This window comes from Aotus nancymaae, unplaced genomic scaffold, assembly GCF_030222135.1.
Source record: "Aotus nancymaae isolate 86718 unplaced genomic scaffold, 86718_ANA_hifiasm-v0.15.2.pri h1tg000004l, whole genome shotgun sequence".
Lineage (NCBI taxonomy): Eukaryota > Metazoa > Chordata > Mammalia > Primates > Aotidae > Aotus > Aotus nancymaae.
The window spans coordinates 53,379,627-53,451,715 of NW_026988415.1; positions in this window are offsets into that span (position 1 = coordinate 53,379,627).

The window sequence follows — 72,089 nt, forward strand, 5'->3', positions numbered from 1 at the left end:
ATTTTTTCATATGTTTGTTGGCCTCATGTATGTCTTCTTTTGAAAAGTGTTCATATCCTTTGCCCACTTTTGAATGGGCTTGTTTTTTTCTTGTAAATCTGTTTTAGTTCATTGCAAATTCTGGATATCAGTCCTTTGTCAGATAGGTAGATTGCAAAATTTTTTTCCCATTCTGTTGGTTGCTGATTCACTCTAATGATTATTTCTTTTGCTGTGAAGAAGTGGTGGAGTTTGATTAGGTCCCATTTGTCTATTTTGGCTTTTGTTGTCAATGCTTTTGGTGTTTTGGTAATGAAGTCCTTGCCTACACCTATGTCCTGAATGGTTTTGCCTAGATTTTCTTCTAGGGTTTCTATGGTGTTAGGTCTTCTGTTTAAGTCTTTATTCCATCTGGAGTTAATTTTAGTGTAAGGTGTCAGGAAGGGGTCCAGTTTCTGCTTTCTGCACATGGCTAGCGAGTTTTCCCAACACCATTTATTAAACAGAGAATTGTTTCCTCATTGTTTGTTTTTGTCAGGTTTGTCAAAGATCGGATAGTTGTAGATGTGTTGTGTTGCCTCCGAGGCCTCTGTTCTGTTCCATTGTTCTATATCTCTGTTTTGGTATCAGTACCATGCTGTTTTGATTACTGTAGCCTTGTAGTATAGTTTGAAGTACAGTAGTGTGATGCCTCCAGCGTTGTTCTTTTTCTTAGAATTGACTGGGCTATGCGGGCTCTCCATATTCATGGTTAGGAACAATCAATATCATGAAAATGGCCACACTGCCCAAAGTAATTTACAGATTCAACACTATCCTCATTAAGCTACCAATGACCTTCTTCACAGAACTGGAAAAAAACACTTTAAACTTCATAGGTTTTCTAATTTATACTTACAGAGAAGTTCATAGTAGTCTCCAAGGATCTTTTGCATTTATATGGTTTGTTGTAATGTCATCTTTGTCATTTCTGATTGTGTTTATTTGAATATTCCCTTCTACTTTCTTGGTTAATCTAGATAGTAGTCTATCATTTTTTTTTCATCCTTTTAAAGGTTGAACAGTCTATTTTAACAATATTTGCATATCTTATTGGTCCAAATTTCTTTTAGTTCTGCTCTGATCTTTGTTATTTATTTTCTTCTCCTAGTTTTGAATGTTCTTTGTTCTTGTTTGTCTAGTTCCTTGAGATGCATAATTAGGCTATTAATTTGAGATCTTTCTTTTTGATGTAGGCATTTAATGCTATAAACTTCCTCTTATCACTGTTTTTGCTGTATCTTAGAGGTTTTGGTATGTTATGTCTCTATCCTCATTTGTTTCAATTTTTTATTATTGTTTTGATACTTCCTTTTAGTATTAATTTCTAATGTTTTTTCCACTGTGGTGTGAGAAGGTGCTTGGTATGATTTTGACTTTTCTGAATTTATTGAGACTTGCTTTATGATCAATCATGTAATCAATTTTAGAGAATGTTCCATATGCAGATAAGAAAAATGGATATTCTGCAGTTGTTGAGTGCCATGTCCTGTAGATGTTTATTAGGTTGGTCAATAATCCAGTATAAGTCGGAAGTTTCTTTGTAATGTTTCTGTCTCAGTGATCTGTCTAGTGCTGATAGTCAGGTGCTAAAATCTCCCACTATTATTGTGTGTCTGTCTATCTCTTTTCTTCCATCTAATAATAATTATTTTATAAATATGTATTGTCAAATGTTGAGTCCATATATCTTTAGAATAATTAAATTTTCTCGTTGTATTGAATCTTTTATCATTATATAATGACATTCTTTGTCTTTTATTACTTTTTTTGGTTTAAAGTCTGTCTTATATCAGAATAGAAACCCTTGCTATTATTGGTTTTCCATTTGTCTTAGGGATCTTTATCCATCCCTCTACTTTGGATCTGTGGGTGTCATTATGCATGAGATGGATCAGTTGAAGGCAGAAGAAAGTTAAGCATTGTTTTTTAAACCATATTTCACATATTATATCTTTTGAGTGGAGCACTTAGGACATTTATGTCCAAAGTTAACATTGATATGTGAGGTTTATTTTTTTCCTGTCATAGTGTTTTTAGCAAGATGCTTTGTAGCCTCAATTGTATAACTGATTTATATTATCTGTGAATTTTGTACTAATGTGTGCATTTATGGTGGCAAATGCCATTCTTTTATTTCATTGTTTATGGCTGATTTATATTATCTGTGAATTTTGTATTAATGTGTGCATTTATGGTGGCAAATGCCATTCTTTTATTAAATTTTTTATAACTCGATTGGTCTGATCATGACAAATTCTCTTGGTGTTTGTTTATCCAGAAAGGACTTTATTTCTCCTTCATTTATAAAGATTAGTTTCACAGGATATGTAATTCTTGATTGGCATTTTTCTTGTCATAAGAAGACTGAAAATAGGCCCACAATCTTTTCTGACTGGTAAGGTTTCTGCTGAGAGCCCTTGTTAGTCTGATAAAATTTCCTTTATTGGTAATTTGTCCATTTTTGCTAGTTGCCTTTAAGATTTATTCTTTCATACTGATCTTGTACTTTTCGATGACTATATACCTTCGTGATGGTCATCTTTTGTAGTATCTCACAGTTTTCTGAATTTCTTGTATCTGGATATTGACTTCTCTAGCAAATTGGAAATTTTTCCTGAATTATTTTCTCAAATATATTGTTCATGTTGCTTTATTTTTCTTTTTTTCTCTCAGAAATGTCAAGAAGTCATAGGTTTGAATGTTTTGCATAATCCCACAGTCCTGCAAACTTTGTTTATTAAAATTATTTTTCCTTTATTTTTATCTGATTATGTTAATTTGAAAGTTCAGTCTTTAAGCCCTGAAATCCTCTCCTCTGCTTAGTCTAATCTGTTGTTAAAGCTTCCAACTGTATATTGAAATTCCTTCAGTAACTTTTTTTTAATTCTAGAAATTGTAACCATTTTTAAAAATATTTATAGCTAACTCATTTTTTTACATACTAAATAATTTTTCTGGTTTATTTGTGTTGGATTTGAAGTTTCTTTTGTCTCTCACTGAGTTTCATAGCAATCCATATATTTAATCCTTTGTTATTTCTGACTTTTCATTTCTGTTAGTGTTCATTGCCAAAAAGCTAGTGCAGGCCAGGCTCAGTGGCTCATGCCTGTAATCCCAGCATTTTGGGAGGCCGAGGCACACAGACCACCCGAGGTCGGGAGTTCAAGAACAACCTGACCAACATGGAGAAACACTGTCTCTACTAAAAATACAAAATTAGCCGGGCATGATGGTGCCTGCCTGTAATCCCAGGTACTCAGGAGGCTGAGGCAGGAGAATCCCTTGAACCCAGGAAGTGGAGGTTTCATTGAGCTGAGATCATGCGATTGCACTTCAGCCTGGGCAAGAAGAGTGAAACTCCATATCAAAAAAGAAAAAGAAAAAGAAAACTAGTGGAACCCTCTGGAGTTAAGACACTCTGGCTTTTTTTAACTTCCAGAGTTTTTGCCTGTCACCTAAGTTGTCAACTTTTATTTTCAAATTTGCTATTCTTTGAGTGAGATCTTTTGACTGTGATGTACATTGGTTATTAGTATTTGGCTTCATTTATGGGTCCTTTCAGGGAGCCAAAACTTTGTATGGGTTCCTGGGTTGTGGATAGCTTATTTACAGCTATAATCAAAATGGGCTCAAGGCAGAACCCCTTTCCCATTCCACAGAAGATAACTGTGTGTGGCTTTTCTGCCATCTATTGCAGTTACACTGTCACTCTGTAGGGATAGGGAGTTTGGCTCCACAGGCTATGCAAGCCCAAGAAGCATGGGCTCACTTTTAGATGGAAGGAACTGTGAAAAGCACAAGCACTTTCTCCAGGTGCACACTTTCTGGTCCCCACTAGGGAGAACCACTGCTGCATCCACAACAGTTGATGGGTGCTGGGTAGGAGATAACCCCTTGTTCACAACAATTCCCAGTTGTCAGTGCTGCCTGCTTCAGTGATTGGCACCAAACCTGCATTTCCTTTGTCTCATGGGGGCTTTGACAGGTTGTGTTCCCCCTTTCCTTAGGAGTATCCCATGCCAAAGGTTAGATCACCAGGGGTTCCTCAGCTCCCTGTGCATCCACTGGTTCCTGTGCTTGTCATAGTCAGAGCAGGTTTTAGGGGTATGTTTTCAGGGGATCTAGTAGTGTGATGACTTAAAGGAAGAAATTCCCTGGACTGGACACTGTCCCACAACAGGTACATAATGAGTATGGCACCTGACATATCAGCTCAGATCTGCAGGAAGTGCAACTTTATGTATACAAGCTGTTACCCAATTCTTTGTCCGCTGGCAGTTTCCAAATCACCACTGAAAGCATTTCCCAGTGTTGGAAAGGCATAGGGTCTTTCCAGCAGTTGGATAGCAGATTGTTGCAATAGTGATAGGAACAGAGCACTCTTACCTACACTTTCCACAGAGCTGTAAGTTCCTCAGTGGTTTATCTAAGCCAGTCTCTTGCTGCTTTTCTTTTCTACGTCTTATCTTCCTCACATGGGCACTGTAACAGATCCTGGCTGTTTTCCTTTAGTTTTCCATTAGAAAAATGTTCATTTACCAGTAACTTTGAATTTCTTTCTGAGGAGGTCTGTCATCCAATATATCTAGTCAGCCATCTTGCCATATAAGCTGAAGTGATTTTGTTTTTAAAAACTAAGTCTATGTATATAAATCCTTGCTAAAACCCCACTTGCTTCTAATATCACTTAAAACATTAGCCAATGTCTTTAAAATAGGCTTCTGTATTATCTGAATATTTTTAAGTAAGGAATGTAGCTACTGTCCTTTTTTGGACCGTTTGATCTTTTATCTCAGTTTATTATTGACATCTGCTCATTTCTCCTGATTCCCTATGTAAACTCCCTTCTGCCTATCAATGGACATGGCATAAGTATTGGCATTTTTGGTTTTTTAAAGATTCTCTGATTATCAGTCTCTAAATTGATTAGTTTAAATTGTAGAAAAAGAATCCTAATTCCATGACTGTATTATGGGGGATAGGGGCAGGATGGGCATAACCTAGTACAAACAATTTCTTCAGCTAGATGTATGGAGACTATTTCTAAAAGAATGAAATATGGGTTAGGCAGGCATTCCTCACATATTCACAGTAGACTGAAACATACTAGCAGATGGCAATTCCTTCCATAACTTTAACATCAGTTCAATTAAAACTTTCTCATATTTTAATACAGCTCTCTCAGAAAATCTTTGCATTTTAAAATGTTTTTATCTCAAAGGAGCCAATGTTATAGAAAATATAAGGCTTTGAAACCATTAGTAAAAAGAGCAATAGCCTTCAAGCTAAATATTTATTTATTTATTTATTTATTTAAATTATTTTTTTTTTTTTTTTTTTTTTTTTTTTTTTTTTTTTTTTTTTTTTCTTCTTTTTTTTTTTTTATTGCATTTTAGGTTTTGGGGTACATGTGAAAAACATGCAAAGTTGTTGCATAGGTGCATTCATGGCAGTGTGATTTGCTGCCTCCCTCCCCCTCACCCATATCTGGCATTTCTCCCCATGCTATCCCTCCCCAACTCCCCACCCCCCCGCTGTCCCCCCCACTCGCCCGCAACAGACCCCCGTGTATAGTGCTCCCCTCCCTGTGTCCATGTGTTCTCCTTGTTCAACACCCTCCTATGAGTGAGAACATGTGGTGTTTGGTTTTGTGATCTTGTGTCAGTTTGCTGAGAATGATGGTTTCCAGGTTCATCCATGTCCCTACAAAGGACACGAACTCCTCCTTTTTAATGGCTGCATAATATTCCATGGTGTATATGTGCCACATTTTTCCTGTCCAGTCTATCATCGATGGGCATTTGGGTTGGTTCCAGGTCTTTGCTATTGTAAACTGTGCTGCAATGAACATTCGTGTGCATGTGTCCTTATAGTAGAACGATTTATAATCCTTTGGATATATGCCCAGTAATGGGATTGCTGGGTCAAATGGAATTTCTATTTCTAGGTCCTTGAGGAATCGCCACACTGTTTTCCACAGTGGTTGAACTAATTTACACTCCCACCAACAGTGTAAAAGTGTTCCTATTTCTCCACATCCTCTCCAGCATCTATTTTCTCCAGATTTTTTAATGATCGCCATTCTAACTGGTGTGAGATGGTATCTCAATGTAGTTTTGATTTGCATTTCTCTAATGACCAGTGATGATGAGCATTTTTTCATATGTTTGTTGGCCTCTTGTATGTCTTCTTTTGAAAAGTATCTGTTCATATCCTTTGCCCATTTTTGAATGGGCTTGTTTGTTTTTTTCTTGTAAATCTTTTTTAGCTCGTTGTAAATTCTGGATATCAGCCCTTTGTCAGATGGGTAGGCTGCAAAAATTTTTTCCCATTCTGTTGGTTGCCGATTCACTCTATTGACTGTTTCTTTTGCCGTGCAGAAGCTGTGGAGTTTGATTAGGTCCCATTTGTCTATTTTGGCTTTTGTTGCCAATGCTTTTGGTGTTTTGGTCATAAAGTCCTTGCCTACGCCTATGTCCTGAATGGTTTTGCCTAGGTTTCCTTCTAGTGTTTTTATGGTGTTAGGCCTTATGTTTAAGCCTTTAATCCATCTGGAGTCAATTTTAGTGTAAGGTGTCAGGAAGGGGTCGAGTTTCTGCTTTCTGCGTATGGTTAGCCAGTTTTCCCAACACCACTTATTGAACAGGGAATCCTTTCCCCGTTGCTTGTTTTTATCAGGTTTGTCAAAGATCGGGTGGTTGTAGATATGTTGTGTCGCCTCCGACGCCTCTGTTCTGTTCCATTGGTCTATATCTCTGTTTTGGTACCAGTACCATGCTGTTTTGATTACCATAGCCTTGTAGTAGAGTTTGAAGTCCAGTAGTGTGATGCCTCCTGCTTTGTTCTTTTTGCTTAGAATTGACTTGGCTATGCGGGCTCTCTTTTGGTTCCATATGAAGTTTAAGGTGGTTTTTTCCAGTTCTGTGAAGAAGGTCATTGGTAGCTTGATGGGGATAGCATTGAATCTGTAAATTACTTTGGGCAGTATGGCCATTTTCACGATATTAATTCTTCCTAACCATGAACATGGAATGTTTCTCCATCTGTTCGTGTCCTCTCTTATTTCGTTGAGCAGTGGTTTGTAGTTCTCCTTGAAGAGGTCCTTTACGTTCCTTGTTAGTTGTATTCCTAGGTATTTTATTCTCTTTGTAGCAATTGTGAATGGCAGTTCGTTCTTGATTTGGCTCTCTTTAAGTCTATTATTGGTGTATAGGAATGCTTGTGATTTTTGCACATTGATTTTGTATCCTGAGACTTTGCTGAAGTTGCTTATCAGTTTCAGGAGATTTTGGGCTGAGATGATAGGGTCTTCTAGATATACAATCATGTCGTCTGCAAATAGAGACAATTTGACTTCCTCCTTTCCTAATTGAATACCCTTTATTTCTTTTTCTTGTCTGATTGCTCTGGCTAGAACTTCCAGTACTATATTGAACAGGAGTAGTGAGAGAGGGCATCCTTGTCTAGTGCCCAATTTCAAAGGGAATGCTTCCAGTTTTTGCCCATTCAGTATGATATTGGCTGTTGGTTTGTCATAAATAGCTTTTATTATTTTGAGGTACGTTCCGTCGATACCTAGTTTATTGAGAGTTTTTAGCATAAAGGGCTGTTGAATTTTGTCGAAGGCCTTCTCTGCATCTATTGAGATAATCATGTGGTTTTTGTCTTTGGTTCTGTTTATGTGGTGAATTACATTTATAGACTTGCGTATATTGAACCAGCCTTGCATCCCCGGGATGAATCCTACTTGATCATGGTGGATAAGCTTTTTGATGTGCTGTTGCAATCGGCTTGCCAGTATTTTATTGAAGATTTTTGCATCTATGTTCATCATGGATATTGGCCTGTAATTTTCTTTTCTTGTTGAGTCTCTGCCGGGTTTTGGTATTAGGATGATGTTGGTCTCATAAAATGATTTGGGAAGGGTTCCTTCTTTTTGGATTATTTGAAATAGTTTCAGTAGGAATGGTACCAGTTCCTCTTTGTATGTCTGGTAGAATTCGGCTGTGAACCCATCTGGACCTGGGCTTTTTTTGGGTGGTAGGCTCTTAATTGCTGCCTCGACTTCAGACCTTGTTATTGGTCTATTCAGGGTTTCGACTTCTTCCTGGTTTAGGCTTGGGAGGAGGCAAGTGTCCAGGAATTTATCCATTTCTTCCAGGTTTTCTAGTTTATGTGCATAGAGTTGTTTGTAATAATCTCTGATGATGGTTTGAATTTCTGTGGCATCTGTGGTGATATCCCCTTTATCATTTTTTATTGCATCTATTTGGTTATTCTCTCTTTTCTTTTTTATTAGTCTGGCTAGTGGTCTGTCTATTTTGTTGATCTTTTCAAAAAACCAGCTCCTGGATTTATTGATTTTTTGAAGGGTTTTTCGTGTCTCTATCTCCTTCAATTCTGCTTTGATCTTAGTTATTTCTTGTCTTCTGCTAGGTTTTGAGTTTTTTTGATCTTGCTCCTCTAGCTCTTTCAATGTTGACGATAGAGTGTCAATTTTAGATCTCTCCTTTCTTCTCATGTGGGCACCTATTGCTATATATTTTCCTCTAGAGACTGCTTTAAATGTGTCCCAGAGATTCTGGTATGTGGTGTCTTCGTTCTCGTTGGTTTCGAAGAACATCTTTATTTCTGCCTTCATTTCAGTGTTTATCCAGTCAACATTCAGGAGAAAGTTGTTCAATTTCCATGAGGCTGTGCGGTTCTGGGTTGGCTTCTGAATTCTGAGTTCTAACTTGATTGCACTGTGGTCTGAGAGACTGTTTGTTATGGTTTCCGTTCTTTTGCATTGGCTGAGGAGTGATTTACTTCCAATTATGTGGTCAATTTTAGAGTAGGTGTGATGTGGTGCTGAGAAGAATGTATATTCTGTGGATTTGGGGTAGAGAGTTCTGCAAATGTCTATTAGGTTTGCTTGGTCCAGGTCTGAGTTCAAGTCCTGGATATCCTTGTTAATTTTCTGTCTCGTTGATCTGTCTAATATTGACAATGGGGTGTTGAAGTCTCCCACTATTATTGTGTGGGAGTCTAGGTCTCTTTGTAAGTCTTTAAGAACTTGCCTTATGTATCTAGGTGCTCCTGTATTAGGTGCATATATATTTAGGATCGTTAGCTCTTCTTGTTGCATTGATCCTTTTACCATTATGTAATGTCCTTCTTTGTCTCTTTTGATCTTTGTTGCTTTAAAGTCTATTTTATCAGAGATGAGAATTGCAACTCCTGCTTTTTTTTGCTCTCCATTTGCTTGGTAAATCTTCCTCCATCCCTTTATTTTGAGCCTTTGTGTATCCTTGCATGTGAGATGGGTTTCCTGAATACAGCACACTGATGGGTTTTGGCTTTTTATCCAATTTGCCAGTCTATGTCTTTTGATTGGGGCATTTAGTCCATTTACGTTTAGGGTTAATATTGTTATGTGTGAATTTGATCCTGCCATTTTGATGCTAACCATCTGTTTTTCCCATTGGTTGATGCAGATTCTTCATTGTGTTGATGCTCTTTACCATTTCGTGCATTTTTGGAGTGGCTGGTACTGGTTGTTTTTTTCTATGTGTAGTGCCTCCTTCAGGAGCTCTTGTAAAGCTGGTCTGGTGGTGATGAAATCTCTGAGTGCTTGCTTGTTCTCAAAGGATTTTATTTTTCCTTCACTTATGAAGCTTAGTTTGGCTGGATATGAAATTCTGGGTTGAAAGTTCTTTTCTTTAAGGATGTTGAATATCGGCCCCCACTCCCTTCTGGCCTGTAGGGTTTCTGCTGAGAGATCTGCTGTAAGTCTGATGGGCTTCCCTTTGTGGGTAACCCGACCTTTCTCTCTGGCTGCCCTTAGTATTTTCTCCTTCATTTCAACCCTGGCAAATCTGATGATTATGTGCCTTGGGGTTGCTCTTCTAGAGGAATATCTTTGTGGTGTTCTCTGTATTTCCTGGACTTGAATATTGGCCTGCCTTGCTAGGTTGGGGAAGTTTTCCTGGATAATATCCTGAAGAGTATTTTCCAGCTTGGATGCATTCTCTTCGTCACATTCAGGTACACCTATCAAACGTAGATTAGGTCTTTTCACATAGTCCCATATTTCTTGCTGACTCTGTTCATTCCTTTTTACCCTGTTTTCTCTAATCTTGCCTTCTCGTTTTATTTCATTGAGTTGATCTTCGACCTCTGATATCCTTTCTTCTGCTTGGTCAATTCGGCTGTTGAAACTTGTGCATGCTTCGCGAAGTTCTCGTGTTGTGTTTTTCAGCTCCATCAATTCGTTCATATTCCTCTCTAAGTTGTCCATTCTCGTTAACATTTCGTCAAGTCTTTTTTCAAGGTTCTTAGTTTCTTTGCATTGGGTTAGAACATGTTCTTTTAGCTCACGGAAGTTTCTTATTATCCACTTTCTGAAAGCTGATTCTGTCATTTCATCACGCTCATTCTCCATCCAGTCTTGTTCCCTTGCTGGTGAGGAGTTGTGCTCCCTTGTAGGAGGAGAGGTGTTCTGGTTTTGGGTGTTTTCATCCTTTTTGCGCTGGTTTCTTCCCATCTTTGTGGATTTATCCACCTATCGACTTTGTAGTTGCTGTCTTTCTGATTTTGGTAATTTTAAGTCTGTAGTAGCTGAACTCATAAACCCCCTTTTCTTCCCCCTAGGTGGTCTGTCCCAGGGAATTAGGGCGTTATGATTTTCCGCTGTTGCAATGGTTTTCCCTGCCCACAAGGTGGCAGCCTAGTCACACTCAGCCTGCAGAGGCTTCGTTGAGCTGCTGTGGGCAAATTGTCCTGGGAACTGCAGGGTGTTTCCCGGTGGGTGACGCCCCTCCTCCACAGAGCTGGACCGTCCCGTGTTCAGCCGTGTTTCCGGAGGCGTCCTCTTTGCCCAGGAAACTCTTGGGTTGAGTCCCTGCCTCAGCTCCCCTTGCTGGCCCAGAGGGGATCCGGTCTCGCTCACTCTGCACAAGGGGCCGCTGCTCCCTGCCTCGGGTGCAGGCAGAGCAGCCGCGCCAGTCCAACCAGCGGAGCTGGCAACCCGTGGAGCTTCGCCACCTGTGAATCTCCTGGTCTGTGGGCAGTAAAAATCCGCTGCCCTGTGAGCCGCTGCATCAGCCAAAGCAGCGGCTCTGAGATTCGTGGCGCGCCCTTGCCCGGGAGTGTCCTGGCTTGAATCCCTGCTTCAGCTCCCCTTGCTGGCTCAGAGGTGATTCAGTCTCTCTCGCTCTGTACGTGGATCCACCGCCCCCCACCTCAGGGCGTAGGCCGAGCGGCGCGCAGCTCCGCTCAAACCAGCGGCGCTGGTGACCCGTGCGGCTCCTCCTCCTGTTAATCCCCTGGTCTGTGGTCAGTAAAAATCTGTCTGGAAATGCGGCGTCCACTCACCCTCTGTGCCTTCTTTCGGAGCTGCGATCCCGACTTCCTCCTAATCGGCCATCTTGAAAACCTCTCCTACACTGTTATTTTTTTAAAAATATGTATGTTATTCAATAGGGTCATATTATACATATTTTTAAAATAAAATTTCCTGCAATATTCTCCAAAGATATATTTTATGGTTAATAAATTTTAAATTCTTGATGGCTTAAAAAGCATTGAAATCCTAGATGAAATTGTACTGAATCCAGAAAATGCCTTCCAATTACATCAGTCACTTAAATATACATCTAATATAGAAAATGAGTAATATTGTTTTGTCTTCTCTCATTGTCTGCCACAGAAAACACTAAAAGTACAGTAGTCCCCTCATATCCAAAGTTTCACTGTCAGCAGTTTTAGTTATCAACGCTCAACTGTGGTCTGTAATCTCAGCATTTTGGGAGGCCAAGATGGGAGGATCACATGACCAGCCAATTATTTATTTTTTTGAGATGGAGTCTTGCTCTTGTTGCCTGGGCTGGAGTGCAGTGACGCAATCTTGGCTCACTGCAACCTCTGCCTTCCAGGTTTAAGTGATTCTTCTGCCTCAGCTTCCTGAGTAGCTGGGCTTACAGGTACCTGCCACCACACCCGGCTGTTTTGTATTTACTGAGATGGGGTTTCACCATGTTGGCCAGGCTAGTCTCCCAGTGTGCTCCCAAAGTGCTGGGTTTACAGACATGAGCCACTGTACCTGGCCTGATTTAATTTTTTATAACCTACACTGAACATAGAAATTGATAGCCACTGAAATGACTAAGTATATTCTGTGTGTGATGTTTACAAAAAATACATATAAGAAACTCATTGGCTTTTGCATTGTGGTTTTGACATAACGTTCCATAGAGGTAGAAAGAAAAAAGTAAATAATATTTTTAAGTTATATGTGGCCCTACCACTTTAGATGTAACCTAAAAGATGTGTTCTAAAATATTGAAGATATTAAAAATTATAAAGATTGATTAAATGATTCCTCAGTTACCAGCTTAGAAAATAAAATTTCACAACAACATTTGAAAGCTGCTATTCTCTTACATAACTGCAATCACTTTCTTCTCCTATTCTTCATACTTACCCTTCATCTAACACCAGGGGTAATCGTTATTCTGAACTGGTATTTATTATACATTATTTGGGGGAAAGAAAAGTTGATTATTAATTAATATAACTGTATTTTATCTTGCCTTATTGTACTTTTTCAGAATATATTTACCTTCTTTCCTTTTTAAATAAAAATATCTTTTCAAATTAGATTTTACCCATAAAAATTTAAGCTGTTACCATTAAAAAATTAAAACAGGACCTAGAAATAGAAATTCCATTTGACCCAGCAATCCCATTACTGGGCATATATCCAAAGGATTATAAATCGTTCTACTATAAGGACACATGCACACGAATGTTCATTGCAGCACTGTTTACAATAGCAAAAGCCTGGAACCAACCCAAATGCCCATTGATGATAGACTGGACAGGAAAAATGTGGCACATATACACCATGAATACTATGCAGCCATCAAAAATGATGAGTTCGTGTCCTTTGTAGGGACATGGATGAAACTGGAAACCATTATTCTCAGCAAACTGACACAAGAACACAAAATCAAACACTGCATGTTGTCACTCATAGGTGGGTGTTGAACAATGAGAACACATGGACCCAGGGAGGGGAGCACTATACACTGGGGTCTATTGGTGGGAAATAGGGGAGGGAGAGCAGGGCGTGGGGAGTTGGGGAGAGATAGCATGGGGAGAAATGCCACATATAGGTAAAGGGGAGGAAGGCAGCAGATCACACTGCCACGTATGCACCTATGCAACAATCTTGCACGTTTTTCACATGTACCCCAAAACCTAAAATGCAATAAAAAAAATTAAAACAAGGATATAGCAATACATCAAAATTTTTTAAAAAATAATTTTATCTACTGGTTATTTTTGTTTGTTTGTTTCAACTTCAATGAAAGTAGTAGAGACTCTAGTAGTTTATTAAGATTTATCTTTGTTACTTATTGGATGAGGTATGCTAACTTAGGGAGGGAATACTAAGAGTTGGTAATAATTTTTTTTTGTGCTGGGGAATAAATACAATTTCTTATTCAAGCCATCAACACAAAATATTCTTTTTTTCAGAATATAAAGATTTGTTGCCTGTTTGTCTTTACTTTTTGATAAAAGCTCCAATTTTGGCCCCCCTTTTTTTTAATGGATAGAATAATTGCTGAAGGTTATATTCCGTTGCATAAATATTTATTTTAAGCCTTTTACTACTGGTATTCTAAATGGTTTAGTGTAGATAACTTTATTAGTGTTATTTTTAAATTATTTTTAAATCTTCAAATGGTCAGTATACTAAGTTGTTTAATTCACATTATAATTATTTTCTTGGCTTGAGCAAAAAAAAAATCTGATTTCTGTATTACATGGTAGTTAGCAGGTATAAAAAAAAGAGTGAACATGTGCTTTATAGATACAAATAGGGTTTTTAAAAGTTATAATTATGTTCTATGAATGTCTTTAGCATAAAAATATTCTAAACACCTTAAATTACGATTTCCACATATATAAAGTTTCATTTACTTTTGTGAGTTTGTTTCAGGTTCCAAAAAATAATGTCCTGGTCTGTTGCTTTCTGAAAAGTTTTTATTCAGTAGATAATTTCTGATTCATTTTTGGTCATTTGGATAAACTTCCCATTCTTTAAAGTTTTCAAAGACAGGTTTCTTATTTGGTATGTAAGAAATTTAGAAATTACCACTCTGTCCTAAGACCAAACTAAAAAGCTAAACAAACTTAAATATCAACAATTCTTCTTAGATCTATCAAAGAAGTAAAGTTACAGGAAAAACTAATACCTTCAAAATTGGAGAGATATTCAGGAAAATACAGAGAATACAACTTAACAGTGGGGGTGGGGGCGGGGGTCGATCACTAGCAGAAACTTCTATCAGAACCAATACCTGGAGAGGAAAATGTAAATTGTAACTGACGACTTGCTGGAGTCTTAATATGGACAAGTCTAAAAGTTAAAAACTCCATGGTGGCCAGGGATTTGGGGATCCCCTATACTTTTGTAAATTTTACCTCCAGAAGCTTCACCAGGTTCTCACAGTAAATAATATCAGGAAAAACAAAAAATCACCTTGTGCTTCCAGCAGGGAGGATGGACAAATGAATCATTTTGTGATACACTAGAGCATTCTGTACTTCTAAATAATGCCTGCCTTCAAGGAAATTATTTTATCAGAATCTAACCTGCTGGCATTTTACCAAAGCCTAATCTAACCTGGGAAAGTTAAATACTTGACTCTAGCCAACTCTAACTTTGCACATAGGAAATGGGAAATATTCAACTCCAGCCCCCTCTAGGCATTCTATTCTACCCAAAGAGAGAGAAAAAACACAAGAAGCACTAGTGGAGTTTACAATCCAGGGCCACAACTCATCAAAAGACTGAGATCTAATTATATTACTGTACAATGCTATCTTCACTTCCCACAACTTACCACTACATTATTTAAAGCCTATTTACCTCGGTTACTTTATTAAGTGCATCATGACCACATTTTAATAAAAAATACAAGGCGTATATGAAGACAAAAAGTACAGTTTGAAGAAAATAAACAAGCACAAGAGCCAGAGTTACATATGGCAATGATGTTGGAATTATCAGACAAGGGATTTTAAAAAATCACTGTGATTAATATGCTGTGGGCATTAATGGTAAAAGTAGTAATACACAAAAATATAGCTAATATTAAAGAGATGGAAATTATAAGAAATAATCAAAGAGAAATGCTAGAGATCAAAAACACTGTAAAAAAATAAAACATGCCTTTGAAAGTCTCAACAGTAGACCAGAAATAATTGAGAAAACAATCGCTGTGCTAGAGAATATGACAATACACATTTCCAAAATTGAAATTTAAAAAAATGTAAAAAATTCAATATATTCAAGAAATGCTGTTCAATGACAAAAGGTATAACATATACCTAATGGGACTGGCAGAAGAAGAAAGAAGGGAACATAATAAAAGACATATTTCAGGAAATATTGACTGAGAATTTTTGCACATTAATCTCATACACAAAAGCACAAATCCAGGAAGCAGAGAATACTATGTGAGATAAATACAAAAAAGAATCATACCTAGGCACATAATATTCAAAGTGTAGAAAACTTAAGAAATCTTGCAAGAAGCCAGGCAGGGAGATGGGGAACATCTTACCAATGGAGAAATAAAAATGACAATTACAATCAACATCTTCTCAGAAATCACACAAGTATTAAAAGAGTGGAGTAAAATATTTACAGTTAAAAGGAAAGTACTAACAGCCTAGAATTCTGTATTCTGTAAAAGTATGCTTCAAAAGTGAAAGATAAATGAAGATTTTAACAAAAATTGAGACTTTCTGCTGCCAGTAGACCTGCCTTGCAAGGAAGGTTAAAAGAAGTTATTCAGAGAGAGGAAGACTAGTATATGATATCATTGGGATGAAAGTCCCCTCCAAATCACATGTTAAAATGTGATCCCCAATTTTGTAGATGTGGCCTATTGGCAGGTATTGAATCATTGTTGTGGATCACTCATAAATTGCTTTTTGCCATCCCTTTGGTGATAGAGTTCTCCCTCAGTTAATTTAAATGATATCTGGTCATTTGGAAAGGTCTCAGACCTCCTTCTCTCTCTTGCTCTCTCTTTCACCATGTGACTTACTTGCTCTCCCTTCACATTTTGCCATGACTAAAATCTTCCTGAAGCCCTCACTAGGGGAAGATGCTGGGACCATGATTTCAGTACAGCCTGTAAAATTATGAGCCAATGTAAACTTTTTTAAAATAAATTATTCAGCCTCAGTTACTTTTATATAGCAACACAAAAAGTGAACTAACACAATATAAGTCAGAAATGCATACCTACCTAAGAAAGGAAGAAACTTAGAGAATGTCTAAGTGAAGGTAATAAAAAACTTTTACTTTTCTTATTTTTAATTGATCTAAAAACAATAATTTCTTCAAAATAATAACACCAACAATGCATGTGAAATGCTTACATGTAAATAAAATGGAAAACAGAAATTATAGAAGGAATAAGAGGTCAAAATTAGAAATATATTGTTATTATCAGGTACTCACACTATGAAACAGTGTAATGTTATTTGAAAGTATCTTGGATTAGTTGTACATGTATATTGCAAACTCTGGAACAACCACTAGAAAAATTTTAAAAAATATATAATTGATATGATAAAAGAGAGAGAAAAAGAAATCACATAAAATTGTCAATTAAAATTACAGAAGATAGAAAAAGTATGAAAGACCAAAATAGAAACAAAGAACAAGGGCAACAAATAGAAAAATATTAACAATTGTAGTAGATCTTAATCCAACTGTATCAATAATTACCTTGAACGTTAATGGTTTAAATACACTGATTTAAATGCAGAAACTGTCAGAGTGGATATAAAAACAAGTTTCAACTATAATTTGACCAGAAAAAAAAAGAACTCACTTTAAATATAAAAACACATGTAGATCAAAAGTAAAAGGATGGATAAAGATATACTATAATAACACTAATAAAAAGATAGCAGAAGTAACTGTATTAATCTCAGAGAAGACTTCAGAATCAAGAAGGTTATTAGAGATAAAGGGGGGGCATTAAATAAGGGTAAAGTAGTCAATATTTCCAGAATACTTAAAACTCCCTAATGTCAGCAGACTCAAGGTGAAAAATCACTTGATCATATGCAGTGATGTAGAAAAAGCATTGACAAAGTCTAATATCATTTTATAACGAAAACTCTAAAAAAAGTAGTAACAGAGGGGGACTTTCTCAACTTGATAAGTAACAATTAAAAAAACAAAACAAACAAACAAACAAAACTACAGCTAACACCATCTTAATAGTGAAAAGCCTGATGCTTATTTACTAAGAACAGGAACAGAAAAATGAATCAATGTCACTAAATATAGAGACCATAAATAAACCCACATAATGTAAATAATTAATTTTTGACCAAAGAAGCAAAGGAAATAAAATGGGGCAAAGGTAGTATTTTCAACAAATGGTGCTGGACTATGTAGACATGTCTATTAAAATGAAAGAATGTTGACAAAGAACTTAACATCTTTTACGAAACTTAACTAAAAACAAATCATGGATATCAAAATAAGACACAAAACTATAAAACTTCTAGAAGATAACAGAAAAGAGAAACCAGATTATTTTGAGTGTGATGATAAATTTTTACAAGACTGAAGACATGATTTATGAAATAAATAATAAGGTGGACTTCATTGAAATTACAAACTTCTGCTCTTAAAAAGTCACTTTTGAAAAAATGAGAAGGCAAGCCAAAAATGGAAAAAAATATTTGCAAACCATAGAATTTATAAATGACTGTTATCTAAATATAAAACATCCTTCGTAGGGACATGGATGAACCTGGAAACCATCATTCTTAGCAAACTGACACAAGAACACAAAATCAAACACCACATGTTCTCACTCATAGGCGGGTGTTGAACAAGGAGAACACATGGACACAGGGAGGGGAGCACTATACACGGGGGTCTGTTGGGGGGAGGGGGGATAGTGGGGGGGTGGGGAGTTGGGGAGGGATAGCATGGGGAGAAATGCCAGATATAGGTGAAGGGGAGGGAGGCAGCAAATCATACTGCCAGGTGTGCACCTGTGCAACAACCTTGCATGTTCTTCACATGTACCCCAAAACCTAAAATGCAATAAAAAAAAATAAATAAATAAAAATAAAAATAAAAAAATAAAAAAAAATTTAAAAAAAGATGAAATTTAAAAAAAAAAAAAACTTACAAAACTCAGTAGTAATGTATGGAGCAGCTCAATTTTAAAAAATGAGCAAAATACTTGAACAGGTACTTTATCAAAGTATATATGTAGATGGCAATTAAACACATGAAAATATTATATGCTTAGCATTATATTTTCTTAGAGAACTGCAAATTAAAGCAACAATGAACTACTGCTACATACTTATTAAAATGGCTGACATCTAAACACTAGCAACATCAAATGTTGGTGAGGATGTAGAAAAGCGGAATCTCTCATTCATTACTGCTGGGATTGCAAAATGGTACAACCACTTTGGTGGGTAGTTTCGTAGTTTCTTACAAAGTTTAACATACATTTACCATAAGATCCTATAATCACACTCCTTAATATTTATGCCAAACTGTTAAAAACTTATTTCCACATAAAACCTGAATAAAATTGTTTAGAGCACCTTTGTTTATAATTGCCAACACTTGGAAGCAACCAAGATGTCCTTAAGTAGGTATTGAATACATGAGCTGTGATGCAGCCAGACAATGGAGTATTATTGAGCACTAAAAATAAATGAGCTATTGATCTATGAAAAGGCATAAAGGTACTCTAAATTCATGTTACCAAGTGAAAGAACCCAATCTAAAGAGACTACATAGTGTATGACTCCAACTATATGACATTCTTGAAAAGGAAAAACCATAGAAATATTAAAACGATTAGTGGTTGTCAGGGGCTGTGAGGGGAGCTAAATATGAATAGGAAAAGCACAGAAAAATTTTAGGGCAGGAAAATCATTCTGCACACCACCACAATTCTAAGTACATGTCATTATATCTTTGTCAAAATCCATAGAATGTACAACAGACAGAGTGAACCTCAATGTAAACTGCGGACTTTGTTTCATAATTAATTGCTAATGTAGCTTCACTGATTGTAACAATTTAACTCTCTGGGTCACGATGTTGATAGTGAGTGAGGTTGTCCTTGTGTGAGATCAGAGACAGATGGAAACTCTTTTAACTTTCCACTCAATTTTGCTAAGAACCTAAAACTTCTCTATTAAATTATGTTTAACAAGAGATTGTAAAAGTCAAATGTGACAGCTTTCTCTTGCTTCTAAAAAAAGGGATTCAGAATCATTACATTTATCAGAAGATGTTTGCAACAATAATGCTGTTGTGTGTACTGTAACAATTAAAGACCTTGTTTGTCAGCCAGCCTGGGCATTATATATCCACCAACTTGCAGAATTATGAACTATTCTCTAAGACCTGGCCCACGAAAGGATCAGAGATTGAAGCCCAGCTAATGAGGGATGTTTGAATGCTAAGTACTTCTACTATATGACTCAAAGGTAATTTTATTTCTGGGTTTATAGTTCAGACAACAGTAAAATCTCCTATTCAAAATGTCCATTGAAGTTAAGTGGCTGGTGAAGAATGTGCTTCTAATTGTCAGCAAGGTATAAGGTGTAGCATAATCAACCACTGGTTGGAATTAAAGTGAAATCAGAAGTCAAAACCAAGCACGATTCCAAAACAGTTTAAGCTCACCTTATCCAGAATAATTATTGGAGATATAATAAAGACATTACAGAGATATGCATAGAAAAATTAGCTAGCAAGAGACTAAATTTCAGACAAAAACCCTACCTGTATCTATAATTCTGGAAACAATAATCACTTATCTGGGGTCATCTGGCTTGAAAAGAGACAATGTATAAATGCAAAATCATGTAGGTGCGAAAGGCCAAGATTTATGTTTGTCAATGTGAAACTAAGACCTGAAACAAGCTGTTTAGATCACTGTATAATCAGCACACTCTGATTACCTTGAAGTCTATTGGTAAATGTTCAGTTACAGAACATGAAATGAATTTTACCTAATTTAAGCAGAAATGAATTTATTAAATGGAATGACTTACTAACTCATTCAAACTACTGAAGAAATAAACTCTAGATTATACTTTCAGGAACAATTTGCAGTCATATTGCTGAACTAAACCACCAAGGGAGCTACTGCCTCTTCTATGATTAAGAAGCAACCTGGTAAGATTTTACTCCTAGTAGTGTAGACCGACTCTCCAGTTAAACTGGGATAAATTATATTTAAAAAAAAAAAATTTAAGTCTTGGAAAGTGTTCCTAGATACAGACAGCAAATGAAAAACCATTACTCTATAAAACCTAATTAAAGAACATAAAAATCTGTTTTATTTGAACCATAATACATTTTCCCCCACTCCACTCCTAACTCAGCATGAGAAAAACTCTACAGAAAATACAGCCATACAGAAACGTGTCTTGCCCTCAGCTCCAGTTGGAGAGTTATGGTATCTTCCAGGAGGGGCAGGACATCACCATTTATCATTTGTCTCCCCAGTTACCTGTTGCTGAAGCTGTCTTTTTGGTTACTGCAGCTAAAAAGAGAGGGCTTTCTTTTTTCACCCAGCCCCCACTCATATAGGAAAGAAGCTCTAACTTGGCCACAATGTACTGATAATACCAGCACATTTTAAATTATAATTTCCCAGCTTATTTATAAAGTGAAGATTATAAAACTGGAAAGATAAGCCACAACGAACAGAATCTACAGTTATCTCTCTCTGCTGTGTGCTGATTTCCAATAGCAGAGGTGTCACTCAGAGTGAAGGACATCACTGTCCCTGCCCCTAGTCATTGTCAATAGAATTTGCCCAAGGAAAAGGGCCATAAAACAAAGAGCTCTGAAGCTCTTCTCAAAGGAGCTGACATTTATTTTCAACAGGGTGTTAAGAAGTTCAAGCCTAGGGTGTGCTCAAAAACAGTGGAGGTGAATTCATCAGAGATATAGGCTAAATTTTAGCCCAGCTAATTTACCCAAGAGAACCAAGGAAAGACACAAATAAGAGACATTATAGGATCAGAACTAATCCCAAATACCGACTGCAAACATTATTCTATATTCAACTCTTTCTTTTTTTTTTTTGTAGAAAGTGATTTATTTAAAGAGAGAGACATAGGAGAAGGAGAGAGAAAGAAACAGCTAACTCTCACACTGAGTGAGAGAATCCAGAAAGATGGAATCCAGGAGAGGAAAGCAGCTTCCACCCTGAGTGGAAGGGAATAGAGAGAGATGGAGTTTAGGAGGGGAAGACAGGCTTCCATGAAGGGGGTGTTCATGGAAGGGGACTCCAGAGGGAAAATCCAGAGGAGAGAAAGATGGCTTCCATGAAGGGAGTGTTTGTGGAAGGGGACCCAAACATGGAGTCTGAAGGGGTGTGGAAGAAGGGGACTTTTAACCTGGGAGGAACCCCCACCTTCTCTAAGACCCCTGGCCAAAGAAAGGAGTTCCTTAGAACTTCCGCTGGAGTGATTGACTCTTAGTTTCTTCCCGGGATGCAAAATTTAAACATAAGCCATTAAATCTCCCGAATGGAGAGAGGTGGGAGGGGGACATGGCACTAGAAAGTTCTTGCCCTTAAAACTACGCCCCCTTGTGGATTTGGAAAGAGAACACATTCCCTCAATTTCAGCACTTTGGGAAGCAAAGGCAGGAGGATTGCTTGAGGTCAAAAGATTAAGAATAACCTGGGCAACTTAGTGAGATCCTGTATCTGCAAAATTAACAATAAAAATAGCCATGCATAGCTGTGTGTGCCTGTAGTACCAGCTTCTTTGGGTAGCTTGAGCCCAGGAGGTTGAGGCTGCAGCACACCATGGTCATGTCCCTACTCCAGTCTGCACACAGAGTAAGATCCTGTAAAAAAAAAAAAAAAAAAAAGTGTCTGGCATGTTCTTGATGTCTCCTCTCCAGCACACGAATGTTCACTGCAGCACAGTTTACAATAGCAAAGACCTGGAACCAACCCAATGCCCATCGATGATAGACTGGACAGGGAAAATGTGGCACATATACACCATGGAATATTATGCAGCCATCAAAAACGATGAGTTCACGTCCTTTGTAGGGACATGGATGAACCTGGAAACCATCATTCTCAGCAAACTGACACAAGAACACAAAATCAAACACCGCATGTTCTCACTCATAGGCGGGTGTTGAACAATGAGAACACATGAACACAGGTAGGGGAGCACTATACACTGGGGTCTATTGGTGGGAAATAGGGGAGGGAGAGCGGGGGGTGGGGAGTTGGGGAGAGATAGCATGGGGAGAAATGCCACATATAGGTGAAGGGGAGGAAGGCAGCAAATCACACTGCCACGTATGCACCTATGCAACAATCTTGCATGTTCTTCACATGTACCCCAAAACCTAAAATGCAATAAAAAAAAAAACTTAAATACATGCAGGCAAAAAAAAAAAAAAAAAGAAACTACTCTAACCAATAAAGGTACATACAAACTGAAAGTAAAAGGATGGAAAAAGATATTTCACACAAATAGCAACAAAATGTAAGCAGGAGTAGCTATAATTGTATCAGCTAAATTAGACTTGAAATTAGAAACAATTTAAAAAAGACAACGAATGTCATTATATGATAAAGAGATCAACTCAGCAAGAGAATATAACAGTTCTCAATGTATAAGTACCTAATATTGAAGCATGTAAATTTATAAAATAAATATTACTGGACCTAAAAATATACAGAAAGCAATACAATAATAGTCGGGGACTTCAACACCCCACTAACAGCACAAAATAGATCATTGAGACAGAAAACTAACAAGGAAACATTGGACTTAAATTAGGCCTTAGAGCAAATGGACTAAACAGACATTTACATAACATTCTGAACAAAAACTACAGACTACACATTTTTATCAGTACATGTAACATTTTCTAAGAGAGATCACAGATTAGGCTATAAAACAAATCAATATATTAAAAAAATTAAAACTCCATCAAGTATCTTCTCACACCACAGTGGAATAAAGCTAGAAATGAATACCAAGAGAAACTTTGTGAATTAAACAAATACATAGAAATTAAATAACATGCTCCTACACAATTATTGCATCAGAGGCATTTGAACCAGAGTGACTCCATTTTGAGTGAGGACCAGGAAAATGAAGGTGAGACTTGCTTGGCCACATTCCCAGAAAATTAAAAATTCCTAGCCTCTAGTTGTTTATGCTTAAGGGAACAAATTAATGATATTTACTGAAACAGACCCAGATTTAGTTACACACAAGCATTGTAACTAGGGTGGATGTGTGTTCCTCCTCTTACTTTCAGGAATGTCTTACTCTGTCTATGGAATAACTGTCCTTTTAACTCTTTGCTTTCTTAATAAAGTTGCTTTTACTTTGCACTGTGGACTCACCCTGAATTATTTCCTGTGTGAGATCCAAGAACTCTCTCTTGCGGTCTGTATCAGGATCTCTTTCTGGTAACAACTGGGTCAATGACGAAATGAAAAAAAAAATTAGAAAAAATTTTGAAACAAATAAAAATTAAAACATGACTTAACAAAACTTTTGGGATATAGCAAAAGCAGTACTACAAGGGAGGTTTATAGCATTAAATATCTATATCAAAAAGGCAAAAAGATTACAAATTAACCTAACATCACACCTCAAGGAACTAGAAAACAAGAAAAAAAACTCAAGAGTTAGCAGGAGAAAAGAAATAACAAAAATCAGAGAACTAAATTAAATTGAGGTCAAAAAAAAAAAAACTACAAAAGATGATTGAAATGAAAAATTGGTTCTTTAATAACATAAACAAAATTGATAAACCCATTACTAGATTAACTAGGAAAAGAGAGTAGATTCAAATAAACACAATCAAAACTATAAAAGAAAACATTACAACTGATACCACAGAAGTAAAAAAGATCATCAGAGACTATTATGAACAACTATAGGCTCACAGACTAGAAATCTTAGAGGAAATGGATACATTCCTGGAAACACAGAGCCTTTTCAGATGAGTGTACCATGAATAAATAGATCTCTTGAACAGACCAATAATGAGTAGTGAGATTTAATCTGTAATAAAAATCATCTCTTCCCCCAAAAAAGCCCACAACCAGATGAATTCAGAGCTGAGTTCTACCAAACATGCAAAGAAAAACTAATACCCAAACTCTTGAAACTATTCCAAAAAATTGACAAGGAAGGAATTCACCCTAACTCATTCCATGAGGCCAGTATCACCTTGATACCAAAACCAAGGCACATTAAAAAAAAAAAAAAAATACAGAAAGGCTGTGCACGGTGGCTCATGCCTGTATTCCTAGCACTTTAGGGGGCCAAGGAGGGTGGATCACAAGGTCTGGAGTTCAAGACCAGCCTGGCCAATATGGTGAAATCCTGTCTCTACTAATAATATAAAAATTAGCCAGGCGTGATGGCAGGCACCTGTAGTCCCAGCTACTTGGGAGACTGAGACAAGAGAATTGCTTGAACCCAGGAGGCAGAGGTTGCAGTGAGCCAAGATCCTGCCACTGTATTCCAGCCTGGGTGACAAAGCAAGACTCTGTCTCAAAAAATAAAAATAAATAAATAAATAAAAACACGGACCAATCAAATAGTGCAAAAATCCACAACTAGCAATTCAATTCTATTATCAAGAGAATGAATAAGACCTACTGTTTGATAGCACAGCGGGGTGATTAAAATCAACAATAACTTAATTGTACATTTTAAAATTACTTAAAGAGTGTAATTGCATTGTTAGTAAGTCAAAGGATAAACGCTTGAGGAAATGGATACCCCATTCTCCATGATGTGATTATTTCACCTTGCATATCTCTATCAAAACGTTTTATGTACCCCATAAATATACACACCTACTATTTACTCATAAAAATTAAAAATAAAAAGCTGTAAAACTAAAATAAAAATCTTCCATTTAAAAAATAAAATTTTTTAAAGTCTGAAATAATTATCTTTTAAATTACTGATTCTTTTTTTATATATAATTCTTTGACAACTTTTACCATTCTTAAAAAAACCTTTTTTTCTTGTCATTGTAGACAGACATGGAAATGTGTCACTCAGATCTTTTGCTCTGGGAAGTGTAGTTGGCTGAAAACCCTAGCCACCGCTCCTCTAGATATATCTCTGCTTTGAGCTGAGTCCATGTTTCTTCTGGAATACCTCAGTCAATAACACAGCATGAGCATTCTCTGTGGGACATAGAACTATTTTATGTCCTGACCAAATCTTTTTCAAACTTGTGCTGCAGTCTGGAACTTTTCACATTCAATCCACTTCCCCATGGTTTGTTCTTTCACGGGTTTCAGACCAATATTACTGTATGAAGATACTCTCTGCTTTTTCTGTTTATCTTCCATACACATTACTATAAACATAAGTCTTGAATATCTAATCTCATATTGGCATCTGCTCTGAAGAAAATCAAAATAACAGTCAGGTTTCTTAACTTTTTCAAGATAAAAGCAATTCTATTCCTAACTTGACTTACTGGGAAATAATATAGTTTTCATGATTAACTGGTATATAAGAAGGGTTATAAATCAGTTACTTATTAATAAGCATGGCCTTAAATTTAGCATTGCTGTCTTAGCAAATTTCAGTAGAAAGAAGGAATATCTATGCAAAATTGTTTGAATAATGCTTAGTCCATCAAATTTTCCGTGTCAGAGGTTGGCAAACTTATGGATCTGCCTGGGAGCTAAGAAAGGCTTGTACAGTTTTTAAGGTCTGTAAAACAAACAAATATAAAATAAACAGAAAACAAGCAAAGAATATGAGTTTGAGACCATATGGATATCAATATTTTAAACGATTTACTATTTAAAGCAAGTGTTTTCTGATCCCAGATTTATAAGCTTTTAAATATATTATTGGATTAAGCAATATCAGAAAATAATGCTTTACATTTTTGTGAAAAAAGAAAAGTAACTGGAAACTGCTTAGGGCCAACCTGCCTCCCATTCTTTTCAACGTCACTCCTCTGCTCACTGAGATAAATGCATATCTGATTCCCTCCTTTGGATAAGCTAATCAGAAACCCAAAAGAATGCAACTATTTGTCTCTTATCTACCTGTGACCTGGAAGTCCTCTCCCTACTTTCAGTATTCCAAACTTTGTTTTGAGTTGTCTTTTTCCGGACCAAACCAATGTTCATCTTGCATGTGTTGACTAATGTCTCATGTCTTCCCAGAATGTGCAAAACAGTGCTCTGACCACTTTAGAACATGTCAGAACCTCACAAGGCTGTGTCATGGGCGTGTGTTCTCAACCTTAGCAAAATAAGCTTTTTAAATTAACTGAGGCCTGTCTTTGATTTTCAGGATTCACATTTTCTGCTTGAAAGCTTAAGCCACATTTGCATCCTGATATAGAAAATATACTATGTAATTTTAACATTCATCTTTAAGCCATCATCACTTATTTATCTTCTATCACAATTTTAACTATATACTAATTTCAACTTTTATTTTATCTTACCATATTTATTTGTGATACACTATTAACACTTTAGCTTGGATCTCCTACTCTCTACCTCTGAAAAGGTATAGATTAAGAGCATTGTGAAAATTCATGACCTATGAAAAAGTATGAGTTTGCTCAAATTACATGATGCTTTTTGTAGCTAGAAAATATATACAGGATATATTATATCTGTATCAAGTTGAAGTACAACATAGAGGAAATAAGCCTCTTCATAGAACCCCAGTTTTTGCTATACATAAAATCCAGATGATTTCAACAGTTGCTTCTGTACATATATATTATTATCTGTAATAGGTGTTGTAGACCAGGGTTTATGACTGCTTGTGGGTAAGTAATAAATGTTGGGTAGTTTGTGACCATCTTGATGTTGTATCTAAATTTGTTATATACATATATGACTATGTTTATAAGAAAATGAACAATAGCTTATATCACATTTCCAAAGGGTCTGAAACTCATAGAAGTTGATTTTGTTCTCAGAATAGGATAGAGTCAACAGACAAACCCAAAGATCATCTCAAGCTGGAATCCAGAGCATTCTTGAGGTTCTTAGTCTGAACTGGTTTCATAGGCCTGATAATTTAAAAAAACACACACTTTTATTTTATACCTAAAGACAGATTATAAAGATCTTCAAGGTGTGGGACATTTTTTGACTTTTCCAGATTGTCACAGGAATGTGACATAAACATTTGCATCTTATTATTTTTATTTTCTCCAGTGTGAGTTCTTCTATTTGTTAGGTATGCTAACTTTGCCTTGTAGTGGTGGGATTTGGGAGGTGTTTTCTAATTTATGTTACTAAGATCGTCCTCATAGGATTTATTGTCTTTATTTTTTGGCTGAGAATTTCACATAAGTTGGTAATTTCAGCCCTCAAACATACATAGTTGAAATACATAGTAATATTGATTTATTGCAGATGAATTCCTTAGACTCGTATTTCAGGGCAAAAATTTACTAGTAATCCTTTTTTTTTGAGGCCAGGAAAGAGAGTCTTCCTTATCCACATTTAGGGTTACACATTTCACAATCATTTTCAGACTTCTAGATATATAGAGGGGATAACTTTCAGGAACCCAACACACAAATAGATTATAGGCTCAGTTCCAATCCCCACATGTGTGTAAATATCCCTTTTTCTGAAAACACTGTTTCTCAATTGAGAATGTATCTGTCCCTCCTTCCCCAGCCTGATGGCCTAGTTGAGGCATTATTACTTGTTGCAATGACATCGGATCTTATTGGCATTTAGTGTGTAGGGGTCCAGAAAAGCCAAATATCCTGCAATGTATGAGATATTTTGCCACAAAAAATAACTATCCTGGGAAATATGTTAATTATCTCAGAGTTTCATAAAGGATCACTTCTCTCTAATTAATGGCTATGAGTTTCTTATTAGATTATGTATGGTACCTGAGGATTGCGTCTTCTTGCTTTCAAGCTTACCTATTAAATGTTTAAAAACATAATTTTTTTTATCCTGAATCATTTTTATTTCAAATTTTAATTTAGGTATGGGGGTAATTGTGCAGGTTTGTTACAGGGGTATATTGTACCCAGGTATTGGGCCAAGTGCCTAATGGGTAGTTTTTCAACCCAAGCCCCACACTCTCTCCCCACTAGTAGTCTCCAGTATCTCTTATTCACATGTTTATGCCCATGTGTACACAATGTTGAGCTCCCATTTATAAGCGAGAACATGCAGTATTTGGTTTTTGGTTCTTGTGTTAGTTCACTTAGAATTATGGCCTCCAGCTTTATCCATGTTGCTGCAAAAGACATGATTTAATTCTTTTTTATGGCTGCATAGTATTCTATGGTATATATGTACCACAATTTCTTCATTTAATCTACCACTGATGCACACTAGGTTGATTGCATGTCTTTGCTATTGTGAAGAGCCTAACAATTACATATGAGTGCATGTGTATTTTGATATAATGATCTATTTTCCTTTGTGTATATATTCAGTAATGGGATTACTGGGTCAAATGGGAGCTCTGTGCTATTTAAGAAAAAGCTCTAAGTTATTTAGGAAAGTTCCAAACTACTTTCCATGGTGACCAAACTAATTTACATTCCCATCAACAGTGGATAAGCATTTCTTTACTTCCACAACCTCACCAATATCTGCTATTTTTTATTTTTTTTAGAACAAGTATTCTGACTTATGTAAGATGGTATTTCATTGTGGTTTTGATTTACACTTCTCTAATGATTAGTGATGTTGAGTATTTTATATATAACCGTTGGCTGCATGTATGTCTTTTGAAAGTGTCTATGATTATAATTTGCCCATTTCTGAATGTGTTTATCTGTTTTTTTAAACTATTGAATTATTTAAGTTCCTTATAGTTTCTGGATATTAGACCTTTTCAGATGTATAGTCTGCAAATGTTTTCTCCCATTCTGTAGGTAGTCTGTTTACTCCATTAATAGTTTCTTTTGCTCTGCAGAAGATCTTTAATTATGTACCATTTGCCAATTTTTGGTGTATTTTTGCAATTGCTTTTGAGAACTCAGCCAAAAATTATTGCCAAGGCCTATGTTGAGAAGGGTATTTCCTAGGTTTTCTTCTAAGATTTTTATAGATTAATATCTTAAATTTAATTCTTTAATTCATCTTGGAGTAATGTTTGTATATGATGAAAGACAAGGGTACAGTTTTATTCTTCTGCGTATAGCTAGCCAGTTATCCCAGCAGCATGTATTGAATAAGTAGTACTTTCACCATTGCTTGGTTTTGTCAGCCTTGTTGATAATCTGATAGTTGCAAGTGTGTGGTTTTACTTCTGAGTTTACTACCTTGTTTCATTAATCTATGTGTCTGTTTTTATATTAATATCATGGTGTTTTGTTTACTGTAGCCTTATAGTATAATTTGAAGTTAATTAGTGTAATGTGTCTGGCTTTGTTCTTTTTGCTTAGGGTTATTTTGAATACTTGGGCTCTTTTTTTAGTTTCATATAAAGTTTAGAACAGTTTTTTTCTAATTCTGTGAAGAATGACATTGGGAGTTTGATAGGACTAGCACTGAATTTGTAAATTGTTTTGGGCAGTATGGCCACTTTTATTATGTTGATTCTTCCAATCCATGTGGACAGAATATTTTCTTAAATTTATTTGTGTTGTGTCTGATTTATTTCAGCAATGTTTTGTAGTTTTCCTGGTAGAGATCTTTCACTACCTTAGTTAGTTGTATACCTAGATATTTCATTTTCTTTGCAGCCATTATAAGTGGGATTGTGTTCTTGATTTGAGTCTCACCCTAGACATTATTGGTCTGCAAAAATGTCACTGGTTTTTGTACAGTGATTTTTTTTTGTACTCTGAAACCTTATCAAAATTATTTTTCAGATTTGGTTGCCTTTCTGTGGAGTCTTAATACTTTCTAGGTATAGAATCATCATGTCAGGAAAGATAGTTTGACTTGTTGTTTTCCTATTTAAATGCTTTTTTATTTCTTTCTCTTGCCTAGTTGTTCTGGCTGGGGCTTTCAGTACTATGTTAAATAGGAGGGGTGAGAGTGGACATCCTTGCCTTGTTCAACTTTTCAAGAATAATATTCCCATTTTTGGTAAGTTGTGTCCCTATTTTCATTAATTTCAATTATTTTTTATTTCTGACTTAATTTTGATGTCCCCCCAGGAGTTATTTAGGAGCAAATTGTTCAATTTCCAAATATTTGTGTGGTTTTGAGAAATTTTCTTGATATTCATTTGTATTTTTATTGCACCGTGGTCTGAGATTGTTAACTGGTATGATTTCAACTGTTTTGAGTTTGTCGAGATTTGCTTTATGATCAAACATGTGGTAGACCTTAGAATATGTTCTGTGTGCAGGTGAAAAGAATGTATACTCTGTGGTTTTTTGATGGAGTGTTCTGTAGATGCGTATTATGTCCATTTGGTCAAGTGTCCTGTTTAACTCTAGGGTTTCTTTGACAGTTTTCTCTCTCAAGGATCTGCCTAACACTGTCTGGTATGTTGACGTCTCCCACTATGATTGTGTGGTTTTCTAAGTCTTCTCATAGGCCAAGAAGAAGTTGTTTTATAAATGTGAGTGCATATTTATTTAGGTTTCTATATATTTAGAATACTTAAGTCTTCTTGTTGGTATTCTGTATTTTTATGTATGCTCTTCTTTGTATTTATTAATTTTTATTGGTTTAAAATCTGTTTTATCTGGTATAAGAATATCAGTTTCTGCTTTTTGTTGTTGTTTCCATTTGCATGGTAAATATTACTTCATCTCTTTACTTTGAGCCTGTGGGTGTTACTGCATGTAATATGGGTCTCTTGTAGACTGTAGTTAAGTCTTGTCTTTTTTTCCAATTTTCTACTCTATGCCTTTTATGTGGGGGCATTTAGCCCATTTACATTCAGGGTTAGTATTGATATGTAAGATTTTGATTCTGTCATCATGTTGTAAGCTGGTTATTCTGTAAAGTTGTTTGTGTGATTGTTTTATAGTGGTCTTTGTACTTGTGTGTTTTTGTGCTAGGATTTTTTTTTCCTTTGGTTCCATGTGTAGCATTACCTTAAGGATCTCATGTAAGGCTGGTCTAGTTAAAAAAAAATTCCTTTAGTATTTGCATGTCTGAGAAGAATTTATTCCTCATTTGCTTATGAATCCTAATTTTGAAGACTATGAATTCTTGCTGGGAATTTCTTTTCTTTAAGGATGCTGAAAATAGGTCCACAATCACTTCAGTTTATAATGTTTCTTCTGAGATGTCTGCTGCTAGCCTGATGAAATTTGCTTTGTATATGACTTTATCCTCTCTAGCTTCCTTTAAGCCTTTTATTTTGCATTGACCTTGGTGAATCTGATGACTATGTGCCTTAGTGGTTGGTCATCTTGTAAAACATCTAGCTGGAATTCTTTGTATTTCTTGGATTTGAATGTCCATCTCTTCAGTGAGATTAGAGAAATTTTCATGGACTATATCCTCAAATATATTTTCCAAGTTATTTTTCTCTGTCTTCTCTCTCCGAGGAATGCCAGTGAGTCATAGATTTGGTCCCTTTACATAACCCCATATTTATTGGATGTTTTGTTGATTTTTTGACAATTATTTTTTCTTCATTTTTATCTAACTGAGTTGATTCACAGAACCATTTTTTAAGTTCTGAAATTCTATGCTCAGCATGGTCTATTCTGTTGTTAATACTTTACATTGTAGTATGAAATTCCTGTAGTGAGTTTTTCAGCTCTAGAAGTTCAATTTGGTTATTTCTTAAAATAGCTATCTTGTATTTCAGCTCTTGGATCATCTTACTGGATTCCTTGGATTGAATTTCAACTTTTTCTTGAAACTCAATGCACTTCCTTGCCATACTGATTCTGAATTCTATATCTATCATTTCAGAGTGAAGAATCATTGTTGGAGAGCTAGTGGACTCCCTTGGAGGTATGTAAACACTTTGACTTTTTGAATTGCCAGAGTTCTTGTGCTCTTTCTCATCTGGAAGTCTTGATGTTCTTTTAACTGTGGGTATAAGTTGAGTATAGTCAATTAGCTTTGTTTGTAGATGGTTTCAGAAAACCAATGCTCTGTGAAGAGTCTTTCTTTTTTGTGACTGAATTACTGCCATTGGTTCCATAGGGGGGTATATCAGCAAAGTTGTTTTGGTGTTTTAGGTTGGACTGGGATGAAGTAGATGGTTCTTAAGTGTAATGGCAGTAGATAGGCTCTTACTAAGCCTCTGACTTCTTTGTATTTCTTGGCATTTGTAGCTGTGCTCTGTGTTCCAACAAGGAGAGAGATGACCTCATTGGCTCAATGTTTGGGCCTTAAGGGCACCTCCTCCCATCACTGGCACTGTATCAGTTTCTCTTTTCTTAGGTGTTTTGGTTCATGGGGATTCCTCAGGCAGGAAGGAGATAGGCCACACATTTTCTGAGCTGGCTTTGTGGAGACAGGCATGCTCCACTCCTGTGACAGCCCAGGAGCCCAAGCAACTCACCCCTCTCAGTGCTCTGAGAGTGTAAATTCCTCTCCTTTTAGAGTGATGGTAACAGATCTCAGTTCAACACTCCCAAGCTGTGCACTGAAGCCCTGCAGTGTGGTGAAGATTTTTCTTACCTCCTCAGCTTGGAGGCAGCAGGGATGGGGACCATGGCGCAGCAATGGCAGAGGGTCTGTCAGTTGCCTCTAGGGGTTCCACTTCAGAAATGAAAAACCATGGCTGATTAGAGTGATCAGCTGGAAGTGTGGCAGGTGTGCTATGCCCCATGTTAGGGAGCCCTGACTTGTGAAGAACAGTGGGGACAGGGACTAACAGGGAAGACAGTCTGGCCTTCCCTCGGTAGGGCAGCTATAGCATGCTGGAGATATGAACACAGCAATTAAGCTAATTGTTCCCTCTCCATCACTGGGGCAGCAAGCCAGGCAGTCATCACAGTAGCAGCAGTGGAAGAGGGGCTGTTAGTTGTCTCTGGAAACTCCACCCCAGAGAAATGCAGAGCCATTGCTAACAGTGATGATAAGCCAGGGGTGGGGCCACTGAACTGCAGGCCCAAGCTGAGGTTGGGGTGTGGGGGACTGCCTGGCAAAAAACAGGGTGCTCAGTTCTCATTAAGGCAGTCTAAACTCTTGTCCATAAAATGGTTGTAGCATACTGTAAGCATGTGAAAACAATCAGGCTCTTTCTTTTTGTTTCCTCCTAGCCTGTGGGGAGCAAGTGTGGGTATCATGGTGGCAGCAATGGCAGAGGGTCTATCAGTTGTCTCTGGGAGCTCCATCCTGGAGAAATGCAGAACTGCCATGGACTGATGTGATTATGCAGGTGTGAGGTGGCTGCAGTGAGGAGCAGCAGAAGCAGGGACAGATGCGGAAAATAATGTAGACACCTTTTCGTAGGGCAGCTGTGGCTTGCTTGAGTCCCACTATATTCTTTGGACTCTTTGCTCCCTCCACAGCCTGAGAGAATCGGGGTGGGGTCCACAACAATAGCAATTGCAGCAGACCTGGAAGTTATTTCTGGTAGCTGTGTCTCAGAGAAACACGGGGCCACAACCAGCTGGAGTGCTCAAGCAGAGGTTGGGTGGTTGCTCTGGGGACCCCAGCCAATGGGCCTTGCCTGATGATGTGCAGCAGAGGTGGGGCTTGCAGTCTCTCTGCTCCTCACCACCATGAATATGACCCCTATGTTTGGGATTTGTGAGAGAGCCTGGCCTCCCTTGTTAGTAGGGCTATGAAAGCTGGCACAACGTGTTCAAGGAGCCAAGACCAATGGGGCTGAACATAACTTGAGCTGTGGCTCTGCCAAGACTCCAGGAAGCTCTCTGTGTAGTACTATAAGCCTGGGGTGCCGACAGGGATCTTCAGTACCCATAACCTCAAAGGTTTGTGGCATAAATTTGAGTCCCCAAGGGTTCTCCCTCACTCACCCTTTTCTCATGGTAAGGAGCCTCCCCTGGCTCTGCACCAACCCCAGCTTACCTGTCTCAGTTTTCGCTGGTGTTCATGTGGCATCATTGCTTTCTTTATGAATCCCAATGTGGCTTCCTGGCTTATCACTTGAAGAGGTAGTGTTTACTCATCACTCTGTGTATGAGTAGACACTATCTCTTCTCCACATGAGTACAGCACACACTAGCTGCTTCTATTCAGCCATCTTGGTGCTTCTTATAGGGTAACGTGTTAAAAACAGGATATTCTATTTAAGCTACATCATTAATGTTATTTAACATCCTAAGTCCTGATGCTTTCCTTTTTCAATCCTTCACAGTGACAGTTGTCATAACTATATCTAACAATTATTTATTCTGTATTTTTATTGTTGTGACATACTCTTCATAATGCATCATCTTGGGTAGAAGTCTATTTTATCTCCATATCAAATAATAATGACAAATGTCTTCGAAAAAATGGATGTTGGAATTCTGAATTCTGTACAACTGGTTGGATAGTCCTTGTTGCTAAGACTTTCTGCTTAATAGTTTTGGCTTAATTGTATCAACCAAACTCTTAAGTTTTAGGTGTCACATAGGGCTTAGTCACCCTGAACTCATAACAACCCATACCTTAAACAGGTAATAACTCATTCCTAAGGTAAATAACTCATACCTTAGAGAGAGGAATCAGCAACAATAATAATAATACATTGATATAATGCTTCCTATGTGTCATATATTAAGTAGCTTATGCACATTAAATCTCTTAATTTTCATAAAACATCCTATAAGGCAGATCTGATTGTCATTACCAACATTTAGTAAACGAATCTATGGTGGCAAAGAGAAATCAAGTAGTTTTTCAAATGCTACATAGCTAGTAGTAGTAGAGTTGATAATCAAACCCAAGTACGGAGGTGTCAGAGTTCATATCATTAACCACTGTATTGTACTGCCTTTTGACTGCAGAGTTAATCTTATGCAATAATCTCTTCCACTACCAGTGGAATTTTGAACTCAAAGTTGTTAAAGACTTCTTTTATTCAAATCCCTGAAGATTGTGCAGTTCTAGTCACTGTAAAGATTTTTCATGAGATGGGAGAAAGATCTAATAAGGTCGGTTTTCACAGTGTTATACTGAGAGTTGTCTTGGATGGAATGACTCTGCAGTTCATCAGTTTCGATGTTTATATTCAGTACCTCTGAGTAGTTAAAGATCAATGACACTACAAAATGCATTTTATCTTGTATATACTTTAAAGCATCTCACAACAAAGCACTTAGAGAATTGTGTCATAATCACGTCTAGATCTTATGATTTACAAAAAGGCACATTTTGACATTTTATATTTTCCATTTAAAAAATTTTTTTAAAGAGTGTGTTTATTCCGAAGATATTTTAGAAGCAAAGATAAAAAAATGTGTTTCCCAAAAATGACCCTGTACAGTCTAGGGCTGCTGAAATTGTGACTAAAATGAGATCTATTCTATTAACCTTATCAAAGTAGGATTGTAATTGTTTACAAATGATTCTTGGCATTTGGTCCCAAATGCAAATTTTAACTTAATAATCATATAAAAAACTTGAACTGATATATCAAACCCACATACTAACTTTTTTTTTTTTCTGAGACAGAGTTTCACTCTTGTTACCCAGACTGGAGTGCAGTGGTGCGATCTTGGCTCACTGCAACCTCCACTTCCTGGGTTCAAGCAATTCTCCTGCCTCAGCCTCCCGAGTAGCTGGGACTACAGGCACGCACCACCATGCCCAGCTAATTTTTGTATTTTTAGTAGAGATGGGGTTTCACCTTGTTGACCAGGATGATCTGAATCTCTTGACCTCATGATCCACCCACCTCGGCCTCCCAAAGTGCTGGGATTATAGGCGTGAGCCACCGCACCTGGCCACTAACTTTTAAATATATATTTTTATTTCAGAATCACAATTAGGTCACAATAACAGTAAATGAAATATTTCTCTGGCTTCTTATAATAATTTCCCCCAATCTTTCTACAAGAATTCAGGGAGTTTCCAGACCTTTTCTCTTGTAGACTTATGAGTGGGACCTTTTTACATTATCTTCTCTCAGTGTCAGCATCAGTATGTCACATGTTCCTTAAATCTGGGCTTCTGTAGTGACATGTTCTGCTACTTCATTGTGCCTGAGAAATGATATGCTGTGATCCAATGATTATTATATTATATTGGCTCAATTGTCCTGCACACTTTATTATAAGCTTACGAAACAGAGCTATCTTCTGTTTTTTTGTTTCTGTTTCTGTTTAATCTATCTTCTGTTTAATAGAATAGATCTCATTTTAGTCACAATTTCAGCAGCCCTAGACTGTATAGGGTCATTTTTGGAATACACATTTTTTTATCTTTGCTTCTAAAATATCTTTGGAATAAACACACTCTTAAAAAAATTTTTTAAATGGAAAATATAAAATGTCAAAATGCGCCTTTTTGTAAATCATAAGATCTAGACGTGATTATGACACAATTCTCTAAGTGCTTTGTTGTGAGATGCTTTAAAGTATATACAAGATAAAATGCATTTTGTAGTGTCATTGATCTTTAACTACTCAGAAGTACTGAATATAAACATCGAAACTGATGAACTGCAGAGTCATTCCATCCAAGACAACTCTCAGTATAACACTGTGAAAAACGACCTTATTAGATCTTTCTCCCATCTCCTGAAAAATCTTTACAGTAATGCTACTTAGTTGTCTATCAAATTGTTGATTAATATTCCATGAGTATTTATTTAGCTATCTGGTTCGCTGTCTTCTGCTACACTTTCAGGCGAGTAACAGGCGCTCAATCTTCTTCATTTCCTTTTCTGTATTACTGTATATTCTCAGGGAAAAGTTGAATGACTGTTAAGACAGCAAGTATACTGGAGGCCATAGGGAAAATACAGACTGCTTAAAAAATAAGAACCACAACTAAGAAGGTTACACAAGGGGGTTAGTTGCATTAGTTACTTTAACAGAATGCCAATAGCCAGCATGACGTTCAGAAGCACTCACCTCTCTAGTACAATTCCACTGATCTTTTAGTCTTCATGGTAATGAATCTCAGCTTCCTGACTACTTACTAACCACTAATTTGTTGGCCCTGGTTGTCAGCTGTGGCCTTTCTAGTTACTCTTCTTTGTTTCAACATGAGTTACTGCAGTTATTGCATTAGTTGCTTGCTTTTTCTTTTGGTTTGAATGTTTGGCCTCTATTTGCCACAACCAACTTAAATTATTCTGCTTTGGCTCCGATTGTCTCTGGCGATTTGGCCCACTATTGGTGTGTGTATTTATAAAACATTACTGTCAGTACTGCTTTAACCAAAATGCAAGTTCAGTCACTCACCACTTGCAGAGTTCAATTAACAAGAGCAACGTCTATAAAGGAAGTGACTATTTCAAAGATTAGCAAAGAGGAAGACTTACAGACTCCTGCCTTTAAGGGAATTGATTTACTTTAGGGGCAGAAAGCATGAGCTTTTAAAGGGCATCTTTCATTAAAAGAATCGCAGAGAAGGGAGTAAGCAGGTGTTGGGGCTACATGACTTATTTTGACTTATCTACCAGATGGTTGAACTGGTACCATTATGGGAAGCGTGAGGTTGTAAAGTGGCTGATGTCGCAAGATACTTTCCAGGTGAGGGAATGTTCCATCGTGGACATAATTTAGGTTGTAAATTAATTGTTGTCTCTCAAGGAAATCTTCTGATAGGAGAGAGTTCTGGCTCTGGAGCTTCTAAGTAAGCACGTAGAGAAGCTTGCTATGTAGGAAGTGTCTGGTAAAAGGAAGGTAAAGATTTTAATTGTGTTTCTAAAAGGCTAAGAAGAAAGTGGAGAACAAGAGGAATGAGGAAAGAGAAAGGAAAAAATAATAAGTTAAAAATAACTTATTATCTTTCTCTTGGGATAATTTGGTTATTCAGCTACACTGACTTCTCTACTCCAGTCTCTGCTCTAAACCAGTTAATTAGCTTTTGTCAGATATTCTGTTAGGAATTCATTGTTATGGCACAAGTTTTGACAAGATAATTTCTAGACCTGTTTTGTACATCTCTCATTTTCTATGTACATATTCATTCATACTATGGTAGGAGGATAAGAGAGACAAATCAGCTGTAGAGAGACCATCTTGCACCTCTCATACTTTTCTGCATGTATAGCAACTTTCCCTTCCTATAAATATTCACAGGCACATACTGGAAAGATATCGTGTATGGCTTTCTGAATATGGGTACAATCTGTTGGATAAGTTGGTGGTTTTCAAAATTTTCAAGTGCTACAAGTCTTTATGCAAATAATAGTTAAGTGAAAAGTCAATTTATTAAATACACAAAGTTATGCTCTTTTTTGAAGGTATAGGAGTAGAAAGCAGTGGAAGGTACATATCCTCCATCACTTGGCTTTCACCTTACCCTTACCCTGAAATCCAATGGCCAACTCTGAGAAACTTTAGGATTTCACAATATTTTGTTGAATTAGTGGAAGGTGATAAATCTGAGGGCTTAGAAGATACTTAAACCAGAGGCATACTAGTCTTCTTTATGAATTTTTCCTGCTTAAAATTAACCTCTACATATGCTCTATACAATACAGGCACATATATTTACTTAAATGGAAAGTAGTCAAAATAAAATAAAAAATTTACTTTCTCAGTCACACTGGCTGCATTTATTTGTTTAACAACCGCATGTAGCTAGTAGCTACTCTATTGGACAATACCAATAGAGAACATTACCAGCATTGCAGGATGTTCCACCAGGCAGCATTGTTCTCAGCATTGTGTTTCTAGAAAACCTCTAAAATCTCCTTGTCTTTTCCAAATAAATTATCCCTTAAATCCTAGGACAGGTGCAATGAATATTAAATATGTTAATATGTTATATAAATACAAGAACACTTACAGAATTCTTTGTCTTTGTATGTTTGTGTGTGTGTGTGTGTGTGTGTGTGTGTGTTACTTCTTTCACTCTCTTGGTTTCTTTTATTAATTTATTTAGATTTACTAAAGGTGTACTGCATGTCAGTCACTGAAGTAGGTCATTGGATAAGAAATAATGAGAACAAGAGTCACTGTCTCTGGTTTCATGACCCCTAGTAGATAGCCAGGGAGAGAAATATTAATCAAATAATTCCACAAAGAAAAGTAACATACTCTGTGTTATGTGCCATGAAGGAGAAGTACATGTTAATATAAAATTGTATAATCAAGGGATCTAATCTAGTCAGAAAAGTTAAGAAAATTCCAATGAGGAATTAATGATTAGGTAGAGTAGGGTTGTATGTTGGTGGGAGAGGAACTGCTTAGGAGATTTATAGGTAGGAAAAAAAGCAAATGTGAATATCCTGGAGCATGTAGTTAAAAAACCAAACAACAACAACAACAACAAACCTGAAAACAACCCAGCATGAGAGGAGCACATGGAACAAAAGAGAGAGTCATACAAGGAGATGTAAGGGCTAAAACGTATAAAATCTGGCCGGGCGCGGTGGCTCAAGCCTGTAATCCCAGCACTTTGGGAGGCCGAGGCTGGTGGATCACGAGGTCAAGAGATCGAGACCATCCTGGTCAACATGGTGAAACCTCGTCTCTACTAATACAAAAAATTAGCTGGGCATGGTGGCGCGTGCCTGTAATCCCAGCTACTCAGGAGGCTGAGGCAGGAGAATTGCCTGAACCCAGGAGGCAGAGGTTGCGGTGAGCCGAGATCGCGCCATTGCACTCCAGCCTGGGTAACAAGAGCGAAACTCCGTCTCAAAAAAAAAAAAAAAAAACTTATAAAATCTACAGACTAAAGTCAAGTCGTTTTATTTTTCTAAGAGAATTGGGAAGTCATTGCACATTTTCAAATAACTGAGTGACTTGACAAAATTTGCATTTGTAACACTCTTTCTGGATGCAGAAGAGAGCATAGATTGATAAGAGAAAAGGGTTGATACATAGATGCATTATATCACTCATAAGACTAATGTAGTAGTAGTCCAGGTGAAACAGGACAATAGCTTGACAACTTCCATGTGGTGTTTTCCCTGTGAGTGCACATAAGACAAATATTGAGCTTTGGGAACCTCCACCTAGATTTCAGAGGATGTATGGAAATGTTTGGCTGTCTAGGCAGAAATTTGCTGCAGGGGTAGAACTCTCATGGAGAACCTTTGCTAGGGCAATGCAGAAGGAAAATGTTGGGTAAGAGCCTCTACACAGAGTCCCCACTGGGGCACTGCTTATTAGAACTGTGAGAAGAGGACCAGCATCTTCTAGACCCTAGAATGGTAGATCCTCTGACAGTTTGTGCCTTACACCTGGAAAAACCACACGCTCAATCCTAGCCTGTGAAAGCAGCCAGTACAGGGGGCTGTACCCTGCAAAGTCACAAGGGCAAAGGTGCCCAAGGCTATGGGAGCCCACCTTTTGCATCAATGTGCCCTGGATGTGAGACATATGGTCAAAAGAAATCATTATGGAACTTTATGTTTTAATGACAGCCCTATTGGATTTCTGACTTGTGTAGGGCCTGTAGTTCCTTTGTTTGGGCCAATTTCTCTCATTTGGAACACGTGTATTTATCCATTGCCTGTACTTCCATTGTATATAGGAAGTAACTAACTTCCTTTTGATTTTATGGACTCATAGGCAGAATCAAGTTGCCTTGCCCCATATGAGGCTTTAGACTTGGAATTTTCAGTTAATGCTGGAATAAATTAAGACTTTGGGAGACTTTTGGGAGGGCATGATTGTGTTTTGAAATGTGAGGACATGAGATTTGGGATAATTTAGGGTAGAATGATATGGTTTAGCTGTGTCCCCACACAAATATTATGTCGAATTGTAATTCCCATAATCTCCATGTGTTGTGGGAGGGACGTAATGGGAGGTAATTGAATCATGTGGGTGGTTTCCCCAATGCTATTCTCATGATAGTAAGTTCTCAGAAGATCTCTTGGTTTTATAATGGGCTTTCCCTTTCTCTCAGCCCTCACTCATTATCTCCCTTGCCACCCTGTGCAGAGGTGACTTTTACCATGATTTTAAGTTTCCTGAGGCCTCCCCAGCGATGCAGAACTGTGAGTCAATTAAACCTCTTTTCTTTATAAATTACCCAGTCTCTGGTATCTCTTCATAGCAGCATGAGAACGAACAAGTACACAAATAAAGAGCTCTGAAATTGAATCAGTAATAAATAGCCAACCAAAAATAAAAAGCCCAGGACCAGATGGAGTCACAGTTAAATTCTATCAGATGCATATAGAAGAGCTGATACTATTTCTACTGAAACTATTCCTAAAAATTGAAGGAAAAGGACTCCTCCCAAACTCATTCTGTGAGGCCAGAATCAACCTGATACCAAAACCTGGCAGAATCACAACAACAACAACAAAGACAAAACTTTAGGCCAATATTCTTGGTAAGCACTGATGCTAAAATCCTCACAAAACTACTAGCAAATCAAATCAAGCAGCATATCAAAAAGCTAAACCACCATGATCAAGTAGGCTAATCACAGTGATGCAGGATTGGTTTAACATATGCAAATCAATAAGCACAATTCAGCACATAAGCAGAAGTAAAGACAAAAAATACATGATTAACTCAATAGATGCAGAAAATACTTTGGGCAAAATTCAACATCCCTTTATGTTAAAAATTCTCAATAAATTGGTATTGAAGGGGCACACCTTAAAATAATGAGTCATCTGTTACAAACACACAGCTAGCATTATACTGAATGGACAAATGCTGGAAGAATTCCCCTTGAAAACTGGCAAAAGACAGTGATGTCCTCGCTCATCACTCCTATTCAACATTGTATTAGTCCATTCTTACATTTCTATAAAGAAATATCGGAGATTGATTAATTTACAAATAAATTAATTAGCTCACAGTTCTGCAAGCTGCACAGGAAGCATGATAGCATCTGCTTCTGTGGTGACCTCAGAGGGGTTTTACTCAAGGCAGAAGCTAATGCAGGAATAGGATCTTACATGGCAGGAGCAAGGCCAAGAGAGAGGATGGAGGTGCCACAAACTTTGAAACAACCAGATGTCATGAGAACTCACTATTGCAATGACAGCACCAAGGGGAGATGGTGTAAATCATGGGAAACCAGCCCGATGAACTAATAGCCCCCCACCAGGATCCACCTCCAGCATTGGGGATTACATTTCAACATGAGATTTGGGCAAAGACACAGATCCAAACCATATCAAACACAGTATTGGAAGTTCTGGTCAGACCAAACAGGCAAGGTAAAAAAAGCATGTCCAAATAGGAAGAGAGGAGGTTGAACTATCCATAATTGTCAATGACATTATTGTATAGCTATAAAAAACTATAGTCTTGGCCCCACAACTTCTTACACTAATAAGCAACTTCAGCAAAGATTCAGGACACAAAATCAACATACGAAAACACTAGCATTCCTGTACACCAACAGCAACCAAGCCACAAGCAAAACAGGAAAACAATTTCATTTTCAGTGCCCAAAAATAATAAATTACCTAGGAACATGGCTAACCAGTAAGGTGAAAGACCTCTACTTTCATAATTACGAAACACTTCTTGAAGAAATTAGAGATGACACAAACAAATAGAAAAACTTTTTTATATTTGTAACTGAAGAATTCATATCATATCATTAATATGGCCACACGGTCAAAACCAATTTACAGGTTCAATGATACTGCTGTTAAACTACCATTGACATTCTTCAAAGAACTAGAAAAAGCTATTTTAAAATTTTTATGAAGCTAAAAACAAGCCCAAATAGCAAAGGCAATACAAGGCAAATAGAACAAAGCAAGTGGCATCATGCTACCTGACTTCAAACTGTGACAGGATGTTTCCTTGACCCCATCAAGGGACTTGCAACAGGGTGTGGCCAAGCTCAAACCCCTTGTGGAAAGGGGATCACATAGGTGAGCTGATGCAGGAGCTGGGGGGAGTGCCTTTATGAGCTGGCCGGAACAAATCCTGTACTGGCCAATGGCAGTCTAATTGTTGCCCATGACTTCTGGAGCCCCAGAGGGTGTGTGTTACAAGCAATGCTCTCTTAGCATTTGCCATCTGCAGATGACTAAGTGTTAACCAGCTCAGTAGAGAGTCAGAGTGAAAGCTTCTTACACCTTGCCCTCTTGATACCTGGTTTCTGGTCTAGCATCCAGGAATAATCAGCTCATGTGGACTTGAAGGATGGTGAATGTGAAGATTTTATTAAGTGGTGGAAGTGGCTGTCAGCAGAAGGGGAGCTGGAAGGGGTACACTGCGGAAGAAGGTGATTATTCCCTGAAGCCCCACTGGCTCTGGCTGAGCTCCTCTCTGAAGTCGTGCTGTCTGAAGTTAAGCCACATCTATCTATAGACTCTGACGCTCAGTTGCTTCTTCTCTTCTCATCTTCTCTGCCACACTGCTCTACTCTTCCACCAGTGGAGTTTGGGGTTTTTATGGGTACATGATGGGGTCATGATGGGCCAGGGTGGTTTTGGAAAAAGCAACACTCAGGTGGGAAAACAGGTATAACTGTTCTCATTTAGGGATGAAGTTTCCATGCTTGAGGGTGGGGACTTTGTTGGAGAACTGCCCTCTTCTACCCAATATTTCCTGCTTCCTGTCCATATCAAAACTATACAACAGAGTTACAGTAATCAAAATCAGCATGGTACTGGTACAAACAAAAAAAAGGGACACATGGGCCAATAGAACAAAATAGCCCAGAAATAAGCCCACATACCTACAACCATATAATCTTTGGCAAAGCTCACAAAAAACAAGCAATAGGGAAAGGACTATTCATCAATAAATGGTTCTGGGCTAACTGGCTAACCATTTGCAGAAAATTAAAATTGGACCCCTTCCTTACACCATATACAAAATCAACTCAAGATGGATTAAAGACTTAAATGTAAAACCCATAACTAAAAACTTTGGAGGACAACCTAGATGGTAACATACTGAACATAAGAACTGGAAAAGATTTCATGACAAAGTAGCCAAAAGCAATTGCAACAAAAATAAAATTGACAACTGAGATCTAATTAAACTGAAGAGCTTCTGCACAGCAAAATAAACTATCAACAGGGTAAACAAACAATGTATACAATGGGAAAATATTTGCAAGTTAAAAACTTGTTGGATATCTGACAAAGGTCTGATGTCCAACGTCTATAAGGAAATTAAACAAATTTATAAGTAAAAACAAACAAAACAAATTCCATTGAAAAGTACGCAAAGAACGGGGATAGACACTAAGCTTCATTTCTAACTTTTGAGTTAAAGTGAGATATTTGTTACTCTTCAATTTACTTGAACACTTAGAGGCCATTATAGGGTTATTAGCTGGCCCAATTTTAATAGCATTGTGTCTCAGGGAATAAAGAGACCCAAGGAGAGGCAGAAAGATGTGGGATGGGATGGCTCGTTGTTGGAAGTCAAAACATACACAAAATTGATCAATTCCATTTTCCTTCTTATATGGGAGTAATTGATCATGCCCCTCAAACAACTGCAATGGTAATATCAAAGACTGCTGATTTAAAATCACCATAACAGATATAATAATAATAATAATGAACTTGGAGATATTGTTAGAATAACAAAAATATGATACAAAGGTACTATGTGAACACTTGTTATTGAACAAATAGTACTGATAGACTTGCTCAACACAGCATTGCTACAAACCGCCCATTTGTGGAAAAAAAAAACAAAAACAAAAAACAATATCTGCAAGACACAATAAAGTGAAATGCAATACAATAAAGTATTCCTGTACTATACATGCATTGCAGAGAAATTGATTATAAGTTCGATTTTGGAAATTATGAATTCAGTTGATTTTGAGATACCTAACAAGAATGCTATCTAATAGTCAATTGACACCTAATATTTATTTTTCATCTGCACCAAAATGAATGTAAGGCTACTTACAAGAAAATTTAAAAGTAGAGAAATATTATAAATTATACGACAAAAAAAAAAGCATAACAAAAGTAGAGTATAAAACATATCTGAGAATGAGACTAGTATAAAAAATACATGTCATTAAATCTCATACACATGCTAGAGAAACCAAATCATAGTTAATGGTGCCTATCAGAGGAAAACAGGTGACTGGCTCAGAAAAATGCACAAATATTATTGATGTTAAGCCTAGGAAGAAATTTATATAGAAATCTTCATGAATCAGACAGTAAGTAATATAATGACTAATTTCCTTAGGGGCATCATTAGACCAAATACAAGTTTTATAGAGTAACATCTTATAGAATTATTTAATATGAAACAATCTTTCATAATTTATTCAAAAATTTGTATTGAGTTTTAAATCAATCACATTGATATGGTTACTTTTTCATTTTGCTGTGAACTCTGCAGAAACTTTTAGCTATATGATATTTTCTCATTCCATTTGGGCAGCTGTTACAAAATAGTACAGACTGGATGGCTTAAAAGCAACAGAAATATATTGCTCACAGTTTTGGATACTCAGAGGTCCAAGATCAAGGCACTATCACATTTAGTGTCTGGTTAGGGCCTGCTTTCTGATTCAGAGACAGCTGCCTTCTCAGTGTGACCTCACTTAATTGAGGAGACAAGGGATATGGAAGTTCTCTAACCTCTCTTTTACTAAGACACTAATCCAATTTATGAGGGATCTGATGCCATAAGCTAATCACATACAAAAGGCCATAATTCCTCATAGTATCACATTGTGGGTTAGCATTTCAACATGAATTTGGGGGCAGAGACACAGACATTCAGCCTACAGAAGATGTATTTACCTCAAGCACTTGAAAAATGCAGAAACTCACTAGTTACTCTCGTCAGCTTACTACCATTAATTTGGTTGTCTGATATTTTATACAGTTTATTTTCAAATGCAAGCACATAAAATTATATAGCATTTGCTTTCTTTATTATTTTTTCAAAATAATTGTAAGATTTGTTTTGGAAATGTTTCTGTTTGATAACCATAACAATCCTAACATTCCTAGCCATAAAGAAAGTAGGCAAAAAGTTGATAGCTTCTGAGTGTGCACTTTAAATTGAATCATCATGTGATAAATATTTTAATTAATTCTTTTGCTTAGATTAAAATGATTTGACTAATTTTGTAAATCTCAGCTGTGTTAACTTACCATGTTTATATTTCTCATATTTTCTTCTTTATCTCTACACAGTTTTCTCAACTGGAAATATTGTTGCTTCATAATTTTATAACACATGCATATTTTCCTTCTGAATGATGTGTTATTTATTTTTATTCTGATAAAATAAAATAAAAATAAATTTAATAAAATTAAATAAAAATAAATTTAATACGGTACTTATTAAAGATACACATAGACAGGCAAATTAATATACAAAGTAAATTTAACCTGGAATTTTTCCAAAATAAAAATAACTATGTTCTGTGCATCTGCACTGTATGCCCTGACTTTAGTGTAATATCAGTCTTCATTTAGTATAATTTGTTACAAATAGTTGCAATCTTACTCTCCTGCACTCTGATATAAATAAATTTAAATCTCCAAGAGCAAATACTCTAGTCACTAACAATGAAATGCTACTGCTATCACCACTCATATAATAACTAATAATGATGGCTATAAAAGTTGAAAGAGATCACACTATTTTTGATTGTCAACTATTTACTTATTTATTCATTTATAGTATTAGCACTCCATTTCTTTTTTTATACCAGCTTTATTGAGATATAATTAATAGGACATAAAATTAACTCTTTTAGATTGTACAGTTCCCTGGTGTTTAGTGTTACATTAGGTTGATGCAAAAGCAATTGTGTTTTTTCCATTACTTTTAATGGAAAATCCACAATTACTTTTGCACCATCCTAATATATTTAAAAACAAACTGTGATGGTTGTAAAACCATTACCACAATCAATGTTTAGAGCATTTTAGTCATTCTTTGTCTATTAGCAATCACTCCTCATTCTTCTTTCCTGCAAGGCCCTGGCAACAATTCTAAGATTCACCAATGTTGTAGCATGTAACAGTAATTCACAGATTTTATTGCCAAATAATATTCTATTTTATACATATACTACATTTTGGTTAACCTTTTTGCATCTGATGGACATTTGGGTTATTGTCATATTGTAACTATTATGAATAATGCTGTTGTGAACATTTGTGTGCAAGTTAATATGTAAATATATGTTTGAAATTCTCTTGAGTATATAGCAAAGTGTAAAATTGTTAGGTCACATAATAACTTATGTTTAACATTTTGAGAAATTGTCAGAGTATTTCCCAAGAGATACACATCTAGACACACAATTATAATCAAGCTGTTGAAGGACAAACAGAAAATTTTAAAAGCATTAAAAATGGGCAACATATTATCTGTAAGTAATCCTAAATAATATTAACAGCTGTCTTACCAGAAATCATAAAGTCAGAAGTTAGTGGGATGACATATTCAAAGTACAAAGAGAAAGACCAATCAAACAAGAGTTTTGATTCTGAAAAAATAAAGGAGAAATTAAAATATTCTCAGATAAAAGTAAAGAGCATTCACAGCTAGCCAGTCTAGCCTACAGGAAATACTAATGATAGTTCTTAAGACTTACATTAGTCCGTTTTCATGCTGCTGAAAAAGACATACTTGAGACTGGAGAATTTATAAAAGAAAGAAGTTTAAAGAACTTACAGTTAGTTACATGTGGCTGTCGAGCCCTCACAATCATGGCAGCAGGCAAAGAGGGCTTGACGGGAAACTCCTATTTTTAAAACCATCAGATCTCAGGAGATTCATTCACTATCACAAGAACAGTACAAGAAAGACCTGCCCCCATAATTCAATCACCTCCCTCCAGGTTCCTCCAACAACATGTGGGGATTGTGGAAGTTACAGTTCAACATGAAATTTGGGTGGGCACACAGCCTAACCATTTCGTTCAGCCCCTGGCCTCTCCCAAATCTCATGTATCGAATTTCAAAACCAATCATACCTTCCCAATAGTCTCCCAAAGTCTTTAATGATTTAATCATTAACTCAAAAATCCACAGTTCAGGTTATTTACTTCCTAGATACAATAGAGGTATAGGCATTGGGTAAATGCAGCCATTCCAAATAGGAGAAATTGGCCAAAACAAAGGGGCTACAGGGCCCATGCAAGTCTGAAATACAGCAGGGCAGTCAAATCTTAAAGCTTTATAATGATCTCTTTTGACTTCATGTCTTGCATCCAGGCCGCGATGATGCAAGAGGTGGGGTCCCATGGTCTTGGGCATGTTTGTATACCTCTTATACAAAAGAAAGAGGTTTAATGGACTTACACTTCCACATGATTCAGAAGCCCCTATGACTGCAGCGTACAGCCTCCATCCTGGATGCCTTTATGGGGTGGTGTTGAATGTCTGTGGCTTTTCCAGGCACATGGTGCAAGCTGTCAGTGGATCTACCATTCTGAGTTCTGGAGGATGGTGGCCCTTTACTTACAGCTCCACTAGGTGGTACCCCAGTAGGGACTCCCTATGAGGGCTCTGACTCCACATTTCCCTTCTGAGCTGCCCTAGCAGACGTTCTCCATGAGAGCCCCACCCCTACAGCAAACTTCAGCCTGGGCATCCAGGCATTTCCACGTATCTTCTGAAATCTAGGTGGAGTTTCCCAAACCTCAATTTTTGACTTCTGTGCACTTGCAGGCTCAACACCATGTGGAAGCTGCCAAGGTTTGGGGTTTGTACCCTCTGAAGCCACAGCCGGAGCTCTAGGTCGGCCCCTTTCAGCCATGGCTGGAGTGACTGGGATACAGGGCACCAAGTCCCTAGGCTGTACACAGCACAAGGACCCTGGACCTGGCCCATGAATCCACTTTTTCCTCCTAGGCCTCCAGGTCTGTGATGAGAGGGGCTCCTCTGAAGACCTCTGACATGCCCTGCAGACATTTTCCGTTGTCTTGGGAATTAACATTTGGCTCCTCGTTACTTATGCAAATTTCTGCAGCTCGCTTGAATATCTCCTCAGAAAATGGGTTTTTCTTTTCTATCACATTGTCAGGCTGCATATTTTCTGAACTTTTATGCTCTGCTTCCCTTGTAAAACTGAATGCCTTTAACAGCACCCAAGTCACACCTTGAATGCTTTGCTGCTTAGAAATTTCTTCCACCAGATACTCTAAATCATCTCTCTGAAGTTCAGAGTTCCACAAATCTCTAGGGCAAGAGCAAAATGTTGCCAGTCTCTTTGGTAAAACATAACAAGAGTCACCTTTGTTCCACTTCCCAATATGGCTAACATAAAAAATCAGTGATATTGTTCATATCACTATTAGCATTTTGGTCAAAGCTATTCAACAAGTCTCTAGGCAGTGCCAAACTTTCCCACATTTTCCTGTCTTCTTCTGAGCCTTCCAAACTGTCCCAACCTATGCCTGTTCCCCAGTTCTAAAGTCACTTCCATATTTTTGGGTATCTTTTCAGCAATGCCCCACTCTACTGGTACCAATTTACGGTATTAGTTCATTTTCATGCTGCTGATGAAGACATACCTGAGACCAGGCAATTTACAAAAGAAAGAGGTTTAATGGACTTACACTTCCACATGGTTCAGAAGGCCTCACAAATGGTGGAAAGCAAAAAGAAGTAAATAATGTCTTACATGGATGGCAGCAGGCAAAGACAGAACTTGTATAAGGAAACTCCCATTTTTAAAACCTTTATTTCTTGGGAGACTCATTCACAATTGTGAGAACAGCACAGGAAAGACCTGCCCCCATTGAATCACCTCCCACTGGGGAAAAATAATCCCCAAATGTATATAATGCAGTTTAGGTAGTGTTCAGATAGACATTTATAGCTTTAATATCCTACATTAATAAATAACATTGTAGCATCATCTACCAGCTATGTTGATATGGTGCATCAAACAAGACTGTTGTGGAGCCTAAAGTTACTACTATGGCTTCCAGCATGGTCCCTGTGAGCACTGCCAGCTTAACAAAGGAAGCTCCTGAAATTCTAGACAACATAGAATATTGCCTTTAAGGAATCTACCACTTTGGCACCACTGGGGTATGAAAGAAAAAAGAAAAAAACTCCTGCAGCTGGCTCAGTGTCTGCCCAAACGAACACCAAGTTTTGTCCTTGAAACCCAGGTCCCTGGTGGCAGAGGCACCCAAGGGAATCTCCTGGTCTGCAGGTTGCAAAGACCATGGGGAAAAAGTAGTATTTGGGCCAGAATGCACCATCCCTCATGGCATGGTTTCTCATGGCTTCCCTTGGCTAGAGAGGAGGGAGTTCTAGCCAAGGCAAGCCTTCTCTCCTCTAGCCCAGGGAAGAGGCTAGAACAAACAGAAAGGAAGAGCATCAATATCAAGGCTAGAACAAATAGAAAAGAAAACTAGAGGCCGGAACAAAAGGCTAGATCAAACAGAAAGGAAGAGCATCAACATCAACAAAAATTTGAATGTTGGCCTGCCTTGCTAGGTTGGGGAAGTTCTCCTGGATAATATCTTGAAGAGGGTTTTCCAACTTGTTTCCATTCTCCCCGTCACTTTCAGGTACACCAATCAAACATAGATTTGGTCTTTTCACAGAGTCTCATATTTCTTGGAGGCTCTGTTAGTTTCTTTTAACTTTTTAAAACTTTTTTTCAACCCCTTGCACTTCCTGGGTGAGATGATGCCCCACACTGCTTCAGCTCACTCTCTGTGGGCTGCACCCACTGTCTAACCAGCCCCAATGAGATGAGCCAGGTACCTCAGTTGGAAATGCAGAAATCACCTGTTTTCTGTACTGATATCGCAGGGAGCTGCAGATCAGAGCTGTTCCTATTTGGCCATCTTGCCAGCCACCGTTGGATCTTCTTTCTCTATTTTTTAGTTAGTTTGGCTAGAAGTTTGTCGATTTGGTTTAACTTAAAAAAAGCAACTTTTTGTTTCACTGGTTTTCTTCATTTCAATTTTATTTATTTCTGCCCTAACATAAATTTCTTTTGTTACTAATTTCTAGTTTTATCCCATTGTGGTCAGAGAAGATACTTGACATTTTTTTCAGTTTTTTGAATGTTTTAAGATGTGTTTTGTGACCTAACATATGGTCCATTTTTGAGAATAATTCATATAATGAGGGAAAAATGTGTGTTCTGCAGCTCTTGGGTGAAATGTTCTGCAAATATTTATTAGATCCATTTGACCTGTAGTGAAGATTAAGTCTTATGTTTCTTTGTTGTCTTTCTGTCTGGAAAATCTTTCCAATGCTGAAAGTGGGGTGGTGGAGGTTGTAGATATTATTGTATTATTAGGGCCTATGTCTTTCTTTAGCTCTAACAATGTTTCCTTTCAATATCTGGGTGCTCCAATGTAGAGTACATATATATTTTAAAATGTTATATCCTCTTGCTCAATTGGCCACTTTTTCATTATATGGTGACCTTATTTGTCTCTTATAGCTTTTGTCTTGAAGTTTGTTTTGTCTGATATAAGCATAGTGACTCTTGCCCTTTTGTTTCTGTTTCAGTTGGCATGAAATATCTTTTTCCATTCCTTTATTTTCAGGTTATGTGTTCTTTATTATAGGTGAGGTGTGCTTCTTGTAGGCAACAGATCAGACAATACTTTTTTTTCTCTGATTGAAGAGCTTAGTACATTTACAATGTTTTTATTGATAAATAAGGACTTATTCCTGCCATTTTGTTCTTCGTTTCCAGTTCTTCTATTGTTTTCTTTCTTTTGTTCCTTCCTGTTTTCCTCTAGTGAAGGTGATTTTCTCCTGTGATATGATTAAGATTCTCACTTTTTAAAAATTTTGTTTATCCTTGGCTGCCCCAGCTAGTGCCCCAGGATGTAGTTTCTACCCCCGACCACCACCATAAGTTCACTGTCCCTGGGCATAGTTTAGCACTAGGATTTGCCTAAAAGTTGCAGTTTTTATGACCTAGACTGCCTTTCAAGTTTACTTGGAGACATAGAGTGCTATAGCCCTTGGTGGTGAAATTTGTAGGGACTGTGATGTTCTGACCTGTGGAATCAGTGATTTCCCTCAGTCTAGGGCTCGTTTAAATTCTCCCTCCATTGACAGGCATCAGGTGAGGTTAGTCTGGATTTTCCTTCTGTTGTCACAAGACAACACTGAGTTCTATGTCTCACAATTGCTGTGTTCTTTCTCCCCCGTTTCTCAGAGAGGCTCCGGGCACCACACTGCTGCCAGGGGTTGGGACAACGGTGGCATAGGGGATTCAACGCTGTTTTTCCATCTCTTTAGTGCCCCATTCAGTGATATGAAGTTAAAACCAGGTACTATGAGTGCCCCTCTGATTTTTTGTTATTACAAAGATTTTTTTTTTTCCGTGTAGACAGTTAACTTGGTATCCCTGTTCAAGGGATGATTGATGGAGCTTTCTATTCCACCATCTTGTTCAGCCTCTTTATTATTTTCTTTCCTCTTTCTTTGGTTTGATTACTTTTCTTTTTTCTAAGGTATGAAACTTTTATTATAGGCATTTGCACCTAAAAATCTTTCTCTGAGCAAAGCCTTTGCCGCATTCCATAAATTTTCACATTTTATTTTTGTTTTAATACTTTTCAAAATATTTCAATTTTTTCTCATGATTTCTTCTTGATCTATTGATTACATAGAAATATGGTCTTTACTTTTTCATATATTTGTGAATTTCCTCCAGTTTCTTCTCTTAGTAATTTCAAATTTCATTCCATTATAGTCACAGAATAGGCTTTTTGTATAGCATTTCAATACTTTTAAATTAATTGAGGCTTTTTGTGGCTTACCATGTTTTCTGTACTGGAGAAGGTTTTGTGTACACTTGGGAGGAATTTGTATTTTTCTGTTATTTGGTGGAATGTTTTATAAATGTCTCTTAGGTCTAAATGGCTTATAGAGTTTTTTAAGCCTTCTGTTTCCTCGCTAATTATCGATCTCATTGTTTAATCTATTATTAAATGTTGAGCTATCTCCCCACAATTATATCCGTTTTTGCTTCATGTATTTTGAGTTTTTGAGATTTTAGTCTTGAGACAAGACAGAGTCCTGAGATTTGAAACTGTGCAGATTGAAACGCCAGTTGTGTCTGAAAATTTCTAAATGGTGGTTGCAACACAACTGCTTTAACGGGAGATAAGACTGAGGCACCAAATGTTTTAGAGCACCTTCCATTAAGTGTTCTCTGGCAGAAAGTGGGAGCAAGCTGGGCAGCAAATATCAGAAGAAGGATTTCTTTCTAATGTAAACGGGATTTTGTACTGCAGGGAATTTTCTTGTTGGTAACTACAGGTAAATTGGAAGCTATTTCCTGTATGCCAACTTTACATTTGGCCAGCTTATGTCTTTCTCTTTTTCTTTCCTTACTGTCTTCATATTCACTTTGGTTACTTCTTTAACCAAGAGTAGCTTAAAATAAGTATTTTTAATTTCTAATTGTGTATGTGTGTGTGCATTAAAATTATCTTGTTGGTCATTCAAATGGTCTAATTTTGTATAACTTCTAGATTTACTGGATATTGGTTAGAGAATGTGATCTGTGAGATATTTTACTTTTGGGAATTTGCTGAGATTTTCTTTGTTGCTTTATACATTCAGAAAAAAATTCTGTTGAGATATTAACTTGTGCCAGGTATTGTGTGAGATGCTACAGAGAGGAGGATGAAAATTATATGGTTGCCAATGCTATTTTCTCTGCCTCATCATGTGGCCTGTATTTTCACCTTTTGTCTATGTCTATGAGGGGTACTCCTCTTCATTCTTCAAAATCTGTGTAATCTCTAGAGTGCTCTCGTTCTTCCAGGTGAAAACTAATAATAATATTTCAATCTTTGAGGTCTCCATCACACCATATCCATAGATTTGTTACCATTTTATATTTATTTTCAAATCTTGAGAGTTTAGTAAATACATCTGAAAATATGACTATGCTTTGCAGATTGCAGTTTAGCAAGGGAAGAGATTCATAAACAACCAACAAAAATGTGAGTTTGTTACATGCCAAAACCAAGGTAGATACAAAGTGCTACGTTAATTTAGATAAAAGAGAAAATAGAATTGATTCTGTTTGGGTAATGGATAGAGAACCTTTCCTCCCAGAGGAAACAGTATCTAAGCTGACATTTCCTAGGTGGAGGAGAGGTATATCCTCTGCCAAAGGAATGGAATGAGAAAGATTAAGGTCATGCTCCAATGTTCAAGAGAGATAGGGTAGTTGGGAAAAACTGTGTTTTAGGGATGTTTAAAAGGGAGACTAAACCATGTTTCAAAAAGTATCTCTAAGGAATTTGGAGTTTATCCTATAAACCAAATAGTGCCACAAAAGTTGTTTAGCTTACTTGTGAAACTACATAGGCAAATGAATACTCAAGATTTAATGTACCTGATATAGTGTACCTGATTTTACAGTGAGGCTTTACAGAGTGTAACAGTGTTATATTTTTCCTTGAATGTGTAGTAGGATTCTGGTTTTTATGTTTAAAAAGTATTAATTTACTGTTAGGCATAGGAATCTAAATTTCAAGCCAAAGCTTAACTGTACTCATGATAGAAAATAAGAAGACACATATCCAAAAATGACAAGTTTATGTAGTAAAGAAGATTGTCGTGCACTCTAGTACATTTTGGGAAGAAAGCCCCTTGTTTTTATTTCAATTTAGTAAAACACTTCAGCTTATGTCATGTAACTGCACTAAATTGGATTTGAGTGCAGTGTGTACTTTCCCCTGGAATCCATCCATAAATTGCATATTTAGTGCTTCTTTCCTGGTTTTACAATGTGAATTAGATAAATGCATTTTAGAAATCAAAAATATAATACTGCAAGGGATATTTGTTCTGAAACAAATGTGCATGAGGGAGACAATTAAAAACATTTCTTGTCTGCCATATGGGCTGACTTCCTGCCAAAATAGAAAATATATGACTTATCCTTAATGGTTCCCTATCTCAACTACTGATATTTCAGAGCTTTCAAAAGAGCCTCCATGTTGCCGATTTTTGCTGCTTTATCTTCCATCTTCCAGCATTCCTCATAAACAAAAATCTCCTTTTCCTATGTTCCATTCTTTTATATTCTACTTTGTGAGAGTAGATGTTCCTGATAATGTGATGATTATTATATCAGGATGAATTCAATTGCAAGAACAGACAATTTGTCTTAAATAATAAGGTAACTTGCAATCTCTCATAACCAGAAGTCTGGAGTTAGAGTGTCAGGGTGTGTACAGTGTCAACAGAGACCTAGGTTCTAATTCTCACTGAGCTTTGCTTTGCTATGGATATATGTAGTGGAGTTGTATCGTCAACTTAGCTAATACGTTGGAATTATGTTTCTCAGAATTTCATTCCCTGTATAGCTCCGAGTTATCAAGGGTCACAAGAGTCATTTTGTGTGAGATTTGGAAGGCAGAAATGAAATAGCAGCCAAATTACTTTTATACTTGGAAGGTTGATGCAGGGGCACCAGGTGCTATTACAGTTCACAGGTCGTCACTTATCATTCTGGCATAGAGTCAGGAACGGCCCTTCAGGTGTTCCACTTTCCCATGGATCCTCAAGGTTCTCTGGCTCCTGGGCCAGATGATTTTAACTCCTTGATGAAAAACACCGTCTTCCAAATGCCACCAACATCATTGAATTTAGAAGCAGTGAGAGACCAACAGGAAATCCAGTCCATGTTCATAACTTCTGGCTTATTCTTTTTCTTTCCCACTTCACATTTATCCCCTTCCCAACTGTCTATTCTGCAGACTTCTGCAGAGCTCCAGCAACAGATGCAAAATCAACAGCCTTAAAAAAACTGTTCAACAATGTCCCACAATTGCACATAGAGACTGTCAAATATCTATTTAAATGATATATATAGATATAATATATGTTTATGTTATCAAACCCAAATGCAGTTTTCTTTTAACTTAACATCATTGTAATTTTAAGTACAAGTGAAACAAGAGCCGGTGTTACACAAGATTTCTCAAACTGTGTGTTATTCAACTCTAAGGCAGTAACACATGTAAGACTGAAAAGAATATGCAATTAATTTTTTATTGGTATTGCAAGGGCCTAAAGGATGCCTGCAAAAACCAAAGAGGTTTGAAGTTAAAAAAGTAGAGGTACTCTTAGGTAAAAGAGCAGATGTCATAGAAGAGAAGCAGTGTAGTATGGGGGCAAACTCATCTGCTCTTGCATCAGATTGCTTGGGGCCAAACTCTGCCTCCAACCTTATGGGCTATGTTACCTGGGGCACAGTATTTAAACTCTCTGAGCCTTAGTTTTTTCATTTTACATATGGAAATCATGAGAATAACTTCTCATTAAACTGTTGTGACGATTATATGAGATAATATGCATGATATGGAGAAAGTGTTAAATAAATGCTTAGCTATCATAATTATAATGATGATAGTGATGTTGATAATAGCCATAATAACACCTATCCATGATTATATTGGCTTGAGCAACCCTGAATGGTAAGGCTTTTGGGAGGAATTCCCAGTATTATTTTGAAAATTAAATTTGAGAAAAATTAAAGCCAGAATTTAAGTAAGTAAAAAATCAGAATATAAATTTACTATTGTGTTTTTTTAATTATTACTTTAGGCTGAATCCAGGCTCATGAAGAAGGTAGGCTCTTAATCTAGTACAAAAAAATAATAATTCTTTAATAAAAGGCACAACAATTCAAGTTGAATATGGATAGTTTGAGAGTTTAGATAAAAGAAAGTTCTAAAACTTGAAGGTAAGCTTCATATAGTTACAAAATACATTGTTTAATGTTTAACTTAGGCCAGATAAAGTTACATTTTTATCTCCCACATTTTCATGAAATAGAAAACATTTCAAAGTAGATACTAGCTTCTTGCATTTTACAGAGATCAGAACCTATGTGAACTGTAGAAGAAAATAGCAACAAACTCAATGTCAGCTAATTTTTACTCAAGAGCAGGCTCTGGCACTTGCTACCAATAACACTGAAGAGAATCATTTAGTATTTCCAGACCACTTTTTGCTTCACTGTGAAATAAAAAGATAATGGATTCTTCACAAGGTTCATGAGAGGACCATATGAAGAAGTGTATGTAAACTGCAAACACTACAATTACATAAACTGCAAAGTTAAATTGTCTACCTATATCTCTCCCACAAGCTGTTGCTACTGAGACAAACTTCTACACTTAGACTTTTCTGTGGAAGTGGCACAAATAAATGAATCTAAGATGTAATTCTAAAACAGTGGAGGCACAATCAAAAGGTACCGTATCTAAATATAAAACAAACAAAATGGCCTTGAATGTTTATTTTTAAAGAGACAATGGGTTTTTGTAAAGTTTTTATCACATGCTTTCCTATGTTGCCTTTGAGATCAGTTCATGAGACTTGGTTTGAGTAAAGAATATGGAATATTTTCATGAAGAATTGTTTCTCTGTGGAAACCCACTGGACTTAAGGATTCAGAATTGCAAGTTTGGTCTTACTAGCATTATGCTGGAACCAGTAGAGGAAAAATAGGTGTTACAGAAAGAATATAAGACAAGCATGCTTGGATTTCTGTGGAATAAAAAGCAATAGCTCCTTATTGATTAAACTTCACTCTAGAAACTTTGAGACTTACATCTTTTGTCCAAATTGTAGCAGCAGGAAATAAATAGCAGGTGGTTTCTTCTACATTAATAAAGATAATGTTCTGTTCCTAAAGTAGGCCTAAATTTCAGTTAAAAAAAAAAAAAAAAAAAAACCTTCTCTACCACTATTGTAAGGAAGAAGGCATCTGGTATATAGAATAAGCTCCTGTTGAGGCTGTATTTGCTGATAGAATGTGCAAATTAATAAAGGTAATTGGGGAGATAATGGATGTACAAAACAAAATTTGGCTAGGGGGATGAAGAAGTTTTAGGAAGAATGTACTGGTGGATTGTTTCTTTCCTTTCCTAAACTTGGCCTCAATTTCTCTTTTAATTTCTTCTTTGAAACATTGGCTATTTAGTAGTCTGTGGCTTAATATGCAAACATTTGAGGATTTTCTAGGTAAATTTTTGTTATACATTAGTTTGGATGATTTCTATTCACGTGTATTTATCTTGTATTCTGTTACATATAATCTGTTGTTAAATCCAGCCAGTTTGTTTTGTTTTGTTTTTTTACAGTTAGATATTAATGCTTTGTCCCTGGATGTTTCAATTGGTACTTTTTATAGTTTTATGTGAAATCCCCTACTTGCATCCTCATTATATCTACATTTTCCCTTAAAATTCAACAAGTTCATGATAGCTATTTCAAAGGTCTCATCTGCTAATTGCATCATCTCTTTCATTTCTGGATCAGTTTCTTTTCATAATTATTTTCTTCTTCATGTCATATTTTTTTTCTGCCTTTTTGGTTTTTTTTTATTGTAAGAGAAACATTATGGCTGTTATATTGTTGAGTGTCTGGGTTTTAGTCATTAATCAAATATTAAGTTTGTTTTGTAAGAAAGTTAAATTACTTGCATATCACCTGTATCCTTTTGAGGCTCTTTTTTTTCTTTCTTTCTTCCTTTTTTTTTTTTTTTTTTTTTTGAGACAAGAGTCTCACTCTGTTGCCCAGGCTAGAGTGCAGTGGCATGATCTTGGCTCACTGCAACCTCCATTGAGGTTTATCTTTAAAATACATTATGGTGAGCTTAGGGTGGCCTTTACTCTAGGACTAGATTAAATATACTCATAAACTGTGGCCATTTGAGGTCTCTAATGAATTATCAAAGTGTTAAAAAAAAAAAAAGTCTTCCCATTCTAACTGGTTAAAAATCAACCACTTCCCAACCCTTTGGGAGCTCTGGTGATTGCTTACTTTATAGCTCCATGACAGTTAGTTTCAAATATCTCTTTTTGCCTCAGTTGAAGTCCTTACTCACCTTGAGGAGTCTGTGTACATGGACATGTACAACTAAGTATTTGTACAAAGTAAAAAGTAAAAAAAAAAAAAAAAAAAAAAAAATCTAACGACTCAAAAGGTCTTCTGTACAGATTTCTAGAGCTCTTTTTGTGCATAACTCTCCTCTCTGACAAACTGCCCTAAGATTTCCAGACAATTTTAGTAGACCAGAGCTCCGATCTCTGTCTCTTTAGGTGAAAACTGGATTGCCATCTTAAAAAAAAGTTGAACTGTATCTCTACCTCAATTCTTTTAAATTTATTTGTACTTATTTTTATTTTTTGAGGGGTACATAATAGGGGTATATATTTGTGGGGTACATGAGATGTTTTGATATAGACACACAATATGTAACCATCACATCATGAAGGATGGGATGTCCAATCCTCAAGCATTTATCTTTTCTGTCACAAACAATCTATTTATACTTTTTTACTTATTTTAAAATGTACCTTTGAATTATTATTGACCATAATCACCTCATGGTGCTATCAAATAGTATGTCTTATTTATTCTATTTTTTTGTACCCATTAACCATCCCTATGTTTTCCTGACACCCCCCACCACCACCACCACTATTTTTCCAGGCCTCTGGTAACCATCTTTCTTCTCTCTATGACCATAAGTTCAGTTGTTTTGATTTAAATCCTACAGATAATTGAAAACATGTGATGTTTGTCTTCTGTGCCTGGCTTATTTTACTTAGCATAATGATCTCCAGGTCCATCCATGTTGTTGCAATTGACAGGATTTCTCTTTTTCTTCTAATGGCTGACTTGTACCTCAATTCTAACACCAAATAAATTTCAGATGAATAAAAATGTAAATGTAAATATATAAAATTTTAAAAGTAGCAAAAATGAAAGAAATATACTTCATACTGTGAAATGTTTTTATTTTAAAACATGTTTTAATATAGAAAATTTCGACGTACACAAAAGTAGAGAGAATAGAATAATGAACCACTGTGGATCTACATCTCAGCTTCAACGTTTTGCAACCTATAGCCAATCTTGTTTCAGGTATGTTATCCATCAACTTCCAACCCCCATGATATCTCCCACCACACAGATAACAGATTATTTTGAAGCAAAATCAGAAACCATATAATTTCACCCACAAAATAGTTCGGTTTGTATGTGTAAAATATGAGTATTTATTAAAATATAAACTTTGAAACTTTAACTTACCTAAAAAACTAAATGTATCTATTTTGCAATTTATTTGCTCAAATCAGGATCCAGACAATGTCATTTGGTTCACATGTCTCTAGTTTCACCCTCTCTATTTTTTCTTTCGGAATTTATTTATTGAAGCAGCTAGGTAATTCACCCTAAAATGTTTCCTCTCATTTTAGAATTTATTGATTACATTCCCATGAGGTTATTTAACTGGATCTTTAGTACGCTGTATTTTCTGTAAACAGGTAACTACTTCTAGAGTCTTAATCAGTTTCAGGTTGGAATTTTTGGTAAGAAGAGGCTATAGTTGGTGTATTTCACCAGAATGCAAAGAATTCCTGATGTTAAGATTGTTACATAGGTTGAACTGTTATTGGTCTAATCCATCCAATATTAAGTTCCTCATCAGCTTTTTACTCAATGATTTTGTCATAAATCATAATTGTCTAGATTTAGTATTTTATTAAAGATTGAAGAATGGTGGTATTCTAATTCTATCATTCCTCCACTTATTAGCTGGAAAACTTCTATGAAAAAAATTTCCATCCTCAGTTATTCATTAAGGCTGAGGTAATCTTTGTATCAAAGATATGGGATAAAGGCTTGATTTCTCCACTCTTGTCCCATCTCAGAATAAGAGATTGGTTCCCTGAAATTCTCCAAAACTGATCAATAAGATTGTAACACTATCATTATGAAATCATACATACTAACATACTTGATGTGCTGTAATCATTGCAGTCATTTTTTTCTTTGATGCTCAATTTTACATTATTTATTGTTACATCCCTTTTAAATTGGCTCAAGTCATTTTGACAGAACCCAAATAGTAATTACCAGTTTCTCTGCTTTTCTGTTATGAAAAGATGTTTTAAACTCATCTTATACATTTCTTAAAGCAGACTTGGGATTAACTATTTTTCCAAAGATGGTGCTTCTTTTAAATGAAAATGGTATTTAGAGACCAGAATCTATGAGATGATAAATGCTAGATTGGTTAATGTTTCTAGAATTTTTTAACAGAAGAAATTTAAGAATCATTTCTTAAGAAATATGTATCATTGAAGAAAAAATACATCATGACATACATATAGACATACTTTAACCCTAACTCAAACTTAGAATCATAACAATTTTTGGTTTGTTTTACTTAACTTCTTCAATTCTATTTTTATGTCTTAAGCCAAAAACTCTAACAACATCAAATAATTATTGCTTGCACTTGCAATAGCTAACATTTCGGAATAACAGTGTCGATACTGTTACTAGCAGTATGGTTGCTAAAAAATTAAGATTTGCTTTTAGTTCTTTTTGTCATTAAGATATATTCTCACAGTTATACAGTCAAAATATTTCCTAAATATTCATGCAACCTACAATTCCTAGGAGTATGCGTGCATCTATGTATGCATTTTTAGCCTTGCATTTTTAAACTTTCCATTTATTTTTAATATAAGGTAGTTTGTATATGTATATAAATCCATATCCTCTTTTATTTCCCATATAGTAGCATACCATGTACAATCTTCTCTTTCTTCTTTTTCCCTCTTAATAGTATTTCCTTAGGATCACTGTATAGCAGTATGTAGAGACAATTCTTACTCATTTTTTGCAATGCCATAATCATTCATTGTGTAGATGAATAGTTTACTCTAGATGAATACTTGAGTTTTTTACAGTCTACATAAAATAGTGCTATGATGGAAAGTCTTTGTGTGTATGTGTGTATATATATATATTATTTTTTTTGCCACAACATCTTTAGGATACTAGAATTGAGATTGCTATGTCTAAAGGTAAATGCATAGATGACTGTTTCATTTAAGAATGCTTTTCTATGTATGATAAATAAAATTAAAAATAATGAAAAGAAATATTTATTATGGTTATTATATAGGGTTTTCCAGAGAAACAGAACCAATAGGAGTTACACACATAGACATTTATTAAAGAAATTGACTCACACCATTACGTAGACCAAGAAGTTCCATAATCTGCTATCTCTAAGCTAGAGAACTAGGAAAGCCTGTGGCGTAATTCAGTCTTGAGTCCCAAGACCTGAGAACAAGAGGGGCTGATGCTGTAACTCCCAGTCCAAATCTAAACACCTACAAACTGGTTGTGGGGAGATGGGGGGAATAATGATATAAGCTCAGCCGTTTTGTATACAATCCAAAATCGAAAGGCCAAAGATCCAGGAGCTCTGAGATCTATGAGCAGGAGAAGATCGATATGCTAGCTCAAGAAGAGAGAGAGAGAAAGAAAGAGAGAGAGAGAGAGAGAATGAACTCACCTTCCTAAACTTTTTGTTCTATCCAATCACTCAATGGATTGGAAAATGTCCAACACATTGGTGAGGGTACATCTTCTTTACTCAGTCTACTGATTGAAATGCTAATTTATTCTGGAAACACCTGCACTGTCACACTCAGAAATAGCATTTTCTATCTGAATGTCCTTTACCTGAGTCAAGTTGACAAATAAAGTTAACTCACAAATACTATGAATAAATAAAACCAAAGTTTTATATGGCAAAACCACCAGGTAAAAAAACAAAAGCAAACTATAAACTTGTAAAAATATGGGTAGCTGGCCAGGCACAGTGGTTCACATCTGTAATCCCAGCACTTTGGGAGGCCGAGGCAGGTGGATCACCTGAGGTCAGGAGTTCGAGACCAGCCTGACCAACATAGTGAAACCCCGTCTCTACTAAATATGCAAAAATTAACTGGGTATGGTGGTGTGTGCCTGTAATCCCGCTACTCCGGAGGCTAAGGCATGAGAATCGATTAAATCCAGGAGGTGGAGGTTGAAGTGAGCTGAGATCATGCCACTGCCCTCCAGCCTCGTGATGGAGCGAGACTCCATTCTAGTAGAAAAATGGGTCAAGAGAGTGAGCACTTTACAGAAAAGTAAATACAAATGGCGTATAAACTCTGGATGAATTTATGGATCTGAAATATGACAGATTAGGTAAATGCATATTAAAACTGCAGTAGCATACCACTTTTTTCTGATCAGAGGAAAAAATATAATTTAAAGATTTGATCATATGTTCTGTTAGAGTGTTGCAAAGTAACCATTCTCATGCAGGGAGAATCAAAATGGTCATAACCTCTGTGGCCAGCACATTGTTTCATTTGTGAATGTTAAAACTATATATATTCATTGGTACATATACTTTATTTAAGCATATGTTCCCTAGAAAACAGAGCCTGAGGGAAGGATAAATTGCTAATACTTGTGTGGGAAGTCTTATAAGGAGACACTGAATGAGGGGAAATGAATATGAGGAAGAGTAAAATGTAACAGAAGATGATTAATTTGTATTCTCACTTCTCCACAACAGGCTGTGAAGCAAGTTTCCTATCAATTACACCTGATTGGCCACATCGGCCCTTTTCAGGCAGTTTGCAGGGAGAAATCATATCTCTGTAAGTTCATCAGAATGAAAAAGGGAGATGAAATTTTTCTTCCAGGCTTTTCCTCAATTTCTGTCTTCCGTTGGTAAAATTTCACCCCTGTTTTCTAACTTCCCAGGTTACATTATTCAGCTACTTCAGAAGCCATTCAGGAAAACATACCCCAAACCCTAAGGTGCTGCATTTCACATGAATTCAGAAAGGGCTAGTGGAATCGGAAACTGCAGGCCAATGGCTAATTATCCTCAAACAAAGTAATTGCAGAGGCCCTGAATGGAACTGATTTCCTCTGTTGCTAGTGAGACAGAACAAGAAGTTCAGACTCCAAGAGACACAGGAGGCCAAGAGAAACTGAGTATATGAATAAGGCATGTTTAATAGAGCCCATTCTTGTGCCACTCAACTCTGTTTGTAATCTGGCATTCTATGTGGCTCCTACACTTCATTTCTCAGACCCTCATTGTGTGTGTGTGTTGAGGGATGGGAGGTAACAAGCAGCCCTCACTTGTTTTCTGAGAAAGAAAGTATAAGTCTAGTAAGTCACAGAGTCTTCTTCAGATAGGTAAATAGACACGATCTGTTCAAAACAAACCAAAACAAAAAACAAAGCTTCAGACAACAATAAAATTAGTGAAATAAGCTGCAGTACCCACAGCCATAACAGGTAAATAGATGCTATAACATGTACGAATCTTCCCAATATAACACAGAGACAAAAGCATGCATGTGAGCATATACTGTATAATTTGTTTTATACCAAGTTTAAGCATAAGGAAATCCAACACATGGTTTCAGAAGCACAGATAATGATTATATTTGATAAGCAAAGGGTTTTGTCTCTTTTAATCTCCTTATGAACTTTAGAATTTATGTGTTAATTTTCACAAAAATAATTCACAGAATTTTTATTGTGATTTCATTACATCTTGTCAGTGACCTGTCTGAATTGCTGGAAGGTGCTAAACATTTTCAGAGGTATGTTTATTTCTAAATAGTAGCTTTGTTATGCGAACATACTCAAGTAGTTTCATTTTTGTCTTTCTTCAATTACAAGTCTTTTGGGGAATGTGTTTGTTTTAATTTGAAGCAGGCACAGAAATTATGGCTGCCAAGATTTTTCAAAGCTCACTTGACATTCTGATATAAACATGTTTTTAAGCAAGAAAAAGAGATTTTTTTTTTTTTTTTTAATTCAACACATGACCCAGTTGGTGGGTAGATTCCCACCAACCATAAAGTCAGTTGTGCAGCGCGTTTCTGTCACCCACTCTGTGTTAAATAAATGTGGAATATATATGGAAGTATATACAGATACTATGTAAATATGTATAATAGATATATTTACAACTATATACTTTTATGGATTTCATATATATATGTGTAGAATTATTACTGGATTATATTTGATTAGAGTAAATACATTTAATATACCCATTATATATGGAAATATATATTTTTGTTATCAATTCAGATATTTTTAATTGACAAATCATAATTATATATATGTATATATAGGGTACAATGTGATGCTTTGATCTATGTATAGAATGCAGAATGATTAAATCAAGCAAGTTAACATATCTATCTTCTCACCATTTTTTGTGATGAGACATTTACTCTTAGTCACTTTGAAATATATAATACATTATTATTGCAATAAAAATTAAAACTTACGTTTCCTGTTTAACTTAAACCTCGTGTCCTCCGACCAGCAACTCACAATTCCCTCCCACCAATTCCCAGCCTCTGGTAACCATCATTCTACTCCCTACTTCTATGAGTTAAAGTTTTACAGATTCTACATATAAGCAAGGTAATTCAATATTTGTATTTCTGTGCCTGGCTTATTTCATTTAGCATATGTCCTCCAGGTTCAAGCATAATGTCTTTTTTTTTTTTTTTTTTTTTTTTTAAACGGAGTCTGGCTCTGTCTCCCAGGCTAGAGTGCAATGTTGAGATCTCAGCTCACTGCAACCTCCACCTCCCAGGCTCAAGCGATTCTCCTGTCTTAGCCTCCTGTGTAGCTGGAATTACAGGCATGGGCTATCACGCCCAACTAATTTTTGTATTTTTAGTAGAGATGGGCTTTCACCATGTTGGCAAGCTGGTCTTGAACTCCTGACCTTGTGACCTGTCTGCCTCAGCCTCCCAAGGTGCTGGGATTACAGGCATGAGACACCGCACCTGGCCAAGCATAATGTTTTAAATGGCAAGATTGCTTTCTTTCTTAAGGCTGAATAGCATATATTTGTATACTTCTACTACATTTTCTTTATCCATTCATCCACTGATGGACACTTAGGTGGATTCTATATCTTGTTTGCTGTGAATAATACTGCAATTAACATGGAAATCCAGATAGCCCTTCAAAATATTGATTTCAATTTATTTGCATAAATACCCAGCAATGGGATTGCTGGATCATATGGTAGTTCTATTTTTAGTTTATTAAGGAATCTTCATACCTTTCCATACACCACTTTGTGTTTTTATTTTCTAATGATTAGTGATCCTGAACATTTTTTCATGAACCTGTTAGTCATTTGTATGCCTTTTTTGAGAAGTGTTTGTTCGAGTCTTTTGCCCGTTTTTCAGTTGTTTTCTTCCTATTGAGTTGAGTTTCATACACACATACACACACACATACACACACATATATTTGCAAACCATACATATAATAAGGGGTTATTATATATACATGAGATGTATACATGTATATATATAGTTACTATCATATATAAATATATCATATATGTCATATATGCATATATATTATATTAACCCCATATTAGATGTATAGTTTGAAAAATTTTTTTCACTCTGTAAGGTTGTGGAAAAAATATTTGAACATGTGTATATATATATAATATTTCTCCACTTTGTTAACTGTGTCTTCTGCTATGCAGAAGCTTTTTTATTTGGTGCAATTCCATTTGTGTCTTTTTGCTATTGTTGCGTGTGCTTTCAGGGTCATACCCCAAATATTTTCCAGACCAATGTTGTGCAGTTTTTTCCCATGTTTTCTTCTAGTAGTTTTATAGTTTCAGGTGTTATATTTAAGTCTTGAATCCAATTTGAGTTTGCTTTTATGTATGGTATAAGATTAGGGTCTAATATCACTCTTCTGCAAGTGTATGGCCAGCTTTCCCTGCAGCATTTATTGAATATGTGGTCCTTTTCCCATTGCGTTTTATTGGAACTATTGTCAAAAACCAATTGACCAAAAATTAATCTATATATTTCTGGGCTTTCTATCTTTTTTCATTTGTCAATGTGTCTTTTGTTGTGCCAGTGCCATGCTGTTTTTCATACTATCGTTTTATAATATATTATTAGAATATAACATAATTAATATAATATAAATTAGGGAGTATAATACCTCCAGCTTTGTTTTTATTTCTCAAAATTTCTTGTCTATTTGGGATTATTTGTGGTTCTATATGAATTTTAGGACTGCTTCTTCTACAAAAAAAAAAATACAGGACATTTTGATGTAGATTACATAGAATCTGTGGGTCTTTTTGAGTACTTTTAACAATATTTATTATTCCAATCTGCAAACAATATGAATCATTTGACTTTGTGTTCCCTTCAAATTTTGTCGTCAGTGTTTATAATTTTCAATATACAGGTTTTTCACAATCTTTAGGTTAAATGTGTACCTAGGTACTATATTGTAAATGGGATTGTTTTCTGAATTTCCTTTTTGGATAGTTCATTATTAATATATAGATATAAACACTAGTCATTTTGCATGTTTACTTTGCATCCTGCAACTTTACTGAATTGTTTTTTCAAATCTAACAGATTTGTGGTGAAATTTTTAGGGTTTATATATATATATATATGTATATATTTATGATCATGTTGTCAGCAAACAGAGACAATTCCTCTTTTGATTTTCTTATTCAGATACCTTTTATTTTTATCTCTTGCCAAATTGCTCTGGCTAGGCCTTCCAGTACTATGTAGAAAAAAAAAAAGGGGTTAGAGCTATTTTTGTCTCGTCTTTGATTTCAGAGGAAAAGCATTAAGCTATACACTATTGAGTATGATGTTACCTATGGGTTTGTCATATATGACTTTTATTGTGTTGAGGTACATTCCCTCTATACATAATATTTTCAGGATTTTTATCATGAAAGGGTGTTTAATGTTGTCAACTACTTTTTCTACATCTACTGAGATGATCATGTTTTTGTCCCTTCATTTTATTAATGTGCTGTAATGCATTTATTAATTTGCATATGTTGAACTATGTTTGCATCCCTGAGATAAACTTCATTTTATCATGGGTGAATGACTATTTTAAGATGCTCCAGAGTTCAGTATCTTGGTAATTATCTTTAGGATTTTACATGTATGTTTACCAGAGATATTAGTCTGTAATTTTCTTTTTCTGTAGTGTCCTTGTCTGGTTTTGGTTTCAGGATAATGTTGGTCTCATAAAATGAGTCTGTAACTATTTCCTCCACTTTGTATTTTTGGAAGAATTTGATAAGCGTTGCTATTAGTTTTTTGTTAAATGTTTGGTAGATTTCTGCTCTGAAGCCATCAGGTCCTGGGCTTTCCACTCATAAAATATTGTATTACTGATTCTTCTTACTTGTTATTGGTCTCTTCAGATTTTCTATTAATACTTGGTTCAATCTTTATAGATTACATGTTTGTAGGAATTTATACATTTCTTCTAGTTTATCCAATTTGTTGGAGTATAATTGCTCATAGTAGTTTCTTGTAATTCTATGTAGTTTTGTGATATTAATTGTGTTGCTTGCACTTTCATTTCTGATTTTATTTATATATTTGAGTTTTCTCTCTCTTTTTTTTTCCTGTGTCTAACTAAGGGTTTATTTATTTTGTTTTTCTTTTTAAAAAGCCAACTTTTGATTTTTTTCATTTATAAACATTACCTTGGTAGTCTCTTTTAAAATTTTTCTTTTCTTTGCAATTTTTTTCCTTTTGTTAAATTTAGGCATAGTTTGCTTTCCTTTTTCTAGTTCCTTAAGATGCAACATTAGATTAATTTGAGATCTTTCTTCTTTTTGATATAACTGTATATTACCATAAATTTTCCTCTTAGAACTCTTTTTACTGCATCCCATACGTTTTATGTTGTGTTTCCATTTTAATTTTAAATTTTGGTGTCAGGGTAATTTTGGTTTCATAAAAAGAGTTTGGAAGTATTTCCTTCACTTGAATTTTTGGAAGATTTTGAGAAGCATTTGTAGTAGTTTTTCCTTAAATGTTCAGTATAATTCTGCTGTGAAACCATCAGATTTATTTTATTTTATTTTTTTAAATTTCTTCAGTGATCCACAGCTTGTTTAGGATTATTATATCTAATTTCTACATATTTGTTAAGTTTCCAAGATTTCTCCTGTTATCAGTTTCTATGTTTATGCCATTCTAATCAGAAAGAATGATTTAATCCTCTTAAATTTGTTAGTATTTGTTTTATGTCTTATGGTATAGTCTATCCTGGAGAATATGCCATTGCATTTGAGAGAAATATGTAATCTGTTGGTGTTGAATGGAATGTTCTGAATGTGTGTTTTAGGTACTTTTGGTCTAAGGTGTAATTCAAGTCCCATGTTTCTGTAATGATTTTCTGTTGAGATGATGTGTCTATTACAGGAAGTGTGGTGTGTTATTATATTGCAGTCTATCTCTCTCTTCACAAAATTTAATAATTGCTTTATATATTTAGTTGCTACAATGTTAGGTGAATATTGTTACATTCTCTTGAAGAATTGACCCTTTTATCATTACATGATAACCTTCTTTACCTCTTTATATAAATTTTTCCTTAAAGTCTATTTTCTCTGATATAATTATAGCTACAGCTACTCTCCTGTGGTTTCTATTTGTGTGGAATATCTTTTTCCATTCCTTTACTTTCAGTCTACATGTGTCCTTATTGGCAAACTGAGTCTCTTGTACTAATAATATAGTTTGATTTTTGTTTTTGTTTTTGTTTTGTTTAAATCATTCAGTTATTCTCTATTTTTTTTTCAAAGTAAAAAATGAAGTGTTTATTTTTCATTTAACCATCTGGCTATTTGCATCTTAAAATAATTTAATCCATTTACATTCAAGGCAATTATTAATAGCTGAGGAGTCACTATTTCCATTTTGTAAAATATTTTCTGGTTGCTTTGTAGATACTGTTTCTTTCTTCCTCTCTTGCCATCTTCCTTTGTGATTATGTAATATTATGATGTGCTGATATGCTTTTATTCCTTTCTTTTTATCTTTTGTGCATATATTATAGGTTTTTGCTTTATGGTTACAAAGATATTTAAGTAATATATCTGACACTTAAAATAGCTATTTTAAGCTCATAAGAATTCTAATCAGAAACAAAAACTCTTCACTTTCACTTCATCCCCCTAATTTTGTATGATTTTGATGTCAAAAATTTACCTTTTTTTTTGGTAATTTGTACCTCTGAACAAGTAATTGTAGCTGCAGTTGTTTTGAATAGTTTTGTCTATTAACTCTCATAGAAGAGATAAAATTGTTTCACATACCACTCTTTACACACAAGATTAAAGTATTGTAAATATGACTACGTATTATTTATACCAGTGTATCTTTTACATTCATATGTCTTATGTTATTAATTAGTAGCCTTTCATTTCAGTTTAAAGAACTCCTTTTAGCAATTCCTGTAAAGTAGACCTCGTGGTGATGACCTCCTTTCACCTTTCTTTGGGAACATTTTTATTTATCCCTTATTTCTAAAGGACAGATTTTCTAGGTAGTTTTGTTTGGCAGCTTTTTTCCTTCAGCACTTTGGATATATTGTATCACTCTGTCCTGACCTGCAGGGTTTCTGCTGTGAGATCTGCCGATAGCCATATCGAGATTTCCTTGAATGTGATACATTATTGTCCCTTGTTGCTTTTTGTATTTTTCCTTCTTCCTTGATTTTTGATAACTTTATTATGATGTCTTTTTGTGAATCTGTCCTCAAGTAAAATTTTATTGGAGAACCCTGAACTTGATACACCTTGATGTTGTCATCTTTCCACGGAACTGGGAAATTTCAAGCCATTATTTCCTGAAATATGCTATCTGGACTTTTCTCTCTTTTTTTCTCCTTCAAGAATTCTTATTATATAAATATAAGGTCTCTTGATGATGTCTCATAATTCCTCTGGGCTTTCTTGATTCTCTTTCATTTCTTCTTTTCTTTTTTGCTTCTCTGACTGAATATCTATAATTTCATATGTTTACAAAATTGAACTCTGAAGATTAATGAATATAGTCTATTTTAAGTGATGAAAGAAAAACTTCAGCTAAATTAAATTTAAAGGAGTTTAATTGAGCAATAAATGATTTGGGAAGTGGGCAGCTTCCAGAATCAGAGCAGATTCAGAGACTCCAGTGCAGCCATGTGATAGAAAAGGATTTATAGACAAAAAAAAAAGGGAAATAACGTACAGAAATTGGAAGTGAGGTACAGAATGGCTGGATTGGTTAGAGCTCGATGTTTGCCTTATTTGAACAGTTTGGACACTCAGCAGTGTATGAATGGTTGAAATATGGTCACTGGGAATGGCCAAGTCTTAGCAACGGTTACAGGTGCATATTCCTAAGTTAGGTTTTCAACCTTGTCTGACTATTAAGCTTGGTTACAGCTCACCCAGAAGGATTCAAATATACAAGTACAGAATCCTTCTCAGGCCATATTTGGTTTGCTTTAACATAAGCATAGTATTTATTTGTAAATATAAGTACCAAAAATATGTTTGAATTTTAAAGTGTCAAAATTGTATATAAAATGGAGATAAATGCACTTTATAAATCTGAGTTCTGTAAAATTGCCAATACCTTTTCCTACAATGTGAATCACACTGATTATCTTTGAAGTTTACATGTACTTTTCAGACCAAAGAATATGTGTTCATAGTTTATTAACTTTCTCTCCAATCAGTTTCAAGTTAGTCAAAAAAGAAAACTCAACTCAAAATTCTTATAAAGCTAAAAAAATCTGTAAAATTTTTATCACTGGAAACCTGCAGAAGCATTGCAGATAGTTATTACAAAATATATTTAAATATCTAAGACAACCAATAAAAATGGATCAAAATATGCTGTTTAAATAGAACTATAATTTTGAACTATATTATTCAGGTTTACTACTTAATATAGTTTATTTTATGTTTTTACTTTTTTCTTCTAAATTGCTAAATGCAGTATTTTTATGTAGACACCACATTCAAAACTAACATTAATTACAAGTAGTAACACTTTTTTCTCTGAGAAGAATATATATGAAATAATTTAATTTTAATGTACATTTGTGTTTCATTTTAACTCTATTAAAACTCAGAAATTTGGTTAAAAGTAACTGCTCTCCTAATAATTATCAGCAAGACCTTAAGTCAGAAATTTATTCTTCTTAACCTCCATTTACTCATCTGTAAATAATAGTAAGTGAAAAAATATAATTTAAATGACTCTAAAATATCATGTGTTAACTTACTAATTGAATGAATAAATCTAAGACAGCATTTTTATTTTTTATGTTTGAATTTATATCTTTCTTTAAAAGCACCATACTTTAATTATAAAACCAAGGAAACA